The sequence below is a fragment of the Triticum urartu genome, chromosome 6 (assembly GCF_003073215.2).
Source record: "Triticum urartu cultivar G1812 chromosome 6, Tu2.1, whole genome shotgun sequence".
Classification (NCBI taxonomy): domain Eukaryota; kingdom Viridiplantae; phylum Streptophyta; class Magnoliopsida; order Poales; family Poaceae; genus Triticum; species Triticum urartu.
Genome location: NC_053027.1, coordinates 490762726 through 490833601, shown reverse-complemented (window position 1 = coordinate 490833601; position 70876 = coordinate 490762726). Strand labels below are relative to the sequence as shown.

General features: G+C 46.0%; 6 protein-coding genes and 1 pseudogene across 9 annotated transcripts; 3 read left to right on the top strand and 4 right to left on the bottom strand.

The window, feature by feature from the left end:
* The first annotated feature begins 27772 nt into the window (after positions 1–27772).
* Positions 27773–29815, top strand: LOC125514491. The gene is made up of 3 exons (XM_048679830.1): positions 27773–28090; positions 29059–29180; positions 29269–29815. Exons 1-3 carry the CDS (start codon positions 27955–27957, stop codon positions 29593–29595), a joined length of 585 nt encoding a protein of 194 aa, XP_048535787.1. The 5' UTR covers positions 27773–27954; the 3' UTR covers positions 29596–29815.
* Positions 29816–30456: 641 nt separating this feature from the next.
* LOC125514489 (eukaryotic translation initiation factor 5-like) lies at positions 30457–33826 on the top strand. Its single transcript, XM_048679828.1, has 2 exons — positions 30457–30670; positions 31949–33826. The coding sequence occupies exon 2, from the start codon at positions 32264–32266 to the stop codon at positions 33614–33616; it is 1353 nt and encodes a 450-aa protein (XP_048535785.1). The 5' UTR covers positions 30457–30670; positions 31949–32263; the 3' UTR covers positions 33617–33826.
* Positions 33827–34306: 480 nt separating this feature from the next.
* Positions 34307–35285, bottom strand: LOC125514490 (bZIP transcription factor 2-like). The gene has a single exon (XM_048679829.1). The coding sequence runs from the start codon at positions 35106–35108 to the stop codon at positions 34488–34490; it is 621 nt and encodes a 206-aa protein (XP_048535786.1). The 5' UTR covers positions 35109–35285; the 3' UTR covers positions 34307–34487.
* A 13823-nt stretch (positions 35286–49108) lies between these two features.
* LOC125514487 lies at positions 49109–50434 on the bottom strand (annotated as a pseudogene).
* Positions 50435–52791: 2357 nt separating this feature from the next.
* LOC125514486 lies at positions 52792–58213 on the top strand. Of its 4 annotated transcripts, XM_048679827.1 has the most exons (4): positions 52792–53640; positions 53712–53791; positions 57374–57491; positions 57669–58213. In XM_048679827.1, exons 1-4 carry the CDS (start codon positions 53423–53425, stop codon positions 57700–57702), a joined length of 450 nt encoding a protein of 149 aa, XP_048535784.1. In that variant the 5' UTR covers positions 52792–53422; the 3' UTR covers positions 57703–58213. The 4 variants fall into 4 exon arrangements, 2 of the variants coding, with proteins under 2 accessions (XP_048535784.1, XP_048535783.1); XR_007286476.1 differs by having other exon boundaries at positions 52792–52943; positions 57374–58213; XR_007286475.1 differs by having other exon boundaries at positions 52792–53791; positions 57374–57597.
* LOC125514484 lies at positions 54702–56805 on the bottom strand. The gene has a single exon (XM_048679824.1). It carries the CDS (start codon positions 56504–56506, stop codon positions 54962–54964), a length of 1545 nt encoding a protein of 514 aa, XP_048535781.1. The 5' UTR covers positions 56507–56805; the 3' UTR covers positions 54702–54961.
* Positions 58214–58344: 131 nt separating the features above from the next.
* On the bottom strand, positions 58345–61307 carry LOC125514485 (putative disease resistance protein At3g14460). Its single transcript, XM_048679825.1, has 3 exons — positions 60216–61307; positions 59539–59925; positions 58345–59419 (listed from the first exon to the last, which is right to left on the bottom strand). Exons 1-3 carry the CDS (start codon positions 60539–60541, stop codon positions 58621–58623), a joined length of 1512 nt encoding a protein of 503 aa, XP_048535782.1. The 5' UTR covers positions 60542–61307; the 3' UTR covers positions 58345–58620.
* Between the last annotated feature and the right edge of the window lie 9569 nt (positions 61308–70876).

Genomic DNA, 70876 nt, shown 5'->3' with positions numbered 1-70876 from the left:
ATTAAATCTCCTAGGACAAAACTTATGGATGTATGGTAGATCAAAATTTTCTCTCTTTGTTTCTTGCAAACAAAGGATACCAGCAGCACTCTCTTCAATTTATTGCTTAATAGCCATCCATTTATTATCTGAGTTAATACCCCTGATGTTCCAATTTAAAATACTCCAAGATCTGTTGTTATTCATGATTGAAAACTGAAGGTTTTTGAGCAACACTCAAGGTCCAGCCCTTGAGACAAATAACTATATAAGGCCAGGAACTGCTGAGAAAAAGACCCCTGGTTAGAAGCTGTGCAGTTGCCCACGAAGTGAGGCCCTCACATGCAGACAGCAAAACATGTATGAGCCAATCCACACAACCAGAGAACCAGAACCTAACACACATCAAAATCATGGCAGGCATAGCAGGGGCCTCAATATAGTAGGGAGCATTAAGTGATATCATAAACCAATAGTGACAGATGCCCAAAATAAGGGAATTACAGATCCAAAGCAGTACAGTCTGACAGACCCATACAAGTACCAGAAACAGAGCAAAAGCTGCAGACACCACAGGTGCACTCCTAGGGCTAAGAGAACTAATCATTAAGAACTATCTCCTTTGTTGTCCTCCTTGGCCTTGGAAACCATGGCCAACTCTTCCTTTTCCATCTCCTTGTTCTTTGGCCTTTTAGCCAACTTCTCCTAGAGCTCCTCATCAGCAACCTTGCAAAAAGATTTGGTAAGGTTCTTAACAATCTTATTCTGAATGATTGGGGAGCAGCATTGCATGGTAAACAATCCTTTCTAGCACATGAATTTCTTTTGAACCCATTATTCTCCTCCCTAATTCTACCACTTCTTCTTACCTGGGTTTCCAATAAGGGCCCCTTTCCTCTTCTTTTCCTGGAGATGGCATCACTAGCAGGTAGCAGAATTATGTTGTTTGGGGAGATTCTCTTGAGGGGACTGCTGGCCTCAGAGGAAGAGTGAGCGGCTGGGCTAACTCCATTATTCTCTTTATCTTGACTTGTAGAAATAATATTCTGGCAGACAGGAGCCTGGTTTACAGCACAAGTATCAGGAATTAAGAATGTCATAGTGTCTTCCTCATTACAATTATCAGTCAAAGTGTGTCATAAAGAAGACTTGAGCAGCTTCATAGCCCAGTCAAATCTATCAGGTGTAAGTAGTAGGTTCAGAATGAAGTTGAACCAACTTACATGGATTTCAGCTGTCATAGAATTATTCCCCTCTTGGGAAGTTGGAGCAAAATGCTTAATCCACAGATCCAAACCTTCTTCAGAAATTAAGTGATCTCCATTAATAACTGACATAGCATGAGCTTGCACTAGGTTGCAATAGTCAAAGGAACAAAGTGAGTGAACCTTTTGGGTATTACCTTTAGATGTACCTGGAATGATAGTATTGTGTTGGTATGCACCCAAGGCCATATCAGAATCATTGACTTGTTCCTGAGCAATGTACAATGTATCCTTCTGAGGATAGTTAGCCTGACTGTTCACCAGATTTTCTTTAAATATCTCAGGAGGAGCAGGACCTGTGGCTGCCTGTGTGGTCTCCTGCTGAACTGTAACAGAAGGGCCAGACTGCAGCAATGGGACAGGCAGGTGGTCAGCATCTTGAGCAACCTGGGCAGAATCCTCAAGATTAGGTTGAGAAACCTCAGCAGGTGCAAGTGGAGCAGTAGCAGCAGGAATATCCATAGGAATCAAGACCTGCACTGGTTCAACTAACTATTGAATGTCATTCTCCTGAGCAACAGCTTGGACTGGAATGGCCAAATCATTCTGCTCCTCCAAGTCAGGTGGGTAGGCCTGCAGCAAATTCTGCAGACCAACACCCAATTGGGGAGCAGCATCTCCAATAGCAACTTGATTAACTTCATCATTGTGTTTTAACCCTCCCAAAACATTGTGTGACAGAATCCCATCTAACAGAGATACTGTAGTAGTGATGCTGCTATTGGGCACTGCCTCATTTTCATCCACCATAACTTCTTCTTGATGTACATTCATAGGCTCTTGCACAGATTGAGGGAAAGACCAATGCCCATGCTCCTCCCAATCATCCCACTCTTCCTCATTCTCTTGCACATTATTGATCTGTGCATGATGAAAACCAGGAAAATCATTTGCATTAAGGGGAATGGGGTGTGGATCAACTCCAGGAGGTGGGACAGGGTCTTCGTCAGGTGGGCCTCCTCCCAACATTTCCTCCATGAGCACTTCAATTGAACTTGTGAGAGATTCACCCTCAAACATCTCACCCTCAGCCCACCTTAAACTTTTAGGAATTTCAAGCAAGTCAGTAACTCTAGCCTTAACAAGAACCTTCCTGTAACGCCTCGGACACACCCGCCGGTGGTCGTTACTCCTGGCGGGATCTAGACTGGCCCCACAGATCAATACTAGTCTTTTTTGCGCACTTTGTCCTCACTCGTGCGCACCCGGGAGAAACTTCCCGGTCGGTCACCCATCCTGACACTACTCCAAGCTAAGCACGCTTAACTTTGGAGTTCTGTCCGAATGGGCTCCCGGAAAAGAAGGAATTCCTTATTGATATGAGTAGTCTATCATCCCTAATAATCCAGGCCATCACATACACCCCCACTCAGAGGGAGCTACGGCTCGGGGGAGGCGCGGCCTGGCGGCGGAGGAAGCGGGCTCGGGGGCCTCCCGCGGGCTCGCCGGGCCGGCGACGCGGGGCGGCGGCGCCCGCCACGTGGCGCCCCCTGGTAGGCGCGGAGGCTGCGCGGACAATGTCTGTCGGCGCGACTTTTGTCCGGCGGCGCGCGAAGACGAATGGAGCTAGGGTTTCGGGGGAGGAGAAGATCTGGATTTCGGGGGTTCTTTAAATAGACATAGAGGGAGCTAGGAGAGCCCAAATGAGGTGCGGTTTTCGGCCACGCGATCGTGATCGAACGCTCTAGATGATGGAGCAGATTTTGGTGGGTTTTGGTCCAAATTGGAGGGGTGTTGGGCTGCAACACACACGAGGCCTTTTCGGTCCCTCGGTTAATCGTTGGAGTATCAAACGAAGTCCAAATGACACGAAACTTGACAGGCGGTCTACCGGTAGTAAACCAAGGCCGCTTGGCAAGTCTCGGTAGGAAATGTTTAATCCCCACACACGAAAGAAAGCTAGAAATGACCACCGGAGGAGAACGAAGCGCCGGAATGCAAAACGGACAACGGGAAAAATGCTCGAATGCATGAGACGAACACGTATGCAAATGCAATGCACATGATGACATGATATGAGATGCATGACAAAGACAACAACACACTGAGACAAAGACCCGAACCCGAGGAAATAAATATAACTTGACGCCGGAAACGGCAAGAGTTGGAGTACAAATTGGGAAAGTTACATCCGGGGTGTTACAACACTCCACCACTATGAAAGGATCTCGTTCCGAGATCTAGGACTGAAAGAACGTCGGGTACTCAGAACGGAGGTGATCCTCGCGTTCCCAGGTAGCTTCACGGTCGGAATGGTGTGACCACTTGACTTTGAGAAATTTGATTGACTTGTTGCGAGTCTTGCATTCAGTCTCTTCAAGAATAGCAACTGGGTGCTCACGATAAGAGAGATCTTCTTGGAGCTCAATGTCCTCGAAGTTGACGGTGCGGTCAGGAGTCTTGAAGCACTTTCGAAGCTGAGAGACATGGAACACGTCATGAACATTTGCAAAGTTTGAAGGAAGCTCGAGTTGATAGGCGAGGTCGCCTCTCTTGCTGACAATCTTGAAAGGTCCCACGTATCTAGGGGCAAGCTTCCCTTTTATACCGAAGCGACGAGTACCTTTCATAGGAGAGACACGGAGGTAAACATGATCTCCGATCTCGAACGCCAAATCACGGTGCTTACTATCATAGTAGCTCTTCTGGAGGGATTGGGCTGCTTTGAGGTTATCACGAATGACTTTGCACATTTCTTCTGCTTCTGTGATTAAGTCATTACCCAAAAGCTGACGTTCACCGGTTTCTGACCAGTTGAGAGGGGTACGGCACTTCCTGCCATACGGAATTTCAAAAGGGGCCTTGCCCGAACTTGCTTGAAAACTTTTGTTGTAGGAGAATTCAGCATAAGGAAGACAATCCTCCCACTTCATGCCGAAGGAGATCACACAAGCCCTGAGCATATCTTCAAGAATCTGGTTGACACGCTCGACTTGACCGCTTGTTTGAGGATGGAAAGCTGTGCTGAAGCGGATGTTAGTGCCCATGGCCTTCTGAAAAGAATCCCAAAACTTCGAGGTAAAGATGCCGCCACGGTCTGAAGAGATCACTTGAGGAATACCGTGCAAAGAGACAATACGAGAGGTATAGAGTTCCGCCAATTGAGCTGCAATGATCGACTCTTTGATAGGCAGAAAGTGAGCCACTTTGGTGAGTTTGTCGATGATAACAAATATAGCATCATTGCCACGCTTGGACTTTGGAAACCCAGTCACGAAGTCCATGTCAATGTGGTCAAACTTCCATTCTGGAATGGCAAGAGGTTGGAGGAGACCAGCTGGCCTTTGGTGTTCTGCCTTCACTCTTCTGCAGACATCACATTCATTCACGAATTGAGCGATCTTGCGCTTCATTCGAGTCCACCAATAATCTTGCTTAAGGTCCTGATACATCTTCGTGCTCCCAGGGTGGATGGAGAGGAGAGAATTGTGAGCCTCGTTCATGATCACTTTACGGAGGTCACCTTTGGGCACAACAATACGATCCTCGAAGAAGAGAGTGTCCTTGTCATCAAGGCGGTAGCACTTGTACTTGGACTGGCTCTTGGCAATCCCAATCTTCACCTTTTTCACCATAGCATCAAGAAGCTGGGCTTGGCGAATCTGGTCTTCTAAGGTAGGAGAGACTTGAAGGTTGGCGAGGAAACCTTGAGGAACAACTTGCAGGTTAAGTTTGCGGAAAGCTTCACAAAGCTCGGGTTGATAAGGCTTAAGAATCAGACTGTTGCAGTAAGCCTTCCTGCTCAAAGCGTCAGCAATCACATTGGCCTTGCCTGGAGTATACTCGATACTCGGATTATACTCTTGAATCATTTCGACCCATCGAGTTTGCTTGAGGTTGAGATTAGGCTGAGTGAAGATGTACTTGAGACTCTTGTGATCAGTGAAAATGTCCACTTTTCTTCCCAATAGAAGATGTCTCCAAGTCAAAAGAGCATGCACAACTGCCGCCAACTCGAGATCATGAGTGGGGTAGTTCTTCTCATTAGGCTTCAACTGGCGGGAGGTATAAGCAACAACTTTCTTCTCTTGCATCAATACTGCGCCAAGACCTTGGAGAGAGGCATCACAAAAGACCTCATACGGCTTGGATTCATCAGGCGGAGTCAGAACTGGAGCAGTGATCAATTTCTCTTTCAAAGTGTTGAAAGCAATGTCACACTCCGGAGACCAAACGTACTTGACGTGCTTCTGAAGAAGATTTGAGAGAGGCTTCGCAATCTTGGAAAAGTTTTCAATGAATCTTCGGCAATAGCTTGCGAGACCGAGAAAACTGCGGAGTTGCTTCACGTTCTGAGGAGGTTCCCAATTCACAATTGCAGACACCTTCTCAGGATTCACAGCAATGCCCTTGGCAGAGATAATATGACCAAGATAAAGAACCTCATCAAGCCAAAATTCACACTTGGAGAACTTGGCGTAGAACTGATGTTCCCTGAGCTTATCGAGAACCAAACGCAAGTGCTTGGCATGATCTTCCTTGTTCTTCGAGAAAACCAGAATGTCGTCGAGATAGACCAAAACGAAGTCATTGGTGTAGGCGTTGAAGATGAAATTCATCATGCGAGAGAACATCGGAGGAGCGTTGGCGAGGCCAAAAGACATGACAGTGTATTCATATGAACCAAAGCTTGTTCTGAATGCTGTCTTGGGAATATCTTCTTCACGAATGCGAATCTGGTGATAACCCATACGGAGATCAAGCTTGGAGAATACTTGGGCACCTTTGAGTTGTTCGAACAGCTCATTGATGTTGGGAAGTGGGTATTTGTTCTTGATGGTCTTCTTGTTCACTGGACGGTAATCAACACAAAGTTGGTCCATTCCATCCTTCTTCTTCACAAAAAGAACACCACAACCCCACGAAGAAGAACTAGGCCGGATGAGACCCATTTTCTCTTGCATATCGAGTTGCTTCTTCAGCTCCTTCAACTCTTCAGGTCCGAGCTTGTAAGGACGTTTGCACACAGGTTCCGTGCCAGGCTCAAGATCAATAACGAATTCAACTGGCCGGTGCGGAGGCATTCCTGGAAGCTCTTCTGGAAAGACGTCTTGATATTCGCAAATGACTGGAATTTGAGAGATGGCATCCAATTCACCCTTCTCATTGAGAGAAAACAGACGGATAGTATCATCATGAGCGGCAAAGACAATTACATCCTCAGACGAATGAGTCAATTGAATCTGCCTGGCTACACAATCAAGCTGAGCCTTGTGCTTAGAAAGCCAATCCATTCCGAGAATAAGATCAATATCTGAGTTACCAGCACCACCGGAGAAGAGAGAAACTTGTAATCGCCCAACGTGATAGAGACATCGGGAGCAACCAAACTAGAAGTCAAAAGCTTGCCGGGAGAAACAACTTGCATGACTTTGGGCATAATCTCGGTATCAACATTGTTCTTCGATGCAAAAGGGCATGACAAAAAGGAATGCGATGCACCAGTGTCAAAAAGAACTTTTGCAGGAACATCGTTAACAGGAAGGTTACCCATGATCACATCTGACGAGTCCTCTGCCTGAGCTACATTCATCAAGTTGACCTTGGCGTGCTTGGGGTTATGCTTGACCACAGCTGTACTTGTCGATCTGACAGGAGGAGGAGGAGGAAGACGCCTCTGGTTGAGACACTTGTTGGCATAGTGACCCTTCTGTTGGCACTTGTTGCACGTGACCTCTGAAAGCGGACGGTGATACGGAGCACTCGATCTTGGAGCTTGAGACGAAGTCTTGTTCTGAAAGCCAGGGTTGGGTGGGTGGGAAGAACCACTGCCACCTTTACTCTTCTGCTGATACGGCTGACGGAACGGAGGAGGAGGAAGCCAAAACTTCTGCTGCTTGGCCACTTGAGTAGAGGAAGAAGGAGTAACATCTCTGACTCGCTTCTTGGAAGCATCACACCTCAACTGAGTAGCCTCTTGCTTCAGTGCCATGTTGTAGAACTCATCGTACCTCAAGGGCTCAAAGAGAACAAGAGCTAGCTGAATTTCTTCCCTGAGACCACCCCTGAACTGATATATCATGCTCTTCTCATCAGGGACGTCCTGCTTGGCAAAGCGGGCGAGCTTCTGAAACAACTTGTTGTAGTCATAGACAGACAAAGAGCCTTGCTTCAGATTGCGGAATTCCTCACGCTTGCTTTCAACCATGCTCTGCAGAATATGATGAGCTCGGAAATCTCGACGGAAATCATCCCAAGTGATAACACGTCCACCTCTGGAGTCCTTGTACTGCTGGAACCATTCTGCAGCTTGATCTTTGAGTTGGAAGGAAGTGAACTTGACAAAGTCCTCAGGCCTGACGTTACTGCACTCAAAATGCTTGCACAGATCCACAAGCCAATCGTCAGCATCGGTTGCCTCAACACAATTGCTGAAAGTCTTTGGCCCGTTAGCAAGGAACTGGTTGAGTGTAGCAAAGTGACTCTGATTGCTGCCTTGATTCCCTTGACTGCCTTGATTGCGCTCTTGAAGAATTTGCATGATCAACTGTGTGTTTGCATTGGTTGCGGCCATCACAGCTTGCCATGCCTCCGGAGGAGGTGGAGGTGGTGGGGGATCAGGATTCGGAGTCGTGCGCGTTGGAGGAGCCATCCTGAAGAGGTTGACCACCATTAGCACATTGACAGATAAATATTGAAGCTGAATCCAATGGAATGAAAATTGCAACATATAGTCTTCACATCCGAACAAAATGAACGAATGCATTCCTCTTGAAATGGTCACATATCCATAAATTGAGAAGCCACGTAGAATTAAGGTAGAGAAATAAATCAACAAGGTACGGATCAAGAACGAATAATCGGTAAGAAATCCCAATCTCAAATCAATATCCGTGGAAGAAAAACTAGAGCTACTAGAATTCCCACCTACGAAACTTCCGAACCTTTCCGGTTATGCAATCAGGTGTTGGGGATACAGGGGAAGCATAATATCTCACCCAAACTAGCAAATCCTACATCCAGCTGTATCCATCCTTCAACACATAACCAAGAAACCTTCGGAAACCATCTACCTCAACCTTCGAAAAGCATCCGTTATACAAGTTATGGTGATACTCCCGAACTCCCGCCCCAGTACTAGGTGGCGTCGAGGTTATCTCACCAACGAACTGCATAAAAGAGATTTTCGATGTCGGCGTACTAAACTCGGGTATTCCAGAACTGTAATGATAAAATTATGATGAAAACACCTCAGAGCTCAACTCCCCGGGACACTTCCACTAAACCCCTGACAGGAGGCACCAAGACAATGTTCTCATCATAAAACCATCGGAACGATTCCAAGATACCTGCATGATCCTAAAAAAATTTAGTGAAATTTGAGAAGAGAAGAGTCAAAACTCTACGTCAGGATGCCTTACCAGAGCGATGAGGAGACTGGGAAGTAAAAAGAATTCCTAATCTCTCCGATATATAATTCCTAAAATACTCAAAACATTTTTCTAGACACAACTCGGCCGCTAAAAACGATCAAGCAATGGGGCTCCTAAGGTCGGGGAAGGCTCTGATTACCAACTTATAACACCCTCGATGCGACTATAGCTCCCACGTGTCGAGGCACGACTTAGAGACATAATCGCATTGAAGGCATATGTCGCAAGTTAGGCAATCTTCACAACATCCCATGTAATATGATAATAAAAGGGGAGATAACATAGTTGGCTTACACTCGCCACATCAAACAAGTACATAAATAACACTACATCATCCAAAACACTCATGGCCCGACTACGGCGCCAAAATAAAAGAGAACCCAACATGCGACACGGTCCCGTTCACCCCCAACTGGGCACCACTACTGATCATCGGGAAAGGAAACATAGTATCATTGAGAGTCTTCGTCGAACTCCCACTTGAGCTCATACGCGTCTCCTGGAGCGGAATCATCAGGCCCTGCATCTGGTGTAGTAGTAATCTGTGAGCCACAGGGACTCAGCAATCTCGCACCCTCGCGATCAAGACTATTTAAGCTTATAGGTATGGCAAGGTAAAATATGAGTGGAGCTGCAGCAAGCGACTAGCAAGTATGGTGGCTAACTTATTCGCAAAAGAGAGCGAGAAGAGGAGGCAAAGCACGAGCGAGAAGCTAGAGAACAACCTGCGTAAACATTACTCCAACACCGTGTCCACTTCCCGGACTCCGTCGAGAAGAGGCCATCACGGTAACACACTCGGTGATTCATTTTAGTTAAGTTAAGGTTCAAGTTATCTACAACCGGACATTAACAAATTCCCATCTACCCATAACCGCGGGCACGGCTTTCGAAAGTTCAATCCCTGCAGGGGAGTCCCAACTTAGCCCATGACAAGCTCTCATGGTCAATGAAGGAATAGACCTCCTCCCAAGACGTTCCGATCAGACTCGGTATCTCGGTAACTCAAGACACTTCGACAGGTTAAAACAAGACCAGCAACACCGCCCGAATGTGCCGACAAATCCCGATAGGAGCTGCACATATCTCTTTCTCTGGGCACACTCAGATGAGACATCCTACGAGTAAAACCAGCCCTCAAGTTGCCCCGAGGTGGCCCCGCAGTCTACTCGGTCGGACCAACACTCAGAGGAGCACTGGCCCGGGGGGGTTAAAATAAGATGACCCTTGAGTCTGCATAACCCAAGGGAAAGAAAAGGATAGGTGGCAAATGGTAAGACCAATGTTGGGCATTTCTGGAAAAGCTTTAATCAAGGCGAACTATCAAGGGGTTCCCATTATAACCCAACCGCGTAAGGAACGCAAAATCCGGGAACATAACACCGATATGACGGAAACTAGGGCGGCAAGAGTGGAACAAAACACTAGGCGAGAGGCCGAGCCTTCCACCCTTTACCAAGTATATAGATGCATTAAGATAACATGGCAATATAATGATATCCCAACAAGTAAATAATGTTCCAACAAGGAACGGTCTCCAATCTTCACCTGCAACTAGCAACGCTATAAGAGGGGCTGAGCAAAGCGGTAACATAGCCAATCAATGGTTTGCTAGGACAATGGTGGGTTAGAGGTTTGACATGGCGATTTGGGAGGCTTGCAAGCAAGTGGTAGGCATCGTAGCAATGGCATAGCAAAAGAGAGAGCAAACTAGCATAGCAAAGATAGTAGTGATTTCAAGGGTATGATCATCTTGCCTGCACAGTTGTCAGAGTTGTCTGGATCCTCAAAAGCAAACTCAACGAGATCCTCGTTAGCGAACTCGTCTCCCGGATCTACCCAAACAAGACAAACAAGCAACAAGGATACAATCAAACACGTGCAAACTCAAACAACACGATGCAAAGATGATATGCGATGCGGGATGCAAAATGCAAGATATGACAGGAAATGCATGAACCTGGCCTCAACTTGGAATTCCAAGGGTGCCACTGTAAAGATGAGATGAAATTTCTTGAAAACGATATAAAGAACGCCGGAATCGGAGTTACGGTTTGGAAATGGCAAGCGATTCAAATATGACACCGGTCTGCGATTTACAGCAAGTAGGCATCTAAATGCAATGAAATGAACGTGCTACAGCAACCAAACATGACAACAAAATACATGGCAGGGAATCATTCAAGATGCTTAACAAAAGTCTAGCAGTGAGCTACGTCCAATTCATCCATTAACAGGTTCAAATAAGCATGGCAAAAATGCAAATGACAAACAGATCTCAGACTTAGTGAAATTAACACTTGTCTGGAATTTCAGATCATATAGCCCTCTTCGGAGCAACAAAACAACATGCTACAGGACCTGAACATGACAAGGAAAGACATGGAATGGAGATACTCAACAAGCTTAACAAAAGTCCCTTGGTGACCTTGAGCCAAAAGAGATCACAAAATATGCTAACAAGCACACGAACATAGCAAAAACATAATCAGTTTTCAGACTTAGTGAAAATTGGGACAAGCTGAAACATAACTCACGAAGGCATGTTTACGAGCTCGATGCACTCACCACGGTGCAAGTCATGGCAAGACAATCATACATCCCTTAAGAAGGCACAAAATTCAAGCTAGACATGGCAAGAACAATGGCATAGCATGCACGGATCAACTACAATAACATCGGCAAAATCGCAAACAAGTTGACGATCTGCCCAGATTCGCAACGAAGCAAAAGTAGAGCTCGATTGACTCAAGCTATGGTGCTCCATAATTGCAAACAAATACATGGATGGATAGAGAACTACAATATTAACAAAACTCCCTTACTGATCATCCTCAAAAGAGGCACGGATCACTAGGAAACAACATGAACATATGGCATCGTGAGATAAACAATCCCAGGACTTAGTGAAATTACTAAGTCCCTGAAAACAGAATTAGCAAGTGCACCACTTTGCAAGCTTGCACAAGTCACCACACACATCCTAAAAATACATGGGTTGCACCTCTGGAGAGATGACAAAATCCTTAACAAAACACATGTAGAACTCACGGCCATATCATGCACACAAAAATCATGGCAAAAATGACAAAAGTGCTAAACGGAGTAGCAGATCTGACAATTAACTCAAGTAGCCCTCTTCTAACAGCATTTCGGGCATCAAGATGAGCTCAAATGAAAATGATGCAATGGAATGAAATGATGTACTCTCTGAGATGAACATTTTGATATGCTATATGCATGAATCGGAGCTACGGATGCAAAGTTACGAAGCCGCGAACATGGGCATATGAACTAAAAATATCCGGGACTTAGTGAAAAAACTACCCCGGATTAGGGTTTACTGTAGCAACCCCGATCCAGATCTGGATCGCACTGTTCATAGGCGCGCGGAAGCCGAGGACGGCGGGGACGAAGACGGCGGAGGCGAGGTCGGCGACGGCCGGGCGGCTCGCGGCGCTCCGGGCGGCGGCGGCGGTCGGGCAAGGCGGCGACGGCGAGGCGAGGCGGCGGCCGGCGGCGACGGCGGAGCGAGGCGGCGGGGAAGCGGCGCGGTGCTCCGGCCGCCGGAGTGGGCGAGGGAGGCGGCGGAGCCGGGAGCTACGGCTCGGGGGAGGCGCGGCCTGGCGGCGGAGGAAGCGGGCTCGGGGGCCTCCCGCGGGCTCGCCGGGCCGGCGGCGCGGGGCGGCGGCGCCCGCCACGTGGCGCCCCCTAGTAGGCACGGCGGCTGCGCGGACAATGTCCGTCGGCGCGACTTTTGTCCGGCGGCGCACGAAGACGAATGGAGCTAGGGTTTCGGGGGAGGAGAAGATCCGAATTTTGGGGGTTCTTTAAATAGACATAGAGGGAGCTAGGAGAGTCCAAATGAGGTGCGGTTTTCGGCCACGCGATCGTGATCGAACGCTCTAGATGATGGAGCAGAGTTTGGTGGGTTTTGGGCCAAATTGGAGGGGTGTTGGGCTGCAACACACACGAGGCCTTTTCGGTCCCTCGGTTAACCGTTGGAGTATCAAACGAAGTCCAAATGACACGAAACTTGACAGGCGGTCTACCGGTAGTAAACCAAGGCCGCTTGGCAAGTCTCGGTCCAATCCGGAAATGTTTAATCCCCACACACGAAAGAAAGCAAGAAATGACCACCGGAGGAGAACGAAGCGCCGGAATGCAAAACGGACAACGGGAAAAATGCTCGAATGCATGAGACGAACACGTATGCAAATGCAATGCACATGATGACATGATATGAGATGCATGACAAAGACAACAACACACTGAGACAAAGACCCGAACCCGAGGAAATAAATATAACTTGACGCCGGAAACGGCAAGAGTTGGAGTACAAATTGGGAAAGTTACATCTGGGGTGTTACACTTCCCTTTCAGAGCATCCTCTTTTTCCCAACTAATGATCTTCGCAAATCTCGCAATTGCTGCAGCAACATATTCAGTGTTGCTGTTATCAAATGGAATACCCACGATCAACAACCAACAAACCCTATTGAAATTGACTCTCCTCTAGTTGCGGCCCTCATTGTGCCTAGAGAAGGAAATAAACACATCCCCAAAAGCATGCGGGCTATCCCTAACTAGCCTATCTCTGTCTCGCACATGCCGGAACAGAACATAAGCCTCCCCAAATGGGCATGGCTGGATGTCTCTGACCCCCACTTGAGCCACAGGGTCATGCTGCAGGAAATCCTCTAGAACCTCTCTGACATTAGGAAATAGTACCTCATCTGGCAGAGGCTGGATAGTAGCAATCGCCCAATCCTCATGGCGGCGAGCTCGACGAGGAAGCACCACCCGAGAAACCCCTGTACGGCCTTCGATGTGCTGAATCTGGAATCCATGTGGGAAGAAAGGCTGCGGGTCTATGGGGATGTTCGCCATTGAAGGACCAGAGCACTGGAGAAGCTCACTGCGTGGTGGAGAGGTGTCAGAGGTAGGTGGCGAAGAAGTCGACGGAGCGGCACAAAAGGAGAGAGCAGAGGAATGCGAGGAGTCCGGCACTGGTCTCGGTTGGAAATTAGAGAAATATCCCATGACCAGCTCTTTGAATGATGTCGCTTGCCTGAATTGGATAACGGGCCCGTGTTGGGTAAACCAAGACTCCACCTCCCCTGGAGCCCAAGCCTCAGCTGGTGGGCTTGGAAAAAGCTCAAACCGAATAAAAGGCCATAGCCCAGTGCACGTAGAGCACGGTCGGGGACAAAACCTGGCAATATGGCCAACTTCGCCACATGTAAAACACGTACGTGGGTCATTAATGCGCTCATGCACGTTATTGACCGGTCCATGCAGCGTGGAATCTGGGTCATTAGATTGCCCCGTAATACCTTGAGTAATTTGCAGCATGCTAGAATCACGCCCTCCTTGAATGCTGCCTGAAAGACGTTGGAAAACTGAACGTGTGCCTCGCCCCGGTGACCTGCTCCGGCGATCGCCGGAGGAAACATCAACCGGTCTACCATTGCGGCCAACCAGAGTCCACTCTGAAGGAAATATGCCCTAGAGGCAATAATAAAGTTATTATTTATTTCCTTATATCATGATAAATGTTTATTATTCATGCTAGAATTGTATTAACCAGAAACATAATACATGTGTGAATACATAGACAAACAAAGTGTCACTAGTATGCCTCTACTTGACTAGCTCGTTAATCGAACATGGTTATGTTTCCTAGCCATAGACATGAGTTGTCATTTTATTAACGGGATCACATAATTAGGAGAATGATGTGATTGACTTGACCCATTCCATTAGCTTAGCACTTGATCGTTTAGTTTGTTGCTATTGCTTTCTTCATAACTTATACATGTTCCTATGACTATGAGATTATGCAACTCCCGTTTACCGGAGGAACACTTTGTGTGCTACCAAACGTCACAACGTAACTGGGTGATTATAAAGGTGCTCTACAGGTGTCTCTGAAGGTACTTGTTGGGTTGGCGTATTTCGAGATTAGGATTTGTCACTCCGATTGTCGGAGAGGTATCTCTGGGCCCTCTCGGTAATGCACATCACTTAAGCCTTGCAAGCATTGCAACTAATAAGTTAGTTGCGGGATGATGTATTACGGAACGAGTAAAGAGACTTGCCGGTAACGAGATTGAACTACGTATTGAGATACCGACGATCGAATCTCGGGCAAGTAACATACGATGACAAAGGAAACAACGTATGTTGTTATGCAGTCTGACCGATAAAGATCTTCGTAGAATATGTGGGAGCCAATATGAGCATCCAGGTTCCGCTATTGGTTATTGACCGGAGACATGTCTCGGTCATGTCTACATAGTTCTCGAACCCGTAGGGTCCGCACGCTTAAAGTTTCGGTGACGGTTGTATTATGAGTTTATGTGATTTGATGTACCGAAGGTAGTTCGGAGTCCCGGATGAGATCGGGGACATGACGAGGAGTCTCGAAATGGTCGAGACGTAAAGATCAATATATTGGATGACTATATTCGGACATCGGAAAGGTTCCGAGTGATTCGGGTATTTTCGGGGGTACCGGGGAGTTACGGGAATACGAGGAAGAAGTAATGGGCCTCATGGGCCAAGTGGTGGAAGAGAGGAGGCAGGGCGCGCGGCCCCCCTAGCCCAAACCGAATTGGACTAGGGGGCCGGCCCCCCTTTCCTCCTTTTCCTCCTTCTCCTTCCTTCTCCTTCTCCTCCTTCCTTTCCTCCTCCTAGTAGGAGTAGGAAAGGTGAGTCCTACTCCTACTAGGAGGAGGACTCCTCCTCCTGGCACGCCCATAGAGGGCCGGCCGGCCTCCCCCCTTGCTCCTTTATATACAGGGACAAGGGGGCACCTCTAGACACACAAGTTGATCAGTTGATCTCTCCCAGCCGTGTGCGGTGCCCCCTCCACCATATTCCACCTCAGTCATATCGTAGCGGTGCTTAGGCGAAGCCCTGCGTCGGTAGCAACATCATCACTGTCACCACGCCGTCGTGCTGACGGAACTCTCCCGTGAAGCTCTGCTGGATCAGAGTTCGCGGGACGTCATCGAGATGAACGTGTGCTGAACTCGGAGGTGCCATGCGTTCGGTACTTGGATCGGTCGGATCGTGAAGACGTTCGACTACATCAACCGCGTTGTGCTAACGCTTCCGCTTTCGGTCTACGAGGGTACGTGGACAACACTCTCCCCTCTCGTTGCTATGCATCACCATGATCTTGCGTGTGCGTAGGAATTTTTCTGAAATTACTACGTTACCCAACAGTGGCATCCGAGCCTAGGTTTTATGCGTTGATGTTGTGCACGAGTAGAACACACGTGAGTTGTGGGCGATATAAGTCATACTGCTTACCAGCATATCATATTTTGGTTCGGTGGTATTGTTGGACGAAGCGGCCCGGACCGACATTACGCGTACGTTTACGCGAGACTGGTTCTACCGACGTGCTTTGCACACAGGTGGCTGGCGGGTGTCAGTTTCTCCAACTTTAGTTGAACCAAGTGTGGCTATGCCCGGTCCTTGCGAAGGTTAAAATAGCAACAACTTGACAAACTATCGTTGTGGTTTTGATGCGTAGGTAAGAACGGTTCTTGCTAAGCCCGTAGCAGCCACGTAAAACTTACAACAACAAAGTAGAGGACGTCTAACTTGTTTTTGCAGGGCATGTTGTGATGTGATATGGTCAAGACATGATGCTAAATTTTATTGTATGAGATGATCATGTTTTGTAACCGAGTTATCGGCAACTGGCAGGAGCCATATGGTTGTCGCTTTATTGTATGCAATGCAATTGCGCTGTAATGCTTTACTTTATCACTAAGTGGTAGTGATAGTCGTGGAAGTATAAGATTGGTGAGACGACAACGATGCTACGATGGTGATCAAGGTGTCGCGCCGGTGACGATGGTGATCATGACGGTGCTTCGGAGATGGAGATCACAAGCACAAGATGATGATGGCCATATCATATCACTTATATTGATTGCATGTGATGTTTATCTTTTATGCATCTTATCTTGCTTTGATTGACGGTAGCATTATAAGATGATCTCTCACTAAATTTCAAGATAAAAAGTGTTCTCCCTGAGTATGCACCATTGCCGAAGTTCGTCGTGCCCAGACACCACGTGATGATCGGGTGTGATAAGCTCTACGTCCATCTACAACGGGTGCAAGCCAGTTTTGCACATGCAGAATACCCAGGTTAAACTTGACGAGCCTAGCATATGTAGATATGGCCTCGGAACACTGAGACCGAAAGGTCGAGCGTGAATCATATAGTAGATATGATCAACATATTGATGTTCACCATTGAAAGCTACTCCATTTCACGTGATGATCGGTTATGGTTTAGTTGATTTGGATCACGTGATCACTTAGAAGATTAGAGGGATGTTTTTCTAAGTGGGAGTTCTTAAGTAATATGATTAATTGAACTTAAATTTATCATGAACTTAGTACCTGATAGTATCTTGCTTGTCTATGTTTGATTGTAGATAGATGGCCCGTGCTGTTGTTCCGTTGAATTTTAATGCGTTCCTTGAGAAAGCAAAGTTGAAAGATGATGGTAGCAATTACACGAACTAGGTCCGTAACTTGACGATTATCCTCATTGCTGTATAGAAGAATTACGTCATGGAAGCACCGCTAGGTGCCAGGCCTGCTACTGGAGCAACACCAGATGTTATGAACGTCTGGCAGAGCAAAGCTGATGACTACTCAATAGTTCAGTGTGCCATGCTTTACGGCTTAGAATCGGGACTTCAACGACGTTTTGAATGTCATGGAGCATATGAGATGTTCCAGGAGTTGAAGTTAATATTTCAAGCAAATTCCCGGATTGAGAGATATGAAGTCTCCAATAAATTCTATAGCTGCAAGATGCAGGAGAATAGTTCTATCAGTGAACATATACTCAAAATGTCTGGTTATCATAATCACTTGACTCAACTGGGAGTTAATCTTCCTGTTGATAGTGTCATTGACAGAGTTCTTCAATCACTGCCACCAAGCTACAAGAGCTTCATGATGAACTATAACATGCAAGGGATGGATAAGACAATTCCCGAGCTCTTCGCAATGCTAAAGGCTGCAGAGGTAGAAATCAAGAAGGAGCATCAAGTGTTGATGGTCAACAAGACCGCCAGTTTCAAGAAAAAGGGCAAAGGGAAGAAGAAGGGGAACTTCAAGAAGAACAGTAAGCAAGTTATTGCTCAGGAGAAGAAACCCAAATCTGGACCTAAGCCTGAAACTGAGTGCTTCTACTGCAAGCAGACTGGACACTGGAAGCGGAACTGCCCCAAGTATTTGGCGGATAAGAAGGATGGCAAGGTGAACAAAGGTATATGTGATATACATGTTATTGATGTGTACCTTACTAGAGCTCGCAGTAGCACCTGGGTATTTGATATTGGTTCTGTTGCTAACATTTGCAACTCGAAACAGGGACTACGGATTAAACGAACACTGGCAAAGGACGAGGTGACGATGCACGTGGGAAATGGTTCCAAAGTCGATGTGATCGCGTTCGGCACGCTACCTCTACATCTACCTTTGGGATTAGCTTTAGACCTAAATAATTGTTATTTGGTGCCAACGTTGAGCATGAACATTATATCTGGATCTTGTTTGATGCGAGACGGTTATTCATTTAAATCAGAGAATAATGGTTGTTCTATTTATATGAGTAATATCTTTTATGGTCATGCACCCTTTAAGAGTGGTCTATTTTTGATGAATCTCGATAGTAGTGATACAGATATTCATAATGTTGAAACCAAAAGATGCAGAGTTGATAATGATAGTACAACTTATTTGTGGCACTGCCGTTTAGGTCATATCGGTGTAAAGCACATGAAGAAACTCCATACTGATGGACTTTTGGAATCACTTGATTATGAATCACTTGGTACTTGCGAACCGTGCCTCATGGGCAAGATGACCAAAACGCCATTCTCCGGTACTATGGAGAGAGCAACGGATTTGTTGGAAATCATACATACAGATGTATGTGGTCCTATGAATATTGAGGCTCGTGGAGGATATCGTTATTTTCTCACCTTCACAGATGATTTAAGCAGATATGGGTATATCTACTTGATGAAACATAAGTCTGAAACATTTGAAAAGTTCAAAGAATTTCAGAGTGAAGTTGAAAATCATCGTAACAAGAAAATAAAGTTTCTACGATCTGATCGTGGAGGAGAATATTTGAGTTGCGAGTTCGGTCTACATTTGAAACAATGCGGAATAGTTTCGCAACTCATGCCACCCGGAACACCACAGCGTAATGGTGTGTCCGAACGTCGTAATCGTACTTTACTAGATATGGTGCGATCTATGATGTCTCTTACAGATTTACCGCTATCATTTTGGGGTTATGCTTTAGAGACGGCTGCATTCACGTTAAATAGGGCACCATCGAAATCCGTTGAGATGACGCCTTATGAACTGTGGTTTGGCAAGAAACCAAAGTTGTCATTTCTGAAAGTTTGGGGCTGCGATGCTTATGTGAAAAAGCTTCAACCTGATAAGCTCGAACCCAAATCGGAAAAATGTGTCTTCATAGGATACCCAAAGGAAACTGTTGGGTACACCTTCTATCACAGATCCGAAGGCAAGACTTTCGTTGCTAAGAATGGATCCTTTCTAGAGAAGGAGTTTCTCTCGAAAGAAGTGAGTGGGAGGAAAGTAGAACTTGATGAGGTAACTGTACATGCTCCCTTATTGGAAAGTAGTACATCACAGAAACTGGTTTCTGTGACACCTACACCAATTAGTGAGGAAGCTAATGATAATGATCATGAAACTTCTGATCAAGTTACTACCGAACCTCGTAAATCAACCAGAATAAGATCCGCACCAGAGTGGTACGGTAATTCTGTTCTGGAAGTCATGCTACTAGATCATGATGAACCTACGAACTATGAAGAAGCGATGGTGAGCCCAGATTCCGCAAAATGGCTAGAAGCCATGAAATCTGATATGGGATCCATGTATGAGAACAAAGTGTGGACTTTGGTTGACTTGCCCGTTGATCGGCAAGCAATTGAGAATAAATGGATCTTCAAGAAGAAGACTGATGCTGACGGTAATATTACTGTCTACAAAGCTCGACTTGTTGCAAAAGGTTTTCGACAAGTTCAAGGGATTGACTACGATGAGACCTTCTCACCCGTAGCGATGCTTAAGTCTGTCCGGATCATGTTAGCAATTGCCGTATTCTATGATTATGAAATTTGGCAAATGGATGTTAAAACTGCATTCCTGAATGGATTTCTGGAAGAAGAGTTGTATATGATGCAACCAGAAGGTTTTGTTGATCCAAAGGGAGCTAACAAAGTGTGCAAGCTCCAGCGATCCATTTATGGACTGGTGCAAGCCTCTCGGAGTTGGAATAAACACTTTGATAGTGTGATCAAAGCATTTGGTTTTGTACAGACTTTTGGAGAAGCCTGTATTTACAAGAAAGTGGGTGGGAGCTCTGTAGCAATTCTAATATTATATGTGGATGACATATTATTGATTGGGAATGATATAGAATTTCTGGATAGCATAAAGGGATATTTGAATAAGAGTTTTTCAATGAAAGACCTCGGTGAAGCTGCTTACATATTGGGCATTAAGATCTATAGAGATAGATCAAGACGCTTAATTGGACTTTCACAAAGCACATACCTTGACAAAGTTTTGAAGAAGTTCAAAATGGATCAGGCAAAGAAAGGGCTCTTGCCTGTGTTACAAGGTGTGAAGTTGAGTAAGACTCAATGTCCGACCACCGCAGAAGATAGAGAGAAAATGAAAGATGTTCCCTATGCTTCAGCCATAGGCTCTATCATGTATGCAATGCTGTGTACCAGACCTGATGTGTGCCTTGCTATAAGTCTAGCAGGGAGGTACCAAAGTAATCCTGGAGTGGATCACTGGACAGCGGTCAAGAACATCCTGAAGTACCTGAAAAGGACTAAGGATATGTTTCTCATATATGGAGGTGACAAAGAGCTCATCGTAAATGGTTACGTTGATGCAAGCTTTGGCACTGATCCAGACGATTCTAAATCGCAAACCGGATACGTGTTTATATTGAACGGTGGAGCTGTCAGTTGGTGCAGTTCTAAACAAAGCGTCGTGGCAGGATCTACATGTGAAGCGAAGTACATAGCTGCTTCGGAAGCAGCAAATGAAGGAGTCTGGATGTAGGAGTTCATATCCGATCTAGGTGTCATACCTAGTGCATCGGGTCCAATGAAAATCTTTTGTGACAATACTGGTGCAATTGCCTTGGCGAAGGAATCCAGATTTCACAAGAGAACCAAGCACATCAATATACGCTTCAATTCCATTCAGAATTTAGTCCAAGTGGGAGACATAGAAATTTGCAAGATACATACGGATCTGAATGTTGCAGACCCGCTGACTAAGCCTCTTCTACGAGCAAAACATGATCAGCACCAAGGCTCCATGGGTGTTAGAATCATTATTGTGTAATCTAGATTATTGACTCTAGTGCAAGTGGGAGACTGAAGGAAATATGCCCTAGAGGCAATAATAAATTTATTATTTATTTCCTTATGTCATGATAAATGTTTATTATTCATGCTAGAATTGTATTAACCGGAAACATAATACATGTGTGAATACATAGATAAATAGAGTGTCACTAGTATGCCTGTACTTGACTAGCTCGTTAATCGAACATGGTTATGTTTCCTAGCCATAGACATGAGTTGTCATTTGATTAACGGGATCACATCATTAGGAGAATGATGTGATTGACTTGACCCATTCCATTAGCTTAACACTTGATCGTTTAGTTTGTTGCTATTGCTTTCTTCATAACTTATACATGTTCCTATGACTATGAGATTATGCAACTCACGTTTACTGGAGGAACACTTTGTGTGCTACCAAACGTCACAACGTAACTGGGTGATTATAAAGGTGCTCTACAGGTGTCTCCGAAGGTACTTGTTGGGTTGGTGTATTTCGATATTAGGATTTGTCACTCCGATTGTCGGAGAGGTATCTCTGGGCCCTCTCGGTAATGCACATCACTTAATCCTTGCAAGCATTGCAACTAATAAGTTAGTTACGGGATGATGTATTACGGAATGACTAAAGAGACTTGCCGGTAACGAGATTGAACTACGTATTGAGATACCGACGATCGAATCTCGGGTAAGTAACATACCGATGACAAAGGGAACAACGTATGTTGTTATGCGGTCTGACCGATAAAGATCTTCGTAGAATATGTGGGAGCCAATATGAGCATCCAGGTTCCGCTATTGGTTATTGACCGAAGACATGTCTCGGTCATGTCTACATAGTTCTCGAACCCGTAGGGTCCGCACGCTTAAAGTTTCGGTGACGATTGTATTATGAGTTTATGTGATTTGATGTACCGAAGGTAGTTCGGAGTCCCGGATGAGATCGGGGACATGACGAGGAGTCTCGAAATGGTCGAGACGTAAAGATCTATATATTGGACGACTATATTCGGACATCGGAAAGGTTCCGAGTGATTCGGGTATTTTTGGGGGTACCGGGGAGTTACGGGAATACGAGGAAGAAGTAATGGGCCTCATGGGCCAAGTGGTGGAAGAGAGGAGGCAGGGCGCGCGGCCCCCCTAGCCCAAACCGAATTGGACTAGGGGGCCGGCCCCCCTTTCCTCCTTTTCCTCCTTCTCCTTCCTTCTCCTTCTCCTCCTTCCTTTCCTCCTCCTAGTAGGAGTAGGAAAGGGGAGTCCTACTCCTACTAGGTAGGAGTAGGAAAGGGGAGTCCTACTCCTACTAGGAGGAGGAGGACTCCTCCTGGCGCGCCCATAGAGGGCCGGCCGGCCTCCCCCCTTGCTCCTTTATATAGAGGGGCAGGGGGCACCTCTAGACACACAAGTTGATCAGTTGATCTTTCCCAGCCGTGTGCGGTGACCCCCTCCACCATATTCCACCTCGGTCATATCGTAGCGGTGCTTAGGCGAAGTCCTGCGTCGGTAGAAACATCATCACTGTCACCACGCCGTCGTGCTGACGGAACTCTGCCGTGAAGCTCTGCTGGATCGGAGTTCGCGGGACGTCATCGAGCTGAACATGTGCTGAACTCGAAGGTGTCGTGCGTTCGGTACTTGGATCGGTCTGATCGTGAAGACGTTCGACTACATCAACCGCGTTGTGCTAACGCTTCCACTTTCGGTCTACGAGGGTACATGGACAACACTCTCCCCTCTCGTTGCTATGCATCACCATGATCTTGCGTGTGCGTAGGAATTTTTTTGAAATTACTACGTTACCCAACACACTCATCCTCCTCTTCTTTGTAAAATAACTGTTCTTCTCTAATCCAATGTGGTCCACCATTACCCCAAAGGCTGAAAACCATCTCGAAATCTTTTCCAGACACTTTATCACCATTGTAAATTTGGAAACCAACTGACTTAGAAGCAACGTTGAACTTGAAAGATCTATCCTTGAGAAGAGAAACTCGAAAACCTTGGGTATAGCCTCCAAAAGTGGCATGAAGAGCCACACTAACCGTATGAATATCCAATTTGAAAGAAGCACAGCTAAACGAAACCACCAAAATAAACTCTTTTGCCGAAAGCCTGGTGAGAACACCACCGGATGACCAAACTTGGAACGAACACTTGCCTGAAAATCCTTGCCACGGTTGAAGTTAAGGTTGATTGGTGCCATGGTCCATGACCCAGCTACGCCACCACCCAAGGGAGCAGAAGAACCGCCCGAAGCAATCCAAGGGACGAAGAGAGAGTGCGGTGGATGCCGGTGCCATAGTGGCCACCGACGTGAAGGAGGTGGGCGCTGGCTCCGGAATGGACTCCGACGAAGGAAGGGTGGCCGCCGGGGCCGGAGTGGCCACCGGCGCGGGGCTCTCCTAGTCGCCTCTCCATGTACAAAGTCTTCAGGCCTCAGTTTGGCTTTGGTGATAGCTGATACTGCATGATTGCATGGGACTGCAGTCATATCCCATTTCCTGCACCCACATGTCCTATGCTACAGGTTAACTGAATAAGTTCTCTCATTGCTTGTCACTTGGTAGATATTTGGCCCAGCCATCAATGCTTGACAGTTCCTAGAATTTTTCTTTGCTTCTTCAAGCAACTCAGCATATGTTGGGCATATATCCCACTTGGCTACCTCTGTCTTAGTCTTATTGCCATTGAACCTAACCATCAACTTTATCCTGATTCCATCTATCATACTCTTTATTGGTTTGCCACTCACATCTAATATCATCTTGTTAAAGACCTCACTAATATTGTCGACAACTAGGTCAGTTTTGCAATTGAAGTCCATTGCAAATCTAGCCCAAGCAGCTCTAGGAACTTTGTTAAGCCAAGCCCAAGCAGCCTTGCACTCATTTTTAAGAGCATCCATTGCAGCAAGATGGTCATGTTCAGTATAAGAGTAACTAGCTTTATCCATGTACTTCTTTAATTCTGACCCCCTAAAACTAGCAGTCTGAAAGTTTTGATAGATGTGTGTAAGGCAGAATCTATGTGGGCAGTTGGGGAATACATTGTTTGCAGCTTTAAGAAGGCCCTGTTTGGAGAAATAACCATAATCACAACTAAGCAATGTATATGACCAACAACTAATTAAGCAATTATGTACTATGCAATTATGAACTAAGCAATATATATAATAAAATAAAACTAAACATGGGAATTACCTTCTGTCTATCAGAGATTATGGTGTGATAACCAAATCTCCCTGATTCTCCACCAATTGCTATCTTCAGTTCAGATAGAAACCAAGTCCAACTTTTTGTGTCTTTTTTGTCCACAACTGCAAAAGCAATGGGATATATGTTATTATTCCCATCCGTTCCTGTGGCAGCCAGGATTTGTTGGCCAGTATACATCTTGATGAAGCATCCATCCACACCTGCAATGGCACACAACACAAGTCAGAAACAAGGCATTCAAACAAGGCAAACTAAACAAAGTAAAGTAATCACCTATGAATGGTCTACATCCATTCAGAAATCCTTCCTTGCAAGCATTCAAACAGATGAACAGGCCATGGAACCTTGGATTTTTGCTTGGATGTTTCCTTCAAGAACTTAGTAGTGACAATGCACCTACTACCTGGATTTGTGTCCAAGACAGCCTGCAAATAATCCCTGATCCTGGTATACTGACCCCTCTGATCTCCTTGCACCATCTCAACTGCTTTGTTCTTAGCCCCGTAGGCCATATGAGTGATGATCTCAACTCCATACTTGCTCTTCAGATTTTGCATTATTGTAGTTATTGATGTGTTCAAGTCTGTTCTTATTGCTTCTAACACCTGATGTGTGACCCACTTGGTAGTCACCTTGGTGCTCTCTGCTACAACTGGACATGTGTGCAAAAAATTTGCCTTTCTAATGCAAAATGTTCTCTCATTTGCCAACACAGAAGCTGTAATGAAAAAAGGGCAATCTTCATGTCTGCAAATAGCTATGATTCTGTCATTGCAGTTCCTATGAAACTGACACTTTCTATTTTGAGCTATGTGGAATGTGAGAAGTGCCCTTCTAAATTGGTAAACACTTTCAAAACAAAGCTTCTTTACAAACTGCATCTCTGGGCTCTCTCTATCCTCAGCATACCAGATTCTTGGTTTGGGTTTTTTTGGCCCTACTCTTATTGCCAAGCACAAAAGCTAGGGGGAGCCCCATCCTCCTCCTCCTCCAAATCACCAGGATTTGGATCCTCATCAGATGATGGCACCCAAACATCCTCAAATTTTTGCTCCAAACTTGCATGTGATCTACTAGTTGGCCCCTTTCTTACTTTCAACTTCTTCCTCTTTTCCCCTTGTGGTACCACCTCCTCTTCAATTTCCTCATCCTCTCCATGTTCCTCATACACTACCTCTTCTTCTAGCTCATAAGGTTCTTCAACATCAGTGTCACCTTCAAAGTGTAAAAATGGGCCCTGTCTCTGCCTCCTCATCTCAGCCATCCTAGCCATGAAATCCTCATCTTGCTCCAAGTTAGAGTCATCTTCAGTTAGTAAAACAGGAAGTTTTCTTTTAACTGCCTCCACTCTCTCAACACTCTTCTTATGCTTCTTATACCTTTGTATTTTATTCCTCCTCTTAAGCTCCATAGTTCTTTCCAACTCCTCTTGCTCCAAATCAACATCTCCTGCATTTCCTTGATCCATTTCTTGTGCCTCCTGCTCATCAACTTGTGCAACTCTCCTTTTTTTTGGATGGTGACCTGTACACCACACCTTCCTCACTGACCTCATACACAATCCTCTCTCCAACACTGCCTATAGGGACCTGCTGCTCACAAACATGACCTATGTTTAAATCTCCAGGTCTGGGCTCACTACCCCTAACTACTGTAAGATTAACTATGGTCTGATCTCTGTTGGCAATGTGGTCTAGCATCTCATCAACCTTGTCATCATCACAGATCTCTTCCAAACCAGCTACTCCCAAGCCAGCATCCCTAACAAAGTACATGTAGTCATCCTCTCCATAGCCCGCTGTCTCTATTAGTGTTATTAGATACAGAAATGTTATGTCTGAAACACACATGGTCCTTTCCAAATTGTCCCTGTCATGAAAGTGGAGCCTAACTTCCCACACATCATCACACAAACTACAAAGCAAAGAAGCTACACATTAATTTCTATGCATACATTTCTAATAATTAAAATCAATAACAAACTGAAGTATATACAGTGCACAAATAAATATTACAAATTACTAGGTGAAACTGATACATATTCAGTTAATTGAAATCTTTTGAACACTAAAAAAATTCAGTTAAGTTCATACATACAGTTTCAATGGACTGACTACACTATATACGGTGCATATTCAGTTAACTGAAATATTACAAATGAGAAAATTTAGTTAACTATTCAGTGCATATTCAGTTAAATATTACAAATGAGAAAATTCAGTTAACTGACTACACTATACACTATAAACAGTGCATATTCAGTTAACTGTTGACACTAAACAATATTCAGTCAACTGAAAACCTTTTGTACACTGAGAAAATTCAGTTAACTTCATACACTGAACCAAATTCATCTAACTGATAGGATACATATCAAAGGTTAGACTACAAACAATAATGGCCTACAGTTCATTCAAATCGAAGCCTAACTATTGAACAATGAGAAATTGAACCCTAACCCTAGAATCCACAGTAAAAGAGGGGGAGAACTTACTCAACGCCACCAAATGCAGAAGCCCATTGATGGCTACCCGTCGGAGTAGCTTGCACAGCACGGGCAAGAGCGCCGGCGGCGCGGTACTCAAGCGACGGCGACGACACTCTCCTCTTCGGGGCCCGACTAGGGTTTGAGCTGCCGCACACCTCCTCCACTTCGATCGATTCGCCGCCGGGAAGCAACCCTCCGCTGCAGCCTCCATCCACTCCCCCGCCGGAGGCATCCACTCCCCCGCCGTCGTCAGGGCTCGTCGTCGCCATGGAGCACGGGGAGAAAGAGAGACAGAGGAGAGTAGAGTGGTGAAAAGGGGAGAATGAAGTGGATAAGAGACTCGTGCTGTTTTTACCGAGACGGCGCGTCCGTTGCCACTATAGCACCGTCAGACGGCGTGAGCTCGTGGGCGTCACGCCACATCCTCAAAATCGAGCCCCGCCTGTCATAATAGAGGTTAAACTGTCCAAACAGACGGTTAGGTGTTTTCTGCAAATGATTAGGCGCGAAATCAGTTTTTCTGGCACAAAAACGTAGAAGAGTCTTTTCTGCAACCCTAGGCTTCAATGTGGTGGTTTTTTGCAATTCACTTGAAGATTTTGGATCCAACTAGGCAGGCCCGATCCAAGCACGACCAGTTTTACTCCACATCGTGTCATGCTTTGGACCTACCGTGCCACCCCGAAAAGCTCGACCAAAGTCCTAAGTTTAATAGTAAGAAGGGAATGCTATGTTGAGTTAGCAGGCGCCCAACAACACAAATAAGGCTTTATAAAAACCTGTTAGCTAGTGAACGTTTGCTAAGGAGGATGCCATTTACGAACGATTTTCATGGCAATTTTAGTTATAGGGGGTGACAACTTTTTTAGGCTGATCTCGAGCAAACGGCTGTGAGGGCGCTCGCTGGAAGTCAGCGAACGTTCGCCAATTAGCATTGCGAAGAAAACAAGGAGCAGCCGGTTCAGCACGTAGAGTATCCAAATCGGCTGACCGGCACAGGGGAGGGGAGACCTTGACCACCACCAACCCCCGCAGCCGCTCCCCGGCGCACCCCCCACGTTCCAGCCGGATAAAACAAACAGCCCAATCAATCACCGGCGGCTCCGGCTCCGCTCAACGACCCTAGATTACCTCGCCACCAGAAAGCCAGGGACCTCGAAGCGGACAGCGACAGAGATGGGCTCCTGCGAGATGACGGCCACGGAGGTAGCGGCGCTGCTGGATCTGAAGCCGCACCCGGAGGGCGGCTTCTACGCCGAGACCTTCCGCGACTCCTCCGTCTCCCTCACCACCGCCCAGCTCCCGCCGCAGTGTACGCCCGCCCATTTCTCGTCTGTTTCATCTGATCTGATCGCTCTCTCCAGTCTCCACGGATGGAGTGGGATGGTTAGTACGGAGTATTTCTGCTCAGAAAGATGAAACATAAGGTGCAGCAGTGTGCGGTGCGATGCGCCGATTGGATTGGGCCCAGTTCAATCGGGGTCTCTGCTTGTTCTTCGCCTTAGCGTGTGCAGAAGACACCTTGGAGACCTTAGATGGTAGAGTACCATATTCTGGCAAGTGGGAATTCAGATAGTAAAACCCACCACTGTGTCTGCATCATCGAGTGCGCAGAAACCAGGGGTGTTAGCCAGGGGATTGGGGCCTGGGCGTATCATGATGTCTTAGATATAGCACTAGTTAGTACAGTATAACTTTGTGCTACTGCTATTACATACATCAGGCATGAAATACATTTTGCTATGCTACTGTTGTTACATACATCAGGCATGATTGCTTTTAGGAAGATTGCATTACTGTACTTGCTCTGCTTCTACTGCCTACCGGAACCTGTAAATGGATGTCATAAGATGTCGCAGGATGGCTGCACAAGGATAGTTGATTCTTCTAACAAAAATAGTACACGCTGTTATCGCTGCCAGAACAGTTACAGTTACTGCAAACATTCTTGATAGGAACTCGCTCCTTTTTAATATGCTCCACAAAAGGCAAATTTAGTGTGAACTATTTATCTTTCTGCTAATTTGGTAACTCCAGGTTTGGATTTGTACCTGTTGATGTCTGTCTACCTTATACTGTTCTGATAGTTAAACGGGAAACCTATTGATGCTTCTTGATTGGAAATGTTTACCAGAAGGTCTTGTTTAAATGACTGTTGTGCTCTCCCTCTGTTTTAGTCTGGAGTGCTGTATGGAGTACATCCTAGAAGTGGAGGGCAGGTGAACATATCGTCAAGCTGCCATTGAAATACCTCTAATACCGTCTTTATGTATGCTGCAGACAAGGTCGGCCGTGCTGTGAGCACTGCTATCTATTTCTTGCTTCCTGCAGGGAGTGTTTCACATCTGCATCGTATTCCTTGTGCTGAAACCTGGCATTTCTACAAGGGAGAGCCTCTCACGGTTGGTGACAGTTGCACGCTTGCCTTTATATGGGCAGTGAGATTGCCATTTTGAATATAGCTAATACTGCTATTCTCTGTTTGATTAGGTCTTCGAGCTACACGACGATGGCCACATTGACCTCACCGTAATTGGTCCGCACCTAGACGCTGGGCAGCGCCCCCAGTACACCGTGCCACCAAATGTGTGGTTTGGATCTTTCCCAACGTTGGATGTTGAGTCGTTTGCATCCGATGGCAGCCATCTGGTCAACTCTCGGAAGCGAGATCCCGAGAAGCACTACTCCCTTGTTGGCTGCACTTGTGCCCCCGGCTTTGAGTATGAGGATTTTGAAATGGCCTCTTTTGATGATGTGAAGTCTATTGCCCCGAAGGCAGAACCCTTCCTCAACTACCTTATTCCTTCCAAGAAGTAAGCAGGATCAGAGCCGTTCATGTTGCTTGCTAGCAGTCTATATATTATGGCATTATCCGGCCTTCCTGTATTGGCTTTGGATGCCATTTTCTGCGATTCCACGAGGTCTGTATTTTTAGTCTTGCCACTCTGAAAGAGCACTCCTGTGCTGGTGCTGGTGCCTGGTTGTAACATTTTTATGTACCATAATTAGCGGAATAAAGTTTGAGCTTGCTTGTGTAGTTATCCTTGTTCAAACACTCGCTCGTCTCGTCGTCCAAAAGGTTTGTTTCGTTCAGTTCGACTCAGTTGCAGACTTTTTGGACCCTTTTTCAACTTGTACACATGCCAAGTCCCTTGATTAACTTTTTTCCGCGGTTGAGGTTCCTTGATGAATATTGGTTCTGTGAAACCTTTCTAGTCAGTAAACTGCAAATGAATTATCTTCTGAAGTTGGAGATCATCGAGTGTGCGGATTTCGGGTCGGGATGCCTTACATTCCATGTGGTTTCGTGACCAGTTTCAAAAAAAAAAATGTGGTTTCATGTCGTTTTTTCTGGTTGTCATTGGATGTACAGCTAGCTATCGTGATCAACTTGATGGTGGTTTGATGATGGGAAAGAAAAAGAGGAAGCGACCGAAGAAACGCTGTCAGGCTAAACCTAACGCTATCAACTGAAACAACTGAACAAACGCTGCCAAACCAAACCAAACCCTATTTCTTAAGCAAGTTTATTTTTTATATATACCCAAGATCACGCTGACAGCTGGGCGGACCGACGGAGGGCGCTTCTGGATCTTTTCCGCTCCGGCGATTACGAATCGGCCCACAGGTTTTCGTGCAAATTACGGCCCGCGTGCCACCCGTATAAATACCGGGCCTCCCCCTCAGGCCTCAGGTCTCCCCCACAATCCCAATCCCTACCTCGAGACCGACTGGACGCGCAGCTCTCTCCCAGCCGAGGCGGCGCGACCTCCTCCCGCCGCCCCGCCGGACCCCTCGCCGCCCGACGCTCGCCTCTCCATCCAGATCCGCCCCTCTCGCCTCGCCGCCTGCCAGATCCACCGGCCGCCTCCCCTCCGATCTTGTTTTGTTGGTAAGCCACGGTGCGACGCAAACACATGAGTAGATAGATAGATTCCAAGTATGAACTCTAGCGAACGACATGTTTGTGGATGGGTGGGCGGGCATCACAAATTTATAATCGTATTCTGTGTGCACTGATTGATGGAGGCGTATGCCTAATTGTTCATGACTTCACATACTGGATCAGTATCCATATTTCGATGTTCCAGAATAGTCCGTGCTTTTGTGTATCAGTTTCTCTGTCGTGGGTCCATCATATTGCTAGTTGTGAGGTCAGATATTTAGGTGCATATTTGTTCCTGATTTCTTCTTCTTAGTTGCTAGAGCACCAACTGATACAGCAAGTTTTTGGTAATATCGCGAGGCAAGTTTAGATGAATGTCACCTGTGCGATTGCTCTGTTAATTTTGGTGTCAGTTTGTAATTCAGCTGTGTCTGCAATTGTAGAGATTGTCCCTAACCCCACTTACTTATTTTGTTGGTGAGCGCCTAAAAGCAGTGATATTGTTACCTTCGTTTCTCTGCTCTAGTCAGTTGATTTCTCAACATGCTATCTTCATTATGAACTTCCTTTCATCTTGTGTATGCTAATGTTTCATGTACAATGCTTTTGGTCCATGTCCTTAAAGATACGATGTTCAGTATCGTTAGTTGTAGTACTCAAATATGAGTTTGTCAGTATGCCTTGACTTAGCATGTGATCAAGACTAAATGGCTGCGTGCCCTAAAACTAGAGTAGAACTCTGCTGTGGTTTGGATACCTGAACAGGAGTTGCCCCAAAAGTTTATAGTCCACTCATCTTCACCATCCCTTGCGAACTTGCTGGTTGTTTTGTGTTGGATGTATGTCTGTAATTTGCATGGAACTATGACAATTGATTCAAATATCTTAGCCTCTTAGGACAACTTGACTTTGTTGGTGTTGGTCACGCTGTGCTGTCTAGACTGTTGCCAACATGCTGGTTATTTTGTGTTTGATGTACTTGTGTAATTTGCATGGAGCTATGCCAGTTGATACAAATATCTTAGCCTCTTGGGACAACCTGACATTGTTGATGTTAGCCACGCATGTGCTTTCTATACTGTTTATGTAGCTCTGGATTTTATCATTAAATTTGGTAGTCCCCTTTATGCAATTCTGCCTTCAACTGGTTGTATGTGAACTGATACTGTGATTCTCTAGTCTCCTTTCTGTAATGTGATGGTATAATTTTAATTCAGTTAGTTTGTTGTAATCTCATCTTACATGAAGAATCAGCGATATCTGATCTTGACTTGTTTAATCCAGGTAGCAGCCTCTATATCGCTGCAATCTGACAAAGTGGAGGGCCTAGAAGGTGAAGCTTCTTTTATGTCTGAACAAGCATCGGTTTATTTGGGATCAGTTGGATTGCTGGGAGAGTATTCTCGCTCGACGAGAAAAAGGCACAAGGTTGTGATCCCCTGCATGCATCAAGAGCCCATTACGTTCTTTGGTTCTGAGAGTTCACTTGCTACAGCCAGTGCAAAAAGTCAGCTCAGTTTTCTTCAAGGGCCCGCAGCTACTGCTGTTTCTGAAATTTTCCACATCTAATAGCATCTGCTGCAGAAAGCTTGAATCAAGATGGCGCTGCAAAACATTGGTGCTTCAAACAAGGATGATGCCTTCTACAGGTACAAGATGCCAAGAATGTTGACAAAAATAGAAGGCCGAGGTAATGGCATCAAGACAAATATTGTGAACATGGTTGATATAGCAAAAGCACTTGCCAGGCCCGCTTCCTACACCACTAAGTACTTTGGATGTGAGCTTGGAGCACAATCAAAATTTGATGAGAAAACAGGAATTGCCTTGGTCAATGGTGCTCATGATACTTCAAAGCTGGCTGGCCTTCTTGAGAACTTCATCAAGAAGTATGTGCAGTGTTATGGCTGTGGCAATCCTGAGACTGAGGTCCTCATCTCCAAGAAAGAGATGATAACTCTGAAATGTGCTGCCTGTGGCTTCCTCTCTGATGTTGACATGAGGGACAAGCTCACTACATTCATCCTGAAGAACCCGCCAGAACAGAAGAAGGGAGGCAAAGACAAGAAAGCTATGCGAAGAGCTGAGAAGGAGCGGATGAAAGAAGGTGAAGCTGCTGATGAGGAGATGAAGAAACTCAAAAAGGATGCAAAGAAGAAAGGTGCTTCTTCCAAGGATACAAAGAAAAAGGCTGCTGGGGGAGGTTCGGATGAAGAACATGCAACCTCACCAACTCACAGTCAAGGTGCTGACATTGCAGCTGCTGGAGATGATGATGACGATGACGATGATGATGTGCAGTGGCAGACTGACACATCAGCGGAAGCTGCGAGAAAACGCATGGAGGAGCAGCTGAGTGCAGCAACTGCTGAAATGGTTATGCTTGCCACCGAGGAGACGGAGAAGAAGAAGAAACAGGCCCTGCACAAAGAGGGCAGTTCCAATGGGACACCAAAGGCTGAAGGTAATTCCAATGGCAACCAGACTGGGCCCAAGACCACTCCTTATGACAAACTGGTTGAAGAGATCAAGGCCAACTTGGGCAATGCTGCCACCGCAGCTCAGCTCAAGGGTGTCCTCTCCTCCTCAGCCCTGCCCCCCAAGGACGTGATGCATGCTCTCTTTGAGGCACTCTTCCACGGCGTGGGCAAGGGGTTTGCAAAGGAAGTGGTGAAGAACAAGAAGTACCTTTCCGCTGCGGTGCCTGATGAAGGGTCCCAGATGCTCCTGCTCCAGGCTATCGAGGCGTTCTGTGGCAAGTGCAGTGCTGAAGCCCTGAAGGAAGTCCCCGTCGTCCTGAAGGCCCTCTATGATGGAGACGTCCTCGAGGAAGAAACCATTGTCCAGTGGTACAATGAAGCTGTGGCTGCCGGCAAGAACTCCCAGGTGGTGAAGAACGCCAAGCCGGTCGTGGAGTGGCTCCAGAGCGCCGAATCTGACGACGACGAGTGAGAGGCAGTACTGCGATTCCCTACCACCCTACTAAGCGTCTTTGATAAGTCTCTGTCGTTGTTTTTCAGCTTTTCGTATTTGTGGTGTTTAAACTTTGAGTTATTGGTTATTTCAGTATCTGAGTCAGTTTGGTGTTTAAACCTTGAGTTATTGGTTATTTCTGTATCGAGTCAGTTATTAAACGAAAGACAATATGCCTGGTCTGTTTCATCTGGTGTGCCTGTTTGTTTTATTGCCATCTTTGGATGAAACTACGTTTGAATACATTAAATGTGAGATGTTGTTATATGATGATGTTTGCGCAGATTTGCTCTATAATTTATGCTATACGCGTTTGCTCGAACCTTTTGCTTATCCAGAAATCTCATGTTACAAGAGACATGTAACATTGATTTTACAGTTACATAGCTCCCTGATGAGGATCTATGCAACCTAGTCAAGTAGCTGCTGATACCAGCTAATTGATTGGGCAATTACATCGCTGTCATGAAATCACCTGGGTAGATTATCTTTGTTTTTCTGCGAGAGAGGTTTTTAAACTTAAATTGACAATTCAGTTGTGATTTGCGGAGATATATAGCACTCGCAAATTTTTGCCATGGCCCTTGGGAAAAATAAAAAAGGAGAGCATGAAGTTCCTCCTTTGTACTACATGACGATGACAGAAGATTATGAAAGAAACTGGAAAGGTCACCACTACATGCCAGCATTTTCTTATTTGGAACCACTAGTACTAGTAGTAGTACATGCCAACACTGGTATGTCTAAAAGAATACGTACATGCTAACAATGGCGTCCCACATCGAGCAGCGGAGCAGAGGTACAAAAATGGTAATTCAAGTTCTCATATACTAATAACATCGATCATCATCTAGTCGATCATGTCACCCTGGGCAGCATCAAGCTCAACTTCTCCCGCGCCCTCCACCGCCACGGCCACGGCCGCCGGCACAGCAGGGAGCTCCTCGAGCCGCTCCTGCAGTTTGGCCTGCTCGGCCCTGAGGCCGGAGTTGTCGCGCAGCACGCGGCCGCAGTCCCGGATGACGCGGTTGAGCTGGTCGAGCAGCTGGCGGTTGGCGCCGCGGAGGTGCACCACCTGCGCCCACAGCTCGCTCAGCTGCTTCTGCTTCCTCATGCGCGACCGCCGCGCCGACTCCCGGTTCGACACCATCCGCCGCCGCCGCCGCTCCTCCGCGAGGCTGCCGCCGCAGTGCGCCGCCTGGTGGTGGTGGTGGTGGCACTCGTCCGACTCGTCCGAGTTGGACGGCCTGGCCCCGAACGGGAGGAGGAGGCCGCCGGCGGCAGCGGCCTCGTGGAGCAGCTGGCCGACGACGTCGTGCTGCTGGTAGGACGACGCCTGAGGAACCATGAGCCCGCCGCCGCCGTACTGGAAGAGGAAGTCGTCCGGAGCCACCTGGCAATGAGGCCTGAAGGCCGCCGTTGCAGTCGCAGCGGAGAGGTACGGGACGCTGGCGAGCTCGGCGGGGTACATGCTCGCTCGGCCGGTCGAGCTAGCTAGCTAGGTGTGGAGCGGAACGGAGGCGAGGGCGAAGAGAGTGGCCTGTGATTACGGAGGCGAGAGGGCAGATTTATAGTGGAGATGTGCAGCAGCTACAGGACCCACGTCGCCAGAGCTTAGCTTAGCTTGCACATACTGCTACTCCGTACATAACGACATGGGATTGGGACTGAGACTGCCAGACTGGGATCAGATTAGCGGGGGTCTTGACGGGCATCATGCAACGTTGTTTTATCATCATGCTGCCAGCTTTTGGAAAATGTGCATGCCTCCAAAAGGCTGCCCATTTGTTCGCCGCGATCAAAATGAAAAGGTGGAATGAGGCGCCGCTTTGTAGCACATCACCAGCACCAGGTGATGTGCTGAGGCCATTCAGGGACACGGTGGTTGGGTAACAGTGACAGCCATGTCCGGATGAGTGAATGAATTGTCAAAGGGGTGTAGATTTATGCTGTACAAGTGTGTGGCCTTTTTTTTTGAACAAAAAGTGTGTGGCTTGAAAGAGCAATACTGTAAACATGGACCGGTTACTCTACCGAGCAGTACGACTGTACGAGACATGATCAGCGTTGTTAGGTTGGTCTTGCCTTCTTCTAGGGTTCCTACCAGAAATTTCTGAAGGGGAGCTCAAGCGGCAGGAGCACCTTCCAGAAAGAGCAAGGTAATTTGGTTGGTCTGTTGTGGGTGTTACTGTGGCCCAGGGGAGCTCCACTTGGATAAAGGGAAGGTGGAACCTCTGCAGTTGGCAACTTGCCACTAATTCTCTTCCTCATCAGCTCACAGAACCCCATATCCACTAGCTAGGGCAGTATTCGTACTACGCCTATTATTTTTCTGGTTTGTCGTCCCTTTTATCCAGCTGTCGGTTTTGGTTCCAGAGAACAACATTTTTTTTTTTGAAACGAAGGCAAAAGATTTGCCTCATCTATTAAAATAGAGGAGAATAGAGTTTTGTAGAGTTATACAAGGCCGAAGTACGGCATGACAATTACTCACGAGATACAATTTTTCCTAATTGTTTAGCCCCTGCAGTAACCCATAGGTTGGCCTCATCTATAATAAGCTTGAGAAGGATTGGCGGTGGCGGCTCTTTGTGGCGGAAGACTCTAGCGTTCCTTTCGTTCCAAATTGTTCAGGATACGAGCATGGTAAGGGAGGCCATGACTCGACGATCCGGAATGCTCGAATTGGTGCGCTTGTCCCACCAAGAGAGGAGGGAATCCTCAAGGTGCCAATCAGAAGGATCCAGATGCGCAAGCCCATACTTGTCAATGAGCATCCGCCAAAGCCTCAAGGTGAAGCGGCATTTGACGAATAGGTGGACGCCCGACTCCTGCACCTGCTTACAGAGCGGGCAAAGACTGCAGTTGTCCCAGCCACGTCGCTCTAGCCTGTCGGCGGTCCAAATCCGATCTTGTAAGGCCAGCCAAGAGAAGAATTTGACCTGTGCAGTCTATCATTTTGCCCCATGGAACAAACATTAGTTTTGCCAGGTGTCGGGAGCGTAGTGATTCAGACAATTCCAACTCAGAAAGGGGCTACATTCTGAAGCTGCTTGGTGTCAGAGTATTAGCTTTGTAGTAGTAAGCCATATCACACGTTATGGACATCTCTGACAGTAATCACACTCGCATATACCAATTTAGCTAATTTTTACTTGATGTAGCAGACATGTACTTTACTTCACATATATCAGAACTGAAGACGGAAAATCCTGCTTCCTGTTACTGTCAAATTCTTAGCACTTCATCACACAGTACGTACGCTATCAGAACGTTGCTCGTGATAGCAATGCGTTGATGTTGTATTACCAATCCAGTTTGTTAGAGATACGCAGGCAAATCTCTTTCAAAATAAACTTTTACCTACCCAGCTTTGTAAATAAAGCTACGATTCATACAACCAACATTCGAACATCACCTGAAGAGCGACAGCTAAGGCCACAACACATTCATGCCCAAGAAAATATAGAAGAAATAGAAGGAAAAAAAAGACGACGATAGTCGACGCGTTGAAGCCAGGAGCGCATCCATCATGAGGCCGAGCCGGTCGCGATCACGCTGCCTCGAGAGCGGTTGCCAATGCTGCAAAAGCAAGAAATTTGAAGTAATCAGATGCCTTCCTCCGAAAGACCTTCTCAATCACCATCTTATCACGAGTCGTCCAAAGAGTCCATGACATCGTCGCAAAAATAAGCCAAAATAGATGGCAATGTCGCGACTGCTACATCACTCTATGTTGGAGAAACTCCGCGACGGCCTCTCGGACGAATGTCCATAACAGTCGCGACGCCATACAGGAGAAAAGGATATGGGTCCCAGTCTGAGGTACTACACAGAGGGGGCATAGACCATCACCAGGTCCGTGCCGCTTAAGTACCTCTATCCCCGAGATGAGGCGATCCCGTAATAACTGCCGCACGAAAATATTAATCTTTGAGGGTAAGGGGGCTTTTCACGACGGAGAAAGCCATGGGTGGTAGGTGGATGGCATAGAGCATGGTATGCCGTGCTCACCTAATATTCTGCTATTGGCGCGAGCCGCTAGGACACCGTGTCTGGATAGTCCGGTAGCACTAGTGGTAGGGCGGCCCGTAATCTAGTCCAGTGGTGCGGAACTTGGAATGTGCAACGGAATCGGATATTCCACTGTCCAACTTGGAAGGCCGTGGAGACTCGTAGAGACGGGTCCACACAGATCCAGAACAAGCCAGAAAAGCACACACGCAGTGGCTCGATACCCGACCAAGGGTCCAGCCAAAATTGGATCCCCGTGCCCGTTCCCTATGGACCTTGAACCTTTGGATGGAACGCCAGAATTGTGAACCACCCGGCCTGACGCATGCCAGGAGCGGCTCACCCAAGGTATTTTTCCTGACTGAGTTGTAACCATAACCCTCCCTCGCCGCGTAGGATCCACCAGACTCGTCGCAGCATGAACGCAACGTTCATGCGGTGGGACGCAGTAACGCCCAAGCCACCATGGTCCTTAGGCATACATATATCCGCCCACTTTACCATGTGTACTTTTGGTGACCATTGGCCGCCTACCAGAAGAACCTAGCGAGGTCCTTAGAGAAGTCATTGTGAACGGCCTCGGGTAGGATATACAACCCCATCATGTACATGGAGAGGCTCTCTAGGTTAGAACTAACAAGGACCGATTTGCTCCCATTTGAAGTAAACAGCCCATGCCAGGGCTCGGCCCGAGATGCCACTCATCCCACCAATGGATCGAATGTATTCATCAGAATCTTCGAGTCGGCCATCGGCATTCCCAAGTATGTAATGGGGAATGAGGTTAGTCTGCAATCTAGATCGTCGACAATCAGTTGTTGTTCCTCCGCAGGGAATCCCAGGATGACAACCTCACTCTTGTCAAAGTTAATCTTTAGTCCCGACACAGCCTCAAAGCAGAGGAGTGGGAACTTAAGATTGACGATGTCGAGATTGGACCCATCCACCATAATCATGGTGTCATCAACATATCGAAGGTGAATGACCCCTCCTCCAGAGATTAGGTGACCAACTACCCTCAAGAGCTGACCTGCCCTCCTAGCCTTATCCAAGATTCCCGCTAACGCATCAACAACGAGATTGAAGAGAAGAGGGGAGATCGGGTCCCCTTGCTTCACTCCCATGGAGGACGTAAAGAGTGGCCCCATCTCACCATTTATATTAATCGCCGCCTTACCAGACCGCACCAAACTGCATAATCCAGTTGCACCATCTGTCCTCAAAGCCTTTGCGCTGCAGGACTAGCCGCAAGGTCTAGTCCAACCTATCATAGGCTTTTTGAAAATCCAGCTTGAGAAAGACACCCTTATATCCGCGCGTCCGCACCTCGTGGTCAACCTCATGAAAGGCCATGATCCCGTCCTGAATCCGTTGTCCCTACAGAAATGTCGTATGGAAGGGGTGATCCAGCCGCTCAGCGACCGGTGCTAATCTAGTCGCGCAGACTTTTGAGAAAATGCGCTCGAGAACGTTGATAACTGTGATTGGCCTGAAGTGCCTAATGTCCGTTGCCCCAACTACTTTATGGATCATGGTGATGACTCCAAAGTTTATCCGCGACATGTCAAATGTTTCAATATAGAATTCATGGAACATCGGCATGATCACTGGCTTTAGGACATTCCAGAAATTCCGGACGAAGGCAACTGGCAGGCCGTCGGGCCCCGGTGCCGACCCCCGCCTTCATAGAGGCGATTGCCCTACTCACCTCTTCCGGCGAGGATGAGATAGTTAATTTCACATTCTCAATGTCAGATACCATGTCCGTAGTCGGCCAGAAATTTATCTTTATACTTAAATTTGGATCATAACATAACATAGTTGAATATCAAGATATTTTGTTAGCTCCTGCGAGAAGACGACAACTTCCTTTAGCTGAGAAAATACGGTGATTCGTTACACAAGACAAAAGGATATCCGAAAAGAAATGCAGTAGATCATGGTCAAGCAGTTCATCATCAGAAGTTGACGACACCGTTCGATCGCGAAATTCCTGCACGGCCAAAATTCCGCTGTCTTCACTTCCCCTGCCGATAGTCTGGTGATGGCCATCACAACATTCGACGGAGGGAGCCAAGAAACCCAACAAAGGATGGAGGCTCCGGGAGTTACGGGGAGAGGTCGAGCTCAACCCGGATTCGATTCGATTCGAGATCCCTGGCTGGCGCCATGAGTGCCGTCTCGTAGCTATGCTCAGCTAATCCACTCCGTTTCCACGGCCTACGTACGCTTTAATTTGTCTCGCCCGGCTACGAGCGAGGCCGTCGTGTTCCAACGCAAGACAGTGCGATCTTATCGAATCCCGTGCCGTCTCTCTTTGGATCTTGAACACACACACACACACACACACACAGAGAGAGAGAGAGAGAGAGAGAGAGAGAGAGAGAGCCAAGACAAAAGCATGTCGTAGTACGTGATCAGACGGAAAGAAGGTGGCCGTCTGGTTTCGCTTGGCCTGCTCCTCTCTGCTTTAATCCACGAATGGATGAATGATTCACCTGTCTGTCTGTCTGTCTCTCTGTCAAAAGTCAAAACTCACAGCAACACACTTGGCAAAGATCGAGGCGATCTAAACACACACTCTACCATGCATGCCGTCATCAAGCATAATGCACAAGGTAACAGAATCATCGCCATCATGGATCTCTGTTAACAAGAGGTATTTACCGGGCTCTTGTGGGTCCAGCATGTCGATTCCTCGGGTGCGATTGATTAGCCACAGTTAGAAAACCGAACCGGACATGATCTTCAGTTGTTCACAAGAAGAGATAGGGCCGGCCACCAGACGATACATGATCTTCAGTTGTTCAGTAGTAAACTTCTTGAGACCGGACCAAGTCCAGCCATGGTTTAGCGTTGCTGCTGCTCTCGTTAGCTCAGTCAGTAGTATATCCAGACCCAGGATGGATCACGTCAACGGCCTACCATCCTGCTTAATAATGCTAGTGAGGAAAACACAGGCGAAAGGCGAGAGACCAAATAGGAGGCGAAGAGACTGGTCTCCTTTCTTTTCGATGGTATGGCCCTAGCCCTAGCCAGCAGGGGGGGGAGAGAGAGAGCGAGAGATTGGCGTACGTCCGGCAACTCCCATCGGCCGCGCCCTATCCTGCCCGCAAAGCCTCCGGCCCGATCGATCGCCGTCGAATCGGAGCTCTCCTAGCTTGTCCCGGAGCACGCGTTTGGTAGGGCTATGGAGGGGGCGCCGGACCCATGGTTACCTGATCGGGGGTGACAGGAATTAGCCCTAGACGGCACGGGGCTACACCGGGCAAACGAGCCGAAATGCCGATGTCTTTTGGGAAAGGAAAAGAAGCTGGTGGTGGGTGGGTGCTAGCTCGCTAGGGTGATGTCTGCGCGCGCACACGCACACGCGCACGGGGGGACGCTGTTGCCAAAGGCGCTTGGGGTTGGGGTTGGGTATGGCCGCACGGTCACGTACAAGTCGACATGTTGATGATGATCATTGAAGAATGATAAAGCAGGCAAGCAGGTCTAGCCATAGGTGGCTTTCGGGGAAGAAAGGTGGTGCGGCCGTGCAGCAGGAGCGTACGTGAATACCTTAACCGACAGCGCGAGTAGCCACTAGCCAGTATCTGCGAGATTGGGATGGTAGAGCACAGAGTCGGCTTCGTGCATGCATGATCGAGCGTTTAGATACGCAACAGCGACGGCGTCTTGATCGTGTCGTGCGGGTTCATGCATGCAGATGCAGGTCCCTTTTGCTTTGCATGCACCGATGAAGGAGGGCCTAAACTATAAGTCTATAACTAAAAGGCCATTGTATTTGTATACTCCTTTGGTTATAGGACACGGCTTTCTCTTGGTGTAATCTGTATCTGTAGTGGTGTTATCATGCGGTAGTATATATACTACACCAGTATTGCGTAAGCCCAACTAGTCGGCGACACGTTACCCTAAGCCCTCTACCGGCTAGGCGCTGATCCGTGCATATCCAGACCCGCAACGGGACAGGGCTTTTGGCTAAGCTGCAGGGAGGTAGAGACAGACGGACAGACAGCGGATCGGCAAATCAACCAGGTGAGACGAAATAAAGCCAGCGACGGCGACAGACGAGACGACAGCGCCCCCTCGCAATCAACCGACGTCAGCTCTAATTAGCTTCCACTGCCCCACCATGCACGCGCAGCGCAGCTCCGAATTAGATGAACGAAAGCCGAAAGCACCACCAGCTCGTGTCCGTGCACCGATCCATGGCGGGATGATGGCGGCCACAAACTACCTCTGCATCTGCAAGCGAGGGGAGGGGTCATCTCCGAGTCCGGTGGCGCGCGCGGGTCAACAGCCACGCCCGTAGAGCCCTCGACGACGCCGGAGAAAGGGAGGGGGTGCAACAAATGGCAAAGCCAAAACTCGGGGTCGGGGCGTCGTATGGCAGGCACACGCGCGGGCGGCCACGAGTGCACGACGGAATGCCGGCCGGCCGGGGTGGCGGGGCCCGGGCGCGTGTCGCGCGCGCGCTGGTGCCCTCCCCGTTCCTTCCCTTCGTGCCGCCCCACGTACGATCGACCATATACGGCGGCAGTGCTCGTACCGTACATACTCGACGTAAATCTAGCCCCACTCACTGGAGCGCGCCTTTCCTCCGATATTTCATGCGGGTGTACGTGGGATTCGTACCGTGCAGTACTCCCTCTCGGAGCACCGCGCTTCGTTCTCGGTTCTTTCAGGGCGGTACCGTAACCGTAACCACAGAATATAAACGCTCGAGAACAAAGCAACATATCAAAATCAGAGTGGCGCAGCGGAAGCGTGGTGGGCCCATAACCCACAGGTCCCAGGATCGAAACCTGGCTCTGATATTTAACTTTCAATTTTTTTTCATCATTTCTTTATCCTTTGATTTCAAGCTTAGCCAGCCTTACTAATTCACATACTCCCTCCTTCCACTTATATAGGGTCTAATGCGTTTTTCAAGACCGCCTTTGACTATTGACAAGATTAATAGTACATGACATGCATAATGTGAAAATTATATCATTGAAAGGTCCGTTCACGTACGAATTTGATGATGTGCTTTGTGTAAGTTGCATGTTATATATTATTGCTCTAACATTTGGTTAAAGTTAGCCTTAAAAAACACATTAGGCCCTATATAGATGGAAGGAGGGAGTATGTGCAACAAAGTACCATCATCTTTATCCTCTGATTCACATATGTGCAACAAAGTACGAGCATAGGGCACTTAAGACAGCAGAAAACTCTTGATGGTAGGCCCAAATGAAGGGAGAAGAAGATTAACCTGCCAAACTCACTCACTCACTCACTCACTAACCCCGGCACGGCCGGAAAGCCAAGATATAAACAAGATCGCGTGCCTCGCCTTCGAACTGCACCAGTACCGTGAGGCGTGAGCCAAGTAACCACTTGCTAGCCCAATTACGTTGGTCGGCTGGCTGGGCGTAGCATAAACAATGGGCCGCTTTACCACCCGGCTAAGCACACCGTACGCATGTACGTACCCCCAGCCGGTGCGATTACGAATAATAATTAGCTAATCATGCGCGCGCACCGCTAATGCCGGTTGCGTCGAAAGGCGACGCGGACAGCCAGCCGCGCGCGCTCGGAGCACGCCCGCCCGCCCGCTACGTCGCCGGGAAAGAAGAGGCGGGCGGGGACACGAGTGGCGCCTGTCAGTCGCGTTGCCCCGCCCGCCCGGCGAGGTGTCGACCCCCTCGCCGCCGCCCCGTCGCTCTCCGGCCCCCCGCTTTGCCTTTGCTCCCGTTCCCGTACGTGCGAGAGCGAGACGGAGAGCTGCCGGCCGTGGGGACGTCGACGTCAACTTTTCCCTACGTGCGCTCGCGTTGTGGTGGTGGTGCCGTGCGGCCGCAATTCGTCGCGTACGTACGTGGCCGTGCTCCCGTGCCTATCCGTTCGGCGCCGGCGAGTGAGTGGGTCTCCTGTCCCGTGCGACGTGCCCGACCTAACTCGCCGGGCCCCGCGCGTCAGCCGGCGGCCTGGCTCGCGACCGTGGAGGCTCTGGCGCACGTCGCGGGCATGTCGATCATCAGCAGCAGTGAAAATTCTGTTATTATGCGGCGTCCGTCAGCAGCCTCCGCCTCCCGTATCTCGGCGAATCCTTCGAGACGGATCTCCGCGAGACGAGAGGTTGACCTCCCTCCCTGTGATCTCTCATGCCGCTACGGTAAAAAGATCTTCTTGCTCCGCCGCGTCGTCGCGCTGCCTCGTCTCGTCCCATCGACGCGGCAGCGCCTGTGCCGAGCGCGCGCGTGTCAGCGTGTCACTGAAAGCAGACGGGATTTCACCGTCGCGTACTGTACTGCTTTTGCTTTGTCGTCACTTAGATCGCCACGCCGGTTGGATCGTAATAAAGCAGCGTGGTTTTGTCCTGCGTGTGCAAAGTGCGGGCACAAAGCTGGATGTGTTCCTCCCCTTCCATTTTTCTCTGTACTTTTGTTACGAGAACGCAAAAGAGAACACGGCACTTGGAAATGTTATTAAATGTATTTCGAGCTCGAGGAGAGCTGATTGACGGAAACACTTTACAACGGCTTTAGCAATGTGTGGACAGCAAGTGTCCTACTGTCTTCTATGCTGTATCAGCATCAATATCGAGAGCTTGCCCAATATGATCATCAGGCTCTTCTTTTGGGGAGAACGAGTAACTTCAGAACAATTACTATTAATATTTGGCAAATTAAGCAACACCTTGGTGTTATTATGAATAACATCCAATTTCGATAACAGTACTCGAAGCTGATGGCAGCAACACGAAGCAGAGTGACCGATGCGAATCCCTTGGGTATAAAAGGTATAGTCACAAATGCTAAAGCGCTCATCCGGTTTTACTTTGATTAACTGGATGTCATGGCAAGTGTTGGACCCAAGGTTGGACAATGTATCCTATGTTGCAACGTCAGTTGGCCTAGGTTTCTTACGATATTACATTACAATAATTTAGAAAACATAAATTTTGATGTCTAAAATTTATTTTTTATTTTTTCCACAAGTGTTGGTTCACACATATCATAGCGTTAGGACAGAAATACCAACTTTCGTAAATTGAAGATGTTCTCTCCGCATTTCAGTGATTTCTAAATTATAGTATAGTTAAAAACTCAAATCTTTACATAAATGTTGCAAATCACCAACTGTAAGGAAATATTTGGAAAATACGTTCAACACGGTTCCTTTTTAAATTCAAATTTGAAACCTATGTATAAAATGGATGAATTTTATAACATTCATAATTCACACGGTTATTTCAATTATTGCTCGGGGTTTCTACATTCGAGTACTTACATAAACTGGGCCATGACCAACCGAAAGAAGTAAATCAAAGCAAATTTTGATGACTTTTCCTTTGTTGTTTACACTATCGCACAGACTAGCAGTGGTTGGAACAATGGTTTTGATAGGCCGTGGACCAATTAGAAATCGCATATCAGTGTTTTTTTACTTCAGTTCATAGACAATCAAAGCAAATTTTGAAAGGTTGGGCTTTGATTTATCATACATGAAAGTGTCATCGACCTCGCATTGCTTGTATGAAACATTGTTTTCTCTCTATATATACTCTTTCGATTTCATTTCTCATTACATTTATGACAAATCACAAAGTGCATCTCTACAATTCATGGTATGGTGGCCCAAAGAGAAAGAAAACATGGTGAATTTTACCTTGACCCTAAGAGTGCTTTCTTTTATGGCAAGAAAAATCTTCACTGGTATGCAAATAGTGACATTTTATTTTTATTTTACGGGAGAAACTTCCGATCTATTCATAATATTAAATACTTGTGGCGGTTCAAAACCATTACTATGCTGGCGTGCTGCTACCATCATACCTTTGAGAAACGAGACCATCTAGACTGAGCACTTCATACTGCAAGACTTTGGAACATTGGTAAAGATCACTTCACATGTAGTCATAAGTGAAAAAGTATCGCAAGCATGATATTTTGCAATAAAATATCAACCAACAATACCTGAAAGTCCTGAAAGGCAGCCTTGGTGTTCTTGGCATGAAAGAATACACCTTGCGACCAGCTTGGGTTTTTCATAGAAGATATTAAACGAAAGTTTATTTAAATAAGACATTAAGATATATGTTATTGTAGGAGTTTTATGTAATTATATGTTCATGCATATGTTAGGACACAAAAGATGGCAAAATTAATGATATCGCGTGTCACATATATGTACTTTTTTAGGGGAAGCCTTCATGACAGATTATATTAATTGGACACAATAGCTATATCAACAGTGATTACAACACGAAAGGGGCGAGGGGCGGGGGTGGGCGGTGCTGCCGCATTAGCTTCTCTTGGATAATGACTAAAAATTTCGATTCTAATTGGTTAGGTGCCAATATTTGGCAAGCCAACATTTGGCAAAACTGAAAATTTGCAAAATTGACAACTTTTTAGAGAGAGACAAGATCCAATTGGTAGCCATTTATTATACTTGCTAGCACATGGCATGCCAAATATTGGCATTACACCAATTAGCCTGTACATGTGTAAAGTTGCAGCAAAGGAACATTGGAGCCATGGTGTTTTTCTCGCCAGGACTTTATCTTGCTTATAGCTATACATAGCCTGGTTTCACCTTTGACGATGGGGGCGCTCACGTCTTACTAGGCCAACCCTTTAAATTGATTTTGGGAAGGTTCTATGTGTTTTTTTCTGTGTTTGTTTACCGATTTTTTGTCATTTCCCCCCTTTTTCAATACATGTCTATATTGTACACATTGTGCTTTTTCGTATACATGTGGACCATTTTTTGATACACGTCCAACATTTTTCAAATACATGCTTTGATAGTTTTTTGGAATAAATGTTAAATATTTTTAAATACACATTGAGCTTTTTTTTAATAGGATCAAACATTTGTTTAATTACATGAACATTTGTTTTCATTGTATAAACATTGTTTTAAATACATGTGAGATATTTTTTTTGAATAAATGCTGATTTTTTAATGAGACAACTATTTGAAAAAAAACCCACACCAATTAGTTTACATTGCATAAACCTTTTCTAAAAATGTGCCAAACATATGTTTTGAATGGTACATGAAATTTTCTAATTGCATGAACCTTTTTTTACATTGTATTTTTGAAATGTCATGAACATATTTTTTGAAATGCGGGAACATATTAAATGCATGATCATTTCTATGCATGGTACAAACATTTTTTTAAAGTTGTGCATCCGAAAGTTTTTACACTGCACAATTTTGGTTTTTAAATAAGCCATGAAAATATTCAAACTTTTAAGCAACCATAATGACCAGCTAGCGATCAGACGTCATAGTGGGCATAGCCCATTTATAACTTATAAGTGTGCTGCAGGCGGGGAAATACCCCTTGCTCCCTGGATGTAGGTACACCCTGACCCTATATGGGAAAGCATTTAATAATTTCAAAAACAAAGCCAAATAAGTTTAGACGTTTATCTGAAATAATCTTGACCTTATCTTGCACTAGTATATAAATTTCGCAAATAAAATTGTAGTGTTGACTTGAGGAAAAATATTTCATATTATAGTTCACTATTCACACTATTTTGGCCGTTTTTTCATTTTAAAGAAGTTAATAGTGGTTTTTATTTTTGTGGAATTGTTTAACAAGTACAATGAAAGATCAAGTTTATTTCCAAAGTATTTTCATAATTTTTAAAGTTTTTAGTTAATTACTATTTTTCATATAAAGTGTATGTACACCCATAGACCAAACGTCCGCGTCCGCTGCAGACACTACCATCAGGATCACTCTAAAGAAGAGCTACGGTAGCCTCACTTCTGGCCGTGCGGCTTGTTTGTTTCGAATCGGCTGGCAGTTTTTGAAAGGTTCTATAGACCGGCTTGGACCTGTTTTAGAACCTTCCTGCATTTTTTGTTTCTTATTACTGATTTTCTTATTTTATTTTTTATTTTATTTTTTGTTTTCTATTTGGTTTCCTATGTTGGTTTTCAATGTTTCTTTTTGGTTTCATCTTTCTTTGTTTTTTTACCCTTTTTTCTCCTTTTCTTGTTTTACTTTTACTTTTATTATTTTCTTTTTTCTAACACATGTCTATATTTTTCATACACATTGTACAGTTTTGTATACATCACAAACATTTAAAAATATATGTTTTGAAATTTTTCATGTGCTATTTTTTTCAACCAAACTTTAATTTATTTTGAATGATAGAAAAAAAATACAACTACATGAACATTTATTTACATTCTATTAACCTTTTAAAAAAGTAACATATTTACTGAAATGCATGGACAATTTTTTAAATGGCACATATCTTTTTCGAAATTTGTGATTTAAAAAAATGTCACATACATTTTGTCTAAAACACGGGAACATTTTCAATGCCACAAATGTCTTGTTTATTTTATTTTCAACATAGTTTTATGCGAGAAAAAGCCAGTCCCATGATGTATAGTTACGCGGTTTTTATTTTTTATTTTTCATTTTAGAAGCAACAAACACATGTGACAAGCCAGGAAAAAGTATGATTTATAGCGATGCGCGTTCGGTGGAAGGAGACATTCTCGTCGACTACGAGGAGCCTACGGTGACTTTGTAAGATCTCAGGATGATATGCCGGCTTAGTGTATCGAAGATGCTCGTTAGGATATGGTGTGCGTGTGTGCGTTTATAGGGATGAGTGTATGCATGTATATATAAGCGGTTGCATTATTATAGAACAAAACTCCTATTTGCCCCGGAAAAAAAAGGTGCGAGACAAGCAAAGGCTGCCGATCGAATAGAACAGATGCATTGGTTCCTTCGGCGGGAGGAGGGATCGATTCCACTCCTTTTCGAGCGAGCACGCCGTGCTTCCAAGCTACTGCTACTACTACGTGCGGAAAACAAGCAAGCACATGCGGCAGTAGGGTTCGGCGTTCGCGGCGAGGTGGCCGCCTTTACACAGCACGCGGCGGATTACGTTTGCTGCGACGCCGCGCATCTCCGCTCCGTACTCCTCCCCTTCACGTCGCGACGCATACGTGCCAACGGCAACGCCACTTCCATACGCAAAGCGGCGGGGCAACATGGGCCGCCGGCCTATCTTCCAACGGCAGAAAGGTCCCGCTGACCTTCTCCTGGCAGGGTCAACACCCCGGCGACACTATCTCAAGCGCCACGCCTTGTGCAGAGCAAGAAACACACGAGCTGGCAGTATAGATTTCCCCCAGTTTATTTGGCATTTTCTCCTTTCGTTTCACTTCAGATTCAGGATGGTCCAGTGCCAGCAGAGTGCATAGCCCTGCTCTGTCTCATCAAAAAGAAACACAGTTTCTCAAATGAAACTTTGCTGCAAGAGTCGTCCTGAGCGCAGAAATCACAAGGAATTTGAATTTGTGTTGCCTACAGCATCTCTGGAGAACAAGCCAAATCTTCATGTAGAATTACACCACATATTAGCAGAATGGTACCGTATGAACTTTGGATGGCTAGGCTAGATACAGATATCGTTCAGCGACAGAGTGGAGGCCTCGTCGGCGATTCTTATTCCTTCTCTTCGCATTCCATTGGAAAAGATAGATTGCATCTACGTACACCGTTATTCGTATTGAAAATGCACCTTATTCGTAGTATCATTCTGTATGAAATGGAAAAAAACCCGCCAATTCACATCGATTTCATCCACGCTCCCCTTCATGATCAAAAAGAATTTCTGCAACACACTCAGCTATTGCAAATGCACTGGCACCACAATGCCTAATCCATGAAGCGAATTACTGGTCTCTGCAGTCATCATTCAGCAGGATGACCGGCGGCGATGCCGTACCTGTCGCCGTTGGCATCGGCATCCCGCCTGGCCTTCCACTTCTCGTAGTCGGGGTCGTCGGTGGGCAGCTCGTGGCGGCACAGCGGGCAGGTGTTGCGGATGGCGAGCCACGGCAGGATGCAGGCGTCGTGGTAGAGGTGCGCGCACGGCAGCCTCCGGGCCCCCTCGCCGGCCTCGATGCCGTCCTTGCACACCGCGCACTGCGCGCCGCCCCGGGCCGCGTCCACCACCGTCGGGAGGCCCTCCACGGCGGCTTTCGCCGCCGCGCGCCCGCCCTTGGCCGGGGGCTCGTGCCCCGCCTCCGCGGCCAGCTGCCCGAACAGCATGTCGTCGTCGTCGTCGGCGCCGCCGTCGAGGAAGTACGTCTCGATGCCGCCGCCGCCGATGACGCCGGCGTCGTCGACGTCCTCGTCGATGATGAGGCCGCCCAGGCTGCTGGCGGCGAGGAGCACCTCCCACTCGAGGCTCCGCGCCGCGGGGGGCTCGGCCTCCTCCTCGTGGCCCCGGGCGGCGACCTGCTCCCACTCGTCGGCGTCGCTGAGCGCGAGGTCCCAGCGCTGGTGGGCGTCGTGCTCCTCCAGTTGCAGGCAGTCCCAGCAGAGCGGCAGGCCGGCATCGTCCGGCGCCGCCCACGCCCAGTCGGCGCCGTAGTCCTCGTCGTGGAAGTCGAGGCCGAGGAACGCCGCGGCGGTGTCCTGCCGGGCGGCGACGCGGCGGTCCATGCGGCGGGGAGGGAAGAAGGGCGCGTCGGGGTCGGAGTCGGAGAGGAGGGAGGGGAAGGGCGGCCAGAAGGAGGGGAAGGCGAGGGCGGAGGAGGAGGAGGAGGCGGGGTCGTCGTCGCCGGCGAGCGGGAGGAGGAGGTGGTGGGAGAGCGAATTATTCGCCATTGGTGGCAGGGCAGCGGCCCAAAGGCAGGGTGGGGGTGGGGTGGGGACGTTTGCGCTGCCGGTGTTGCTCGCTCTCCCTCTCTTTGCTTTCGTCCACTCGCTGCGCTGCGCCTGGCTTTTGTTTTGTTTTGTTTTCTCCCCCACTTTTTGTGCGCGCTTTAAAATTGGGATGGGATGGGATGGGTTTGGGTTGGGTTGGTGTACCGGACGTCCGGCGCCGGCGACGGGAACGAGGTGGGCGTGCACGGCGTCTGCAGGTGGGCAACGGGTCCGTTGTGCTCGCTCGCTCGTGGGCCGAACGACGCCCGCCCTGTAGACTCAGCTCCTTCATGACGTTTTTTTAGAAAGGAGGCGCTTGCCCGGCCTTAAACCGAGGCCCTTACAAATCCGACACGTCCATCAAAGTGCAACAAGGTTTAGCGGAACAACACAGCAAAACGAATACAAGCCCGAAGGCGGGTACATAGCGACGCAGCGCTAACGAAGACGATAAAGAAAAAAAAACTAAAGGCTATCGGCCTAGCGAGGGGCGGCGTCCTGCCGGTGGTGTCCCCTTAAAGCCTTCATGACGTGCTTTATTGATTGGCAAAATGGATACATCGTTTGCCAGAAGATCATCAAGAATAACCCCCTCTTCACCCCTGCGAAAAAAATCCGCCGCAAAAAACCCCTCCCCTTGTGCGTCTAGCTAGTATATGCACCACAATATTACTTTAGCTGGGGGTAAACTAAAAGAAATACATGACCAAAATAGTGAGCTAAGGAAAAATCTTCTTCATATATAGCTGTTGTCGGCCCCGCCAAGTTGCCTCCACCTTGCATATACTTTGCTTTGGACGCCATACTGTCATGTTATTCTCTTAATAAACACATGGGGGAGATAGTTAGGTTAGAGATGTGTCCTCTTAAGATCGGTCGATATGTTGAGATCGGCTGTCATGTTATGCCGGTGTGTCCTCTTAGGATTGGCGGATATGAGTCGGTGCGCCCAGAAAGGCAGGTTAGAGATGTATGATATCTTAGAAGACATGGGTGTTTTTTTGCGTCCAAAAGTTTGCACAAAACGGTAAACAGTACGAAAATTGTAAGCATCATCCCGCGCGCGGGGGAGGGGTTGGCGTGGTGGTGGTGATGACCAAACTTCATTGCTTGTTGTCAAGTGACAATGTGTTCGGCTTCCAAGTGGAGGAGTTTGTAGTGCACAGTAATTGTTCCTTAATTTTAGAAATCAATGCATCAATCCGGAAAGGTGTGGTTCCCTACAACAATATAATATTCTACAATCCAAATAAAACTTCACTTGTGTCCCCAACAAAGTTAGCATGGGTGTCAACCTTGCTAGTCTTGCTAGTTGCACAAGATAATTAAAAGATAATGTGGTATTTTTTTTTTGTATTTTAGGAATAGAACAAAACCAAAAATAAAAGTACTTGCAAAAATTGTTGGAAGGCGATTCTTATCTAAAAACTAGACCAGAGTTCATAGGTTCACCAAGTGCATCTCTCCAATACATAAAAGTGCGGAAAGTAAACATGATATAGTGTCAAACCCTAGGTTGCCCAATCTTTCATGAATTAGGGGCGGATCAAGAGGAACACTCAATCACAAGGGAAACACAAGAAATCACAAACACAACCACTCATGGACATAGATCCAATCACACATGCTCTCTCCACAAATCCACACAACAATCACAAGATCGACAAACAATAAATAACTAGGTCTGTTTCATGTCCGACTTGAGGGATGATACCTCTGTTGCCTGGCTAGATGTCTGGGCTGGGTACAGACAAGCAGACCAGAAGGTTATCCAGGGAAACTTTTTGTTCGGACTTGAGTCCGGATGTCTGGCCTGATTGCATGGTCAACCTTCGCTTCTTCTCCTCGTTTTTTGTGATGGCTCTTCTTTTTCTCGTTACTCCTCTTTCGCCATGGCTTGGACTTGTTCCCTTGCTTCTTCATGGTTGTTCCCTTGGTACTTGAGTATACACAAGGTGTCTGCTTGATGTAGTATAGCCATGTCTCATATAAGGTTAAGGATAGTCATCGATCCTCTTGGCACTTGGGGTGTTGGTGTAGAATTCATGGTAATGTCCATGAGGTGCTGCTTGCTCTCTCCTAAGTGTGGTTGGGTAACCCTAAGTGTAAGGGTGAATTAACCTGACAATAAGTATTTCCCTCGATTGAGAATTAAGGTTTATCGAACCAGTACGAATATCTTTTGCAAAAGTCCTCGCTACCTGCACATAAAACACAAAACAGACTTGGCCCTCAATATTTCAAGGAGGTTGTAAAGCTTCTTGTTTGAAGGAGTACTTCTTACTTAGTTGCTCTCGTGTTAACTAGTTGCTTCCGAGGAGGAAGAACAAGCAAACTGAATGGTCTTAAGTCCCTAAAAAAAAACTGAATGGTCTTAAGTGAGCCCATATAGTAGTAGTATATACACGTTGTGGCCCAGCCCATTAGATGGATTCAGTTCACGGAGCGACCTGAACCTGGAGAAACCGATCGAGAACGATCCCCAATTTCCAACCCTAGACGCGCCTCCTCCTCCAGTCCTCCCGGCTGACGGCTCAACGGCTCGACGCCGCCGGACTGCTCCTCCTCCTCCACGCCGCCGCTGCCTGCTGGGTCCTCTTCCAAGTTCTAACCTTCCGCTATGCAATTTTTTTTTTGTGTCCTGGCATCTTTGAATTTCATGTTTACAGTACACAAAATTGGAAGACACTGAAATTTAGTATCTACTTTGATAGCTCATTCCACAAGATGTAGTATTTAACAAAGCTAACCATCTTAAAGGTATATTACCATCTTGTCGAAAGCTACAACCTTGAATCCTAACAAAGCTAGTCCTGCCTGAAATAGTCCAAACCACGATGGTTGCTTTGATATTGTGTAATATTTACTTGCAAAAGAAAATATGTTTAAAGAAAGCAAATCTTTGTCCATTTTCCTAGGATCCAGATTAAACCCTCTTGGAATAAGAGCAGCAGCAAGATCTCTCCTACGGGTCTGCAAACCCCACAAACAAGATAAGAGAGACATACTTAATGGATCAGCAATGAATCCACATTCAGAAACTACTAGAATCGTCGGTGCTATACATATGCATGAAGTACAATAAAAATATTGTAGTTAACTTGTTGGGTATATCACTGCTGTTGCCTCCTAATTTTTGTGATGAACGAATAGTGCACATTTTGCGTGTAAATCCGAGATGCCTCGAAAGGTTGGGAGGTGAACTTGTACTGGTGCTTCCTCCTGCAATTTCTAATGCTCTGACAAAGGTTACCTTAGCAGCTGTGTTGGAATGGACAATAGCAGACAAGTATGCTACAAAGTTAATACAAGCTGATTGAAGTGATTTATTTTTACCTCACAGTTGCATTTTGTTGGCAGATTTTTGTGGAGTTTGATTGCTGTTGTGGAATGGTGGGACATTATCACTTGCAAACAGAGTTCTGCTACAGATATTTTCGGTGAGCAACTAAGTTTGTAGTTTGCCAAGTTTAATTTGTTGACTTTCCCGTGCAATTTCAAGGGAAGTCGACGGCTTATCTGAACAATGCCCTGCAATTGTAATCAAAGTTGCAAGAAATGACATTATTTCATGTCCGAAGCAGTTTTATTAACTATATTGCCATTTTAGCAAACCAAAAAGTGTACTATTTAATGACCTCCATTGCGACCAAACATCAGAGTTCATTGCAAAATAACCAGTATCCTAGTTCATGATCCTAAACTGTAAGTAAATCTTTGACTGAGCCGAATGACCTCAGCTCCAATGTACATTATTTCCCAAGCTATATTTTATCTTGTTGAGAAAATCTTCTGCGAAAAGAGTGAAGTAGATGAAGAACCAACAGTCTCAATGTGCTAATTACCGGGCGTAGCGGAGCGCACCAACGCCTCTAGTTTGGATGGAAACCAAACCTGAACATGTTCATCTTTATGGTGGTTCGTTCTGATCTTGTTCAATTTGCTAAGCCAAAAACGCACACTCAAATTCTTTCTCACTGATTATCCAAGCAAGTTGGCTGGGACGAGTGATCCTACCAGCACCACAGTGAACTCTTCCGAATGCAAGTGTCGGGTACCTATACTTTCCAGTTTCACATCATTTCCTAAAATGATTATCTCATTGTTTACCATTCTCGCAATTCATTACTTGATAGTGACTTTCTTATTGTTTAATTGAACATATGGATCCTGAGAGATCTACTGGTGCCTTTAACACCTTCAAAGATACCAATCACTTTTTTAAAGTTTCTGAATTTTCTGAAATTCATACAAACGTGAAAATGTATCTCTGTCACGCCATGTTTTTTACATGTAAAGTCACGTGATGCATACAATATATTTATTCTGTGTAATCACACCTAGCATGACGAATAAAAGCTCATAGCATATTCTTACAGAGATGGTTAAAAGTTCATATACTAATCAACATAATAAACACTATACATACTCTGCCAATTCGGAACTCATCCCTATGAACCAACCGATGGGCACATATAACTTTTCTGTGACTCTTGTCCAAACTAAAAATAGCTGATTATGATCAATTTAGTATGTTTATTACATTATACTCGGATCTATAAATATCTCATAAGATCTATAAATGCTACTTGAAGATATGTGGCATGAGACTACATAGATGGCCCCGGACGCTTCTTCCCTGACAAGGATGCTTCAGGCTTATCATCCACACAACTTGGAACAAAGCGAACCAGATGAACAAACACATTGTATGGTGGTAACCTTGATTCCCAAGAGATCAGCCTAAAATCTCCCTTCGTTGGAACAATATGGCCTGGTTCTGCTAGTAAGTCCCCGAATATGATTTTGGGTAGACTATTATCCAGACAGCTAGCAGAGGGTATAAGGCGAGTAGCAGGAGACAAGAGGTGGTGAGGGCCGAAGTGCACCGGACGGCCTTGATCGAAAAGGCCATTTGGATGGCAGCCAAACCTGGACATGATCATCTTCCTTGTGATTCTGATCTTGTTCAATGTGCTAAGACAGAAATGGGCATTTAGATTGTTTCTCACTGCATATCCAAGCAAGTTAGCTGAAATGAGTGATCCTTCCAGCACCACAGCGAACTCTTCCACTATCGTTGCTAACCGAGGATGGTCTCCCGGGTTCACGCTTCCGAATGCGAGCGTCTTGAGCAGGTACCTGTACTCCTCGAATGCCAGACGGTTCAGAGAAATACTCTGGACGGTCCCAAGTTTCTTCAAGCTTTCATTTCGACCTAAGATTATCACTTTGCTTCCTGTTTCCATACCCGTAACAGATGAATAGTATGTCTTCCAGTCATCGTCATCTACATCGGAAGCAAACTCGACAACTACCAGTGTCTTCCCTGACGGAATATCATGGTTTGTCATCCTGGTAAGATCGTCTCCACTCAGTTGCAAAATAACTGTGAAGTGAGAACGCACAGTTTCATGGCTGCATACATGTGCAACAAGAGTTTTCTTCCCAACTCCACGTCTACCAATGATCGGTAGTACCGCCGGAGGACCAGGTATGCCCTGTTGCAGCAAGAAGTTGATGATCTTCTGCTTCTCGACATGCCGACCAAACATGAAGTTGTCGACCTGAAGATAGGCATCATACGGTCTCCGGGAGATGCGCTCGCATCCGCCCAAAAGCACAACAAACTCCACCATGTCAGCAACAGCGGCTTCCAGATTCTGAAGTGCACTTTGTAATCCCGAGTTGGAGGCCTTGTTTGCCGAAGAACTATTGGTTGTGCGAGCACGTTTGAAAGGAATGACATAATCGGACGAGGTAAATGAATCGCTCACCAAGTCCTTGGATGCCTCCTTATGTTGCCGGTACCTGATGCTGTCCAAGACATGGTACCCTTGGTACATGGCTGCCGATAGCTGCTTCAACTGCATGAGCATACAAGAGTTGGTGATGTGGCATCTGTCCGCCTCCTCGACGACCGTGTGAACTCTCAACAAGAGTTGTTGCAGCCTCTCCACCTTCTGCTCCGAGTACAGATGATCCACATATTTGTTCATGAGGAAAGAGATGAATCGGCTGGCGAGGTCACCTGTAACGGCGGATATTGCAAGATCCATCTCAAAGTCTTCTGAGGTAGGTGTGTCTGAATACCAACTATAGCCTAGACCGGAGGTTTTCTTTTGGAAAAGAAGGTTAAAAATCAATCGATGCATACGGCCATTTTTATTAATTATTCAACAAAGGTCTGACAAGAACATACATCAAGCCATCTGAAGCCACCACTCACACTTTCAAACTCGATAACGTGGAGTGCTCTCACTCGCTATATCTAAAATCGGTATCACCGTCGGTCCATCCACATAATGCATGAAGAAACTTCCTTCATGCCTATGGCAGCTGTTACATCGTGTTTATGTGAAAAAAAATGTTGACTACTGGGATCAAGGTGCCAAGAAGAAAGATCCAAGGCTACCTGTCAGCTTTCAACATCGTAGTACTGAACTACTGATAGCCTGATACATAAGTAAGGAAACGGACAGATGAGGTCAATTCAGCTTGATGCAACAGGTATACGTTAACATCCAGTCTCTATTCAGCTACCGTGTATGCATGTACGGTCATTCGTCATCCTATTGGCCAAGCTTGCGGTCCACTCGAGACAGTGCAGTAGCGACAGGCTTATCTTTCGGGTCAATCTCATCGTTCGATGATAAAATAATTCAGTAAAATTTATAATCGCATCAAATTGATACTACAAACTGTATAAAACTAACCTCGATCCCTGCATGCACACAGCCAAAACAAAGGAGCACATCAAGTAAAACGTAACAATGACTCCAAACCGGAGAGGATCATATACGAGTTTCAGGCAGTAGTCATATTTGCTTTTATGACTACATTATATGGTTGGAGTCATTGTTATTGCATATATGAGTTTCAGTCATTATTAGTCTTATTTGCTTTTATGGCTACAGTATATGGTTTGAGTCATTGTTACCATATATTTTCTTCTGATGCAAGCCTGTATCTACACTCCCATTCTCATTTGATCATTTCCTTCTTTCTTTTCTATTCTGCAGGGCACATGTCTTTCAAGTACGACAAGAATATTGTAGTTAGCTTGTTGGGTATATCATTGCTGTTGTCTCCTAATTTTTGTGAGGAACAAATGGTGTACATTTTGAGATGCCTAGAAAGGTTGGGAGGTGACTTGTACTGCTGCTTCCTCCTGCAATTTTTAATGCTCTGACAAGGGTTAGCTTAGCTGCTGTGTTGGAATGGGCAATAGCAGAGTAGCAGACAAGTATGCTTCAAAGTTAATGCAAGCTGATTGAAGTGATTTATTTTTACCTCACTGTTGCGTTTTGTTGGCAGATTTTGGTGGAGTTTGATTGCTGTTGTGGATTAGTGGGACATTGTCACTTGCAAACAGAGTTTTGCTGCAGATATTTTTGGTGAGTAACTAAGTTTGTAGTTTTCCAAGTTTAATTTATTCGACTTTCCCGTGCAATTTCAAGGGAAGTCGACAGCTTATCTGAACAATGCCCTGTAATTGTAAACAAACTTGTAAGAAATGACATTATTTCATGTCTGAAGCAGTTTTATCAACCACATTGCCATTTTAGCAAACCAAAAAGTGTACTATTTGATTCAGAACTTCTACTTAGTGCGTGTTAAATGCCCTCTTTTATAACAGTACTTTGTTTTTCGGATAGTGTCAGTATAATATTTTTAAGCAAGTAAACAATAGAAGGGGCAGAATTTACCCATTAGTTGATAGTGACTTTCTTATTGTTTTATTGAACGTATTATTCCAAAGCACCGTCCAGCACTAAGTTGAAACCATTGAAAGCTTCCTTCGAATAGGATGGATCCCGAGAGATCTACTAGTGCCCTTAACACCTTCAAAGATACCAATCATTTTTTTTATTTTGTGAATTTTATGAAATTCATACAGATGGGAAAATGTATCTCAGTCGCATGATCTTTTTTTACATGAAAAGTCACGTGATGCATACAATATATTTCTTCTCCCTAGTCACACCAACCATGATGAATAAAAGTTCATAATATGTTCTTACTTAGATAGTTAAAGGTCCCTATACTAATCAAGATAACCAATGCTATACATAATCTGCCAATTCGGAACCCATCCGTACGAACCAACCAATGGCACATACATATCTTTTCCTGTGACTCTTGTCCAAACTAAAAAGAAAAAGAAGCTGATTATGATCAATTCGGTAAGTTTATTGTTACATTATACTCAGATCTATAAATATCTCAAAAGATATATAAATGCTGCTTGAAGATATGTGGAATGAGACTAGGCAGATGGCCCCAGACGCTTCTTCCCTGACAAGGATGCTTCCGGCTTATCATCGACACAACTTGGAACAAAGCGAACCAGATGAGAAAATGAAGTGTATGGCGGTAACCTTGACTCCCATGCGATTAGCCAAAAATCTCCCTTCGGTGGAACAGTATGGCCTGCTTCTGCTAGCGAGTCCCCAAATACCAGTTTGGGTAGACTACTATTTGGAGAGCTAGGAGAGGGAGCAGCAGGAGACAAGAGGTAGTGAGGGCCGAGGTGTACCGGACGGCCTTGATCCAAAAGCTCATTTGGATGGGCGCCAAACCTGGAAATGTTCATCTTCATTGTGATTCTGATCCTGTTCAATGTGCTAAGCCAGAAATGGGCATTCAGGTTCTTTCTCACTGCATGTGCAATCAAGTTTCCTGGGATGAGTGATCCTCCCAACACCACAGAAAACTCTTCCACAATCGCTGCTAACCGCGGATGGTCCCCGGGGTTCGCGCTTCCGAATGCGAGTGTCTTGAGCAGGTACTTGTACTCCTCGAATGCCAGACGGTTCAGAGAAATAGTCTGGACAGTCCCAAGTTTCTTCAACCTTTCATTTCGGCCTAAGATTATCACTTTGCTTCCTCTGTCCATGCTGGTAACAGAGGAATAGAATGTCCTCCAGTCATCGTCATCTACATCAGAAGCAAACTCGACAACTACCAGTATCTTCCCTGACGGGATTTCATGGTCTGTTATTTTGGTAAGACCGTCTCCACTCAGGTGCAAAATAACTGCGAAGTGAGAACGCACCCTGTCATACCTGCATACATGTGCAACTATTGGAGGCCTTGTTTGGTGAACAACTATTTTGGTTGCGCAAGCACGTTTGAAAGGAATGATATAATCAGACGAGGTAGATGAATTTTGCAAAAAAAATACCTGCATACATGTGCAACAAGAGTTTTCTTCCCAACTCCACGTCCACCAACGACTGGTAGCACTGCCGGAGGACCAGGTATGTTCTCTTGCAGCAAGAAGTTGATGATCTTCTGCTTCTCGACATGCCGACCAAACATGAAGTTGTCGACCTGAAGATAGGCATCATACGGTCTCCGGGAGACGTGCTCGCATCCGCCCAAAAGCACGACAAACTCCACCATGTGGTCAACAGCAGCTTCCAGATTCCGAAGTGCACTTTGTAACTCCGAGTTGAATGCCTTGTTTGGCGAAGGACTATTGGTCGTGCGAGCACGTTTGAAAGGAATGATATAATCAGACGAGGTAGATGGATCGCTCACCAAGTCCTTGGATGCCTCCTTATGTTGCCTGTACCCAAGGTTTTCACTTTCAATTTAAGAAAAATTTCAGCACCAACCGAAATCACTGAAATTTCAGTGATTTCTGTTCGTGTTTCGGCCAAAAGACCAAAATATTCACTTGAAGTCACTTAAATAGTTAGACCTTTTGGAATTGTTTTTGAACAATATTTGAATTCGCGTGTACTACTGAAATTGTTGAAATATTTTGGCCTAAAGGTAAATATTCAGTGACTACTGAAATTAATGAAATTCTGAATTCCATCGAAATCTCAATGAAAGTGAAAACCATGCCTGTACCTGATGCTGTCCAAGACATGGTACCCTTGGTACATGGCTGCCGATAGCGTCTTCAACTGCATGAGCATATGCGAGTTGGTGATGCATCGTCCGTCCGCCTCCTCCACGACCGTGCGAACTCTCAGCAAGAGCTGTTGTAGCCTCTCCACCTTCTGCTCTGAGTACAGATGATCCGCACATTTGTTCATGAGGAAAGAGATGAATCGGCTGGCGAGGTCACCTGTAACGGCGGATATTGCAAGATCCATCTCAAAGCCTTCTGAGGTAGGTGTGTCTGAATACCAACTACAACTAGACCGGAGGTAAGATGAAGAAACTTCCTTCATGCAGTTGGCAACTGTTACATCTTATTTATGTAAAAAAAATGTTGACTACTGGGATCAAGGTGCCAAGAAGAAGGAAAGATCTACAGTAGAGTTTTACGTTAATCCAAGGCTACCTGTTAGCTTTCAACATCGTAGTACTGATAGTCTGATACATTTGTAAGGAAACGGACAGATGAGGTCAGTTCAGCTTGATGCAATAGGTATCCGTCGACATCCAGTCTCCATTCAGCTACCGTGTATGCATGTATGGTCATTCGTCATCCTATTGGCCAAGCTTGCCGTCCACTCGAGGCAGTGCAGTAGGGACTGGTTTATCTTTCGGGTCAATCTCATCATTCGATGATAAAATAATTCAGTAAAATTTATAATTGCATCAAATACCCAAGCCTCTATTCCATGCAAGGTTTTTGCCCCAACATTCATCCACTTGGATGAAAGTGACCCATGGTGAATTTTGGGCTTGACACGTGGTATTATTTTGGTAAATGGCTGTGTACAAACGCTTTGTGAATTCGGCGTTTAGTTTTAAATTTTTTGAACTTGTGTGCTGAATTCTTGGGTGCGGTTGGATGCGGTTAGCGATTTTGCCGCTCTATGGTGAAAAACGGTGCCGCTTCCATCACCTGATCTGGAGGGTTCTTGCGTTTTTTGATCGGTGCCGCTTTCATGTTTCGATCTAGAGTCTGCTTTTTGTTTCTGGTTTGCGCCACTGTAGTCGTTTGATCTCGAAACCTCGTCACATACCACCATCGCTTACGTCCTGTGGGTTATAAATAGATCGTCCTTCTTCTCATATCATTGTGCTAGGTTTTCTTTGGGTTAGCATATACTGTTTCTATGGTATATCCTTCTTCCTGTCATAATAAACCGCGGCGTCCTTCTCGGCCTCCTCCGTCGTGGGGAGCTCTGGTTGGCCGGTGTGGTGGTTCGGGTTGTCTTGCTGCGTCGGCCGTTGTCTCGGCTCGGCCCGTATGTATGGAGCATGCTTCGTCCTCTGATGATCGGCTGTTGCCGCCGCCGCGCCCTGGCTGTCGGCAACTCGCTGCTGCTGCCCCGAGCCTCCTAATCTCCCTTGACCTTCTTTGCGGTGTTGGCGGGCCTGGTGAGGATCAGCCACAGCTTCGGCTCCGGCATCGCCCTGAGTCCGTCCAACCGACCGTCCGCAGTCGACGGTGACTACGTCGAAGATGTTGTCGATTGGTTACGGGCTGCGCGGAAACTGGGTGTCCCGGCGGCCGACGCTTGCGTATCCCCTTGGCGGGGCCATGGTCTCCGCTCGGACGTAGTAGGACGCCCTGTTCGGAGAGCATAGATCCAGCGGCAACAACCTCTACGACAACGACGACGGCATCACCACCGCCGGATAACGATCACTTGCCAGTGCGAGCGGTGTGACAGTGGCGAGGGCGGATGCTCCTGGTGCAGCAGACAGCAGGTTGCTCTGTGGCGCCGACAAGGGGTTAGGTTGCAGCGTCGGGACGGAGGGAGGCGGTGCAGCAGACAATAGGATGGTCTCGAAGGCAGCCACACTACGCAGGAGCGACTGGAGCCGGAGTGGTCCGTTGTTAGCCAGGATCGGCTGTTGCTGATGATGCTGCGGGCATGTGGATGAGTACGTGGATCTCAACGTGAAACGTCCATCAACAAGGCACGACCTGGCATTGCGCACTGCACTGCTATGTGATGTTGTTGAACATGAAGTGCACTCAAACCGCGATGCATGCCATCCGGGTTGTATCCCCTTGCATGGTCCGACGAGGTTTCGCGTACGTCCAAGTTCGTGTGATCATTTCTCTCTCTCTCTCATATTTTTTGTGCAGCTCAACAGCGAGGGAGATTTGCAAGTGGTCAAAATTCTGGTACTATCATTGCTATGTAATAAGACAAGGTTTCTCCTAATCCTCTTTCTTGTTGATAATCCATATAGGGATTGCTTCTGTCGATTATTTTGAAGCCTTTTCTTGTAGACTAAAGGTTTAGAGATGGCCACTAATTGATTGGTGTTATTTAGCTTCAGGTTCATGTTTGTGCTCTTAAGGTATAGTATCCCTTCCATCATTGCTGCAAACATTTACTATCTGTCCTTGGTGCAGGAATTTGCAACCGTTAAACCCACGGCGGTTCCGGTGTGGGATATATTCTTCATGGTCTCGTGTCATTTGCTGCATCTGCTGTTAATTTAATAATATGGTTTTTGGGATGACCATGATTTACTCCCTTTTAATATTTGTTCTATGCAAGCATCAAGACTAAATAATATGGGTTTACCCCCTTATCATATTTGTTGTATGTAGGCATCAATACTAGAGATATGGTTTTAACCCCTTCTCATATTTATTTTTTTGAACGATCCCTTCTCATATTTATTGTATGGATGCATCAAGCTATGATGAATTTGGATGACATACTATTAACTTACATAATAAGACCCTTACGGGGTGAAAAGCCAGAAGCAATTGCAAGGCATTAACAATCTGTTTTTCTTACTAAAGCTGAACAACTGCCCCATATACAAGCTCTATCATGTTAACTACTGATGTGAACTTCCTCAACTATCATTTCATTACGAACACTAAACCAATGGGCGGTCAAACAAGGATGCCTTGAATTACCAAGGAATCAGAAATTTATCATGCAATATCAATATGTATTCTCTTTATGTGCAATTAATGTACTGACTCTTTTCATTTAATAAATTTTTTCTTTATGAAAGATTATAGCATTTGTACCAATATAATTTTTTCACATACACCATAATATAAAATTTGAAGTGAACACGTAAAAAGTGAATAAAATAATAAAATAATTGCTATATGAAGTTTAATATTATTGCACATAGAATTTCTCACATAAAGTATCAATAGGCGCGGCGTGCCACCGCACGGGCATGAAAATTCGACATGGCTCGCTAGCAAGTAAGTACCCAACAGAATGAATTTGCAAGACAAACAATGATCTTGGCGATAATATGCAATGATTTCTCCGACGTGGCACTTCTTCGCATGTACCCCAACGTCCTCAGAGAAATGATCCCATCATTACATACAAAGGAGCTAAGACACCCGTTGGACAGATAGAGGAATTTGCAAAAGCTCTTGACTACTTCATTACAAACTATCTTACAGGGGGCTACACTAGGATGATTTAACTCAACTAGGCCATCCGCAATCATTTACTTTCATGCAGTTGCATCATTGTATATGGTATGTTTCATAGAACGGTCTCTATAATGTGCCAATAAGTAGACCTTATTAGTAGCGTGTACACTTCCGTTCATCAGTATTTATCATACATGGCTGTAATAAATGTACTCATTTTCCACCTTTTAGAGCTCTTTCTGAATTTTAGTTATGCGATTCTGTCATTAAAAATATAAGAATGGCCTTTACAATCCGTATAAATATAATGTATCACCAGGCGCGGCATGCCACCGCGTGGGCTATATTAGTTGATGCTACAAACTGTATAAAAATAACCCTGATCCCTGCATGTACACAGTCAAAACAAAGGGAGTACATCAAGTAAAAGGTCTCCTCTCCAAACTGGAGAGGAGATTTTCAGGACACACCGCGCTGTTACCCCTCCTCTGCCGGCTTTGTCAGTCTGGGAGTGCGGGGAGGTCCTGATTTGCCGGATGAAGCTAGTTTTTATCCGTTTTGGGACTTTAGTTGGATTATATGCGGAGGCTTTCTTTGGTGATGCCAATCTGACGAATAATTTTTCTCGTGAAAATATTGTTCGGCATCATGGTTCACCCAAATCTATACTCAATGCCATTGATCTTATAAGACATTTTATTGGGATATGTGCCAATCCTGCTGCCTAAAATATAGCGGGAATCATCGACCAACAATTATCAGCCCCATGGTTACTAATCACCCTATTGCATGTTGAGGTGGGTAAGGAATAAAATAAGAGGTATGCATCGATCTACTCAATCTTGTCCCCCCGCATAAACACTTCAATATTTTCGTTTCTGTCTATGCAATTATTTTACGGGAATGACAACTTCTTTTACGAGTTAATTAAATGTGTGTGTGCATGCATTGGAGAAGGATTATATTTACTACTTGTAATTATTTTCATGGTGTATAGATTTCTATTTTTTAGAAACATAGTCTTTTTTTAGGAGTAGATTGTCTTTTTTTTTCTTTTTTGGAACATATTATCTTTTCTTCATTGAGGAGTAGATTGTCTTTTTATTTTTATTTCTAAGAAACATAGTTTTTCTTTTCTTTTTGAAATGTAGATTGTCTTTTTTTTTCTTTTTTTGGAACATATTACTCAATTTTTTTTTCTTTTTAGATCTTGAAAGTACTACATGCAACCACTGCTCGACATGACATGATATTTAAATCCTCGGCTGACCTCATGTGCTACAGTTGCTTAGGAAAGTGTGCAAAACCATCTTAGAGCATCTCCAACAGGTTGTATGTTAGCCTTGTTGGTAAAATGTTCATGTCATCAACCAACAAGCTATCATACAACTACTCCAATAGGTTGTATGTAAACTATTCAAAAGATGGTGAGAAAATAAATGCGATTGCTCTCTATTTCATCTTGGAGCTTGTGCAAAGGTTGTTGGTTAATCTACATACAACTTTGTTCTCTCCCTACATTTACAGCGCTGCTACACGGACGACAGTTTTACAGCCGACGCCTGCACGATCCTACTTGGCAGCATCAAAAGCAAGCGTGCAGGCAGGAATCACTGTTGGGGAGGGATGCATCGTTCGCAGATCGTGCGTGTAGTGTCGTGTGTAAAGCAATTTCGCCACATTTAATACATGCCACATCATCACTATGTCTTAGGTGGCAAATTTACCAACACTTATCTTATAACTGTTGGAAATGTCCTCAGTAAAAAAATGTGAGTGTGCAGTCCTAGGAATGGGCTGACGACGAGCAGGCTTATGGAGGGGATTGTAGAGAGGTTTGTATGCAAACCAAGAATTCAAATTATAACAGGACACGGATCCATATGGATAGCAGTAGTATACATCGAACGGCACAGAGTATGGGTTCGGGTGGACCATGGTCCTAAAACTCTCCTCTCTTTTTCTCGAAGCTCTCCATTGCAACGTTGTCAGTGCTACGGTAGCATTGATGGCTCGTTGTGGTATTTCTGCGTGTATTTCGGGCCAATGAGGTTAGAGTATGCAAGGTAGTTAGTATGGTGGCAGCGACGACTTCCCTTTGCAGTTTGGTCCTCCGGCCTACTCTCCGCCATGTTGGTATGAAATCTGGTGCCGTTGTGAGGCATGTGAGGACTTTTGGTCATTGGCAGCGAAGCTTTCACAGTTTCTTCTCCTGAGCGCTCGTCTGGCAGGACCGTGGCCTTGACGACTTCCTGTTCACAATCAACAAAACTGAATAGAAGTATGTTCTTTTTTAGGCCTTAAAATTTTCTTCCGCCCGCAAAAAGAAAAATATTTTGAAATTTGTTATAGTTTATGGAATAAGTGTGGTTCTGCATAGATAATAACCGTCCATATCTTACTCATGCAATTGTGAACATTGTGGCATCTAGGTTAGTTGATGTTGCCTAATTTCTTAAATGTTTTCTGTGATTTTTTTAGTGGTGATGATAACATTAGATGTTCTTTTTTTATATGCATGTTTTCCTCTATTTCTCCTTTTTTTAGTATCTGCGTTACTTCCTCTTTTTATTGAGAGAGAGAGTGCATTACTTCCTCTTGTTTTGTTTTGTTTTGTTTTGGGATGAGAAAGGGCAGAGAATAGGAAGAAGTGAACAGTTTTGCACAACTCCAAAATTTTAGTAAGGGTTCTTTTTGCAAAAAAGCAGCCTAATCAGCAGGATACATCAACATCTGGAACCATTATGTGACCTATTTTCTCCCAAATGGAGTGTTGTGACTGGTTCATTATATTTCCTCTGTCTGAAAATACTTGTCGAAGAAATATCTATTTTAGAAAAGAGTGACCAGTGTGACCTTTTTTTAAAGAGAGTGACCAACGTGACTTACGGTCTCGCCAAAAAAAACCGTGACTTACGGTACATTTATCTCTTCCTAATCTCTCCCTAATAATAAAGCACAGATTGACTCCGTGGGTTCACCGTCACGATACGCTTTCTTTCCGTGAATTTACGCTTTCATTATTTTACTTTACTATCCAAGGTGATACTAATTTCAAACCTCAAACCCTGTTAGTACAATTTGTGCCTCGCTGGGGCCTTTCCCGTGTAACCTGGTCCTCGCTTTGCTGGGCCTATATGCCCAGTGGGCTTCCACAATCCGCTTAATAAAATAAAAAAAAAGGTGAAAAGAAGGTGCTCATATGGGATTCGAAGACAGGACCTCCTATTCCATCAAGAAGAACACAACCAACAGAACCCCATTACGCTTGGGTTGAAAGCTGATGTTCTTTCTCAAATAATTAGGCTGGTCACAATGGGGAGGAACTTAGGAGTAACATCACACACTCCAATACAACTTTGCTTATGTGTCACATATTTAATGAAGAGAGAGGTGCTTGTGGTAACTAGCTAAGTTACCGGAACATCACACACTCCAAGAAACAATGAGTCTATAACCTGATAAATACATTGTTGCATGACACTACATAGATGTTCCTACCCACTGTGGAGGTAGTAACATAGTCTAGGGAAGTGTGTAAGTTACTGGACTATGTTCTTGCCCATTGTGACCAGCCTTAGTCCCACCTCGCTTCTTTGCACTAATTCTCACCAATTTAAATACGGGGGAGTTAAACAAGTCAACAAGCAGCCTGGAGACTTGATACAAAGAGATAATGTGTGAAGAAAACTTGGAAGAACCCTGTGAAGGGAGAGAGAGAAAAAAAAGCATACTTCTGGAGTTGCAAGAATCAAACAAGAATGAGGGCAAGACCTGCGCTAAGACAAAGAAACCTCTCCAAGGAAGATCAACTCTAGAGAGAAGAAGACAAAACAACTGGTACAAGCGAGGAAGAAACCAAAAAGAACCAGCCTCCCATCATCACCACAGCCGCTCATGGGCCGCTACCCCATCGCTGCATCTCCATGGCCCGTCGCCCAGAGAGGGGAGTCTATTAGGCGTGGTGTGTTGAAGAATGAACAGCGATTGAGAGACGACGGCGCAAGGGAAGGAACACAGGATGGGGGGATCAGGGAATACGATTGGGCAAGAAGATAAGGTACCTATGGAAGCAGAGCGGTGCATGGGGGCCGCTAGACACGCGTGGAACACCAGCGTGCGAGGCTGCTGGTTTCTTTCTTAGCAATCAGCCAACCTTAAACTAGGAAGTTTGGATCGTTCATGGACGGGAAAGTAATCATCGAGTCACCACACGGACGTGTTTAGCGTGCACGCATGTCATTCAATCTATATGCACGCGTTGCCGGATTTGATGCATGATAATTTTGTTTTTTAAATACCGTACAAACGCAAGCGCTCATACATATCCGCGTACACTCATCCATGTGAACGCGCAGACACAGACTCTACCACTACAAGCATCTTTTAAAGACTGAGCCGACATATCATCTTACAATTTACAAAATCATCATGATAATTTTGTTACAAAATTAGATTTAGCTCCGTTTATCTCCCTTGTGAAACCATACTGACTGGCCATTAAAATGTAAAAACTAGAAAACTTACATAAACACAGGTTAGGACACACGTATCAAAAAAATATAACCTACTCTCTCCATTTCAAAATAAGTGTCTTAATTTTGTACCAACTATAGTACAAAGTTATACTAAGCTTGAGACACTTACAAAGTTGTACTAAGTTTGAGACACTTATTTTTTGATGGAGGAAGTACATGCCAACGAAAATAAATTGTCTTTAAGCATTACTGATGCCGATTAAGACGAGTGCATAATAAACCACCGATATAAAATTGAGAGTAATAGCTTATCTTACGAAAAAGGCTTTCGTCCCGCTTTATAAATAAAGTAACCACCAAGCACAAAGTCAACAAGATAACATCCGAACAACACGCATACACAACGCCACCGTGGGCAAAGATCCAACACGCACGCACAACTCACTCCACTGGTTCAGCTGTGGGCACAACACAACAAGCCCAAAACAAACACAAGGGACGTACAAACAAACAAGGCGGTGGCGACGATGACTAGGGAGCTAATCCGGCTCAGGTGGTGGTGGGGGAGGCGGTGGCGCCATCTGAAGAGCCATCGCGCGAAGCTAGGTGATGATGGAAGTGATGGCGTCTCTCTCTCTGGGGCGGCTAAGCGGCCGCCAAAGCAAAGGGCTCTAGACGCCACCTGGTGCGATCATCTTCCACATCAAGTTCAGGCTCGTGCAACGCGATGCAGTCGAGCAAGTCATGCCAGGTGGCATTCTCATCTGGGCCAAAAGGACGTCAGAAGGCGAGCTGCCCTAAGTCAATAAGGGCCACTGCGACAGAGATTCGCGGGTCAACCGCGATGGAGAACAGGGCAGGAAAACGTGCCGTGAAGGGGGCGTCACCAGCCCTTTGATGATGCAACAAAATGTGGTCATGATCATTGGAGATTATGATTTTTTTCTTCCGTTGCAACGCACGGACCCTTTTGCTAGTCTTTCCCTAATAATAAAGTATGGATTGACTCCGTGGGTTCACCGTCACTATACATTTCTTCCCGTGATTTTACGCTTTCAGTTTGAATTTAAAACATATTCGAGGTGATACTAAATTTTGTCTCTGCAATATTATCAACTCGATTGACCGCCACGTTATTTCGGATCAGCCCACTGCTTCTACCCGTCCAATTTTATTGTACGGACTACTATTAAATCATCGGTCCAGAACCAATCTTTGCAGAGCGCATCACTGCCCCGCCTGGCAGATCGAGAAAAGAGGAGGAGGAATATAACGAGGCGTACATGAAGGAGGCGATGGTAGCCTCGGCCGAAGCCGTCTCGCAGATCGAGAGAGGCTGGTGGCGGCCTCGGCTGAAGCGCCCGGAACACCCACGCACTGGCCATGGTTAGGGGACGATTGGAACGACGTGCTTTCTTTTCCATTGACTGTATCTCGATGGATCGTGTCGGTTATACGGCTGCTGGAAGATTCGAGGTCGAGGCGGTTGTGGCCCTCGAGGGGATTCTGCCGGTAGCGACAAGATGAGGACTAGAACATCATACTATCGCTTGATGTCTGTTTCTGCCCAGCAAGACATCCCCCACGTCGCTGTCTTGTTGCCAACGAACGATGCATCCTCCTCCTCCTAGGATCAATTCCTCCTCCATCTTCCTCCACCAACGATGCATCTGCACTTCTCCATGACCACAACTCAATGGAGCGGAGAGCAGGGCAAGGCAGCAACAGGAGGGTTACAGCTATGAGAGTGTGGAGAGATAGCAGCATCGTGATCCAGTTGGTCTCCGGACGATCGGCGGAATGGCAGTTGTACGCACGACCAGGATTGCTAAACATAAAGTCTAGCGAGATTGCCATGGAAAATCAGGATAAGTAGACATGTGAGATTGCAAGAAAAAACTTACAGGTACGTCTTCAAGGTGGCTCCGCCAGTGTCGTGGTATTCGTCGGCTTGTAGCCATTGCCTACGTGTGAGGGAGCGGTTTCTTTGTGCCTTGCTCGGTCGCAACGATAATGGGAGTAATCTGGTGGCCATCTCCTTCTCCATTGGCCACGCGATGACAATGAGGAGAAAAGCGTGGGGGGTTTGGTCGTGCATGGTAGCAGTGTCAGTGTGGAAAGAGAGGTGGTAATGTGCCAGGCGCTTGAGGTGGAAAGGAAAAGTTGACCAACAACGACTTTGGTGTGCGGTAGCGAAGTGGACGGCGGGGGACGCAGTGGGCTCGTGCTCGGTCGCATGCCACAACAACGTTCGGAGCAGATGAAATTGTTCGCTGGCTGGAGCTGCTCAAGTTTTCCAAAAAAAAGATTTGCTCAAGTTCACGAGAAAGCGAGCAAAGACAATATCATTATATCAATCGCCACGGACGCCTTCCTCAAGCTGATACAAACGACGCCAAGGCGAAGGATGATCTGGCATTGGATTTGCAGGGATGTATACGTCTCAAGCATTGGCCGTCGGAAACCGGATGCACGCACTCGGCAAAAAAAATAACTGCCCAGGTTTGTACGCCTAAAAACTACCAGGTTATGTGCTGCAGTTTTGGATGATTGACACATTAAAGAGAAGAAAGTGGAGGACGCCCGAGCTTTACATGGCTGGTAATCAAGAGGGATTTATTTCATCAGAGATGAGAGAAGAAAGCGGAGCTCAATGCATTGCATGGGTCCGGCTAATTACGCATGCATCAATAGAGAAGGGCAATTAAGCGGGATTGTAGGAGGCACGCATGCATTGAAAGCACGCCACATACAGGTTG

Coding starts and splice junctions, on each gene's coding strand:
- LOC125514491 (XM_048679830.1), top strand. CDS start 27,955: ATGGGCTCCTGCGAGATGACGGCCACGGAGGTAGCGGCGCTGCTGGAT. Junction 28,091..29,058: donor CGCCCAGCTCCCGCCGCAGT/GTACGCCCGCCC, acceptor TGTATGCTGCAG/ACAAGGTCGGCCGTGCTGTG. Junction 29,181..29,268: donor ACAAGGGAGAGCCTCTCACG/GTTGGTGACAGT, acceptor CTGTTTGATTAG/GTCTTCGAGCTACACGACGA.
- LOC125514489 (XM_048679828.1), top strand. CDS start 32,264: ATGGCGCTGCAAAACATTGGTGCTTCAAACAAGGATGATGCCTTCTAC.
- LOC125514490 (XM_048679829.1), bottom strand. CDS start 35,108: ATGTACCCCGCCGAGCTCGCCAGCGTCCCGTACCTCTCCGCTGCGACT.
- LOC125514486 (XM_048679826.1), top strand. CDS start 53,423: ATGAAGTACAATAAAAATATTGTAGTTAACTTGTTGGGTATATCACTG. Junction 53,641..53,711: donor GAATGGACAATAGCAGACAA/GTATGCTACAAA, acceptor TTTTGTTGGCAG/ATTTTTGTGGAGTTTGATTG. Junction 53,792..57,373: donor TTCTGCTACAGATATTTTCG/GTGAGCAACTAA, acceptor TCTATTCTGCAG/GGCACATGTCTTTCAAGTAC.
- LOC125514484 (XM_048679824.1), bottom strand. CDS start 56,506: ATGCATCGATTGATTTTTAACCTTCTTTTCCAAAAGAAAACCTCCGGT.
- LOC125514485 (XM_048679825.1), bottom strand. CDS start 60,541: ATGAAGGAAGTTTCTTCATCTTACCTCCGGTCTAGTTGTAGTTGGTAT. Junction 59,926..60,215: donor CATGTCTTGGACAGCATCAG/GTACAGGCATGG, acceptor CCTTGGGTACAG/GCAACATAAGGAGGCATCCA. Junction 59,420..59,538: donor CTTGTTGCACATGTATGCAG/GTATTTTTTTTG, acceptor ACATGTATGCAG/GTATGACAGGGTGCGTTCTC.